This window comes from Lolium perenne, chromosome 4, assembly GCF_019359855.2.
Source record: "Lolium perenne isolate Kyuss_39 chromosome 4, Kyuss_2.0, whole genome shotgun sequence".
Taxonomy (NCBI): domain Eukaryota; kingdom Viridiplantae; phylum Streptophyta; class Magnoliopsida; order Poales; family Poaceae; genus Lolium; species Lolium perenne.
Window position 1 is genome coordinate 43,185,662 of NC_067247.2, and position 72,089 is coordinate 43,257,750.

Sequence of the window (72,089 nt, forward strand, 5' to 3'; positions counted from 1 at the left end):
ACCTAGTCCTTATGACCATGAGATCATGTAAATCACTTATGCTGGAAAGGTACTTTGATTACATCAAACACCACTGCGTAAATGGGTGGTTATAAAGGTGGGATTAAGTATCCGGAAAGTATGAGTTGAGGCATATGGATCAACAGTGGGATTTGTCCATCCCGATGACGGATAGATATACTCTGGGCCCTCTCGGTGGAATGTCGTCTAAATAGCTTGCAAGCATATGAATGGTTCATAAGAGACCACATACCACGGTACGAGTAAAGAGTACTTGTCAGAAGACGAGGTTGAACAAGGTATAGAGATACCGATGATCAAACCTCGGACAAGTAAAATATCGCGTGACAAAGGGAATTGGTATCGTATGTGAATGGTTCATTCGATCACTAAGTCATCGTTGAATATGTGGGAGCCATTATGGATCTCCAGATCCCGCTATTGGTTATTGGTCGGAGAGAGATCTCGACCATGTCTACATAGTTCGCGAACCGTAGGGTGACACACTTAAGGTTTGATGTCGTTTAAGTAGATATGGAATTAGGAATGGAGTTCGAAGTTTTGTTCGGAGTCTCGGATGGGATCCAGGACATCACGAGGAGGTCCGGAATGGTCCGGAGAATAAGATTCATATATAGGAAGTCATATTCCAAGTTTGGAAATGATCCAGTGCATTTATGGCAGGTTCTAGAAGGTTCTAGAAAAGTCCGGAAGAAATCACCATGGAAAGTGGAGTCCCGAAGGGACTCCACCTTGCATGGCCAGCCAAACCCTAAAGGGTGGAGTCCCAGGTGGACTCCACCATAGGTGGCCGGCCACCCCACCTAAGGGAAAGGTGGGAGTCCCACCTTGGGTAGGACTCCCCCCTTGAGTAGGTTTCCCACCTATGGGAGGTTTTGTTGTTGGGGTCTTATTCGAAGACTTGGACTACAACTCTTGGGGATTTCCACCTATATAATGAGGAGGAGAGGGAGGGGGGCAGCCACTCTTGGCCGCACCACCTAGGGCTGCCCATGGCCGGCGCCCTAGCCACCCCCTCTCCCCAAACCCTAGCCTCTCCTCCTTCACCACTTCTCCCGCATACGCTTAGGCGAAGCCCTGCCGGAGTTCTCCATCGACACCGCCACCACGCCGTCGTGCTGTCGGGATTCCGAGGAGGATCTACTACTTCCGCTGCCCGCTGGAACGGGGAGAAGGACGGCGTCTTCATCAACACCGAACGTGTGACCGAGTACGGAGGTGCTGCCCGATCGTGGCACCGTGATCAAGATCTTCAACGCGCTTTTGCAAGCGGCAAGTGATCGTCTACCGCAGCAATAAGAGCCTACTCTTATAGGCTTTAGAAATCTTCAAGGGTGAGTCTTGATCATCCCCTCGTTGCTCCCGTCTTCTAGATTGCATCTTGGCTTGGATTGCGTTCTCGCGGTAGGAAATTTTTTGTTTTCTATGCAACGAATCCCTACACCAATCACAGTCAAAGGAAGCTTCGCGCTAGCCGATAAATGTGACAAGGATTTCCATCGATTATCAGAAACTTTCGGGATGCAAGCATAGTACATGGCGTCAAGGCTTACGACTGATTATGATGTGGTGCCAGATTTAGGGAGACCTAACAAGGAACCAACTTTCAACACGACAAAAGATTCCAAGGAGGTGCAGATCCACCCGACAGATCCGAAGAAAACGACGTCCATCGCGACAAACATGGACCTCGCATAGGAAAGCGCGCTCGTCGAGTTCCTCCGTGAGCACTGGAAAATCTTCGCATGGTGTCCAGCTGACATGCCAAGAGTACCCAGGGAACTTGCCGAGCACCACCTAAACTTGGATCCAATAGCGAGACCAATCAAGCAACCTCTCAGGCGTTTTTCGGAGCCAAACCGCAAAGCTATGCTGTCAGAAATTGATCGACTAAGAGAAGCTGGTTTCATTAAGGAGCTGCACACAGAGGCCACATGGGTAGCAAACCCAGTGCTGGTCCCGAAGAAAAACACTAAAGTCCTTCGCATGTGTGTCGACTTTACGTGTCTCAACAAACACTGTCCAAAGGATCATTTTCCCCTCCCGAGGATCGATCAAATCATCGACTCCACGGCAGGATGTGAACGTCTTTCCTTCCTGGATGCATAGTCTGGTTATAACCAGATCAGATTGAAAGAAGAGGATGATGTTAAAACAGCGTTCATAACACCTTACGGCGTATTCTGCTATAGAACAATGTCTTTTGGTCTGAAAAACGCAGGAGCAACATATCAGCGGATGATGCAGAAGTGCTTAGCAACACAGATTGGTAAAAACGTACAAGTATACATTGACGATGTCGTCATAACATCAAAAAAGGGGGCAACGTTAATCGAGGACTTGAAGGAAACCTTCGACAACCTCGACAAGTTTTGTCTCAGGCTGAATCTGACGAAGTGTTCTTTCGGCGTCCCTGCAGGAGAACTCCTCGGGTTCCTAGTCTCAGCAAGAGGGATTGAAGCTAATCCCGAAAAAATCCAAGCTATCATAACAATGAGGAAGCCAACAAAGTTGAAAGAAATACAACAGTTAACCGGACGAGTCGCATCTTTAAGCAGATTCGTCGCCAGGCTAGGAGAAAAGGCGTTACCATTCTACGCCTTAATCAAACAAGGAGAGAAGTTCCAATGGAACGAAGAGGCAGATAGATCCTTCGAGGATCTTAAACGCACAATTTCGACACCGCCAATCTTGGTGGCGCCGAAAGAGAAGGAACCCCTCCTGTTATACATTGCGGCTACACCCCAAGTGGTTAGCACAGCGCTAGTTGTCGAAAGAGAAGAAGAAGGAAAACTCCATGGAGTGCACAGACCGGTCTATTTCATCAGTGAAGTTTTATCACCTTCAAAACAGCGGTACCCGCAGTACCAGAAGCTAGCATACGGAGTGTTTACAACCGCAAGAAAACTACGACACTATTTTTCGGCGCATCCGATAATAGTTGTCAACGAGGCGCCTCTATCCAATATACTAAACAATCCAGAAGCTACAGGTCGTGTCTCCCTTTGGGGAATAGAACTTTCTCCTCGGGACATCACGTATGAAAAAAGAAAAGCAATAAAGTCGCAAATTCTGCCAGATTTCATCGCAGAGTGGATGGAGCTGCAAAATACAGGACCCCCGGATTTATCGAGAACCTGGACTATGAACTTCGACGGATCCAAGAGGTTAGAGGGAGCTGGAGCAAGCGTGATACTCATATCACCTGAAGGCGACAAGTTAAAGTATGTCTTGCGGATGACGTTCCCAAACACGTCTAACAATGAGGTAGAATACGAAGCTCTTATACACGGGATGAAGATGGCGAAGGCTTGTGGTGCAACTCGATTAAAAATCTTTGGCAACTCGCAATTGGTGGCACAACAAGTCATGAACCAATGTGATGCAGTCAATGATAGCATGGTGGCATACAAAGAAGTGTACAACGAGCTCAAAAAGTTATTTGATGGATGCGAGGTAAATCCCATCAGCAGGCCCAGTAATGATGAAGCCGACGTTCTTGCAAACATTGGGTCGCAGTGTCTTGCAATTCCACCAGGTGTGTTCTGGGAGGAGATAACAGAGAGATCCACAAAGCCGAAGAAATCAAAGAAGAAGGAGAAGGATGAGAAATCCTCGGGGGCTGCAAAAGAAACACTGGATGAGGAAGAGGAACATGATCTAGTACTGATGGTGCAAATTCCATGGATGCAGGCGTACATATCATATATCCTAAGGAAAACAATACCCGACGACCCAGTTGAAGCAAGGCGAGTTATTAGACGTTCCAAAGCGTTCACTGTGGTAAAAGGGGAGTTGTACAAGCGAAGTATTTCGGGTGTGTTACAAAGGTGCGTTACACCCGAAGAAGGAAGGATAATCCTGAAGGACGTGCATGAAGGAATATGTGGACATCATGCAAGCAGTCGAGCCATTGCAGCCAAGGTTTTCCGAGCTGGATTTTACTGGTTGACAGCAATCGAGGACGCGAAGGAGATAGTACGAACTTGTGACGCGTGCCAGAGATTTGCCGCAAAGCCTCACTCTCCGGCGGCGGAGTTGATGCCAATACCATTGTCTTGGCCCTTTGCCCAATGGGGCCTCGATATGGTGGGAAAGTTACACAAGGCCTCGCCAGGAGGATACGAGTATATGCTCATCGCTGTCGACAAATTCACCAAGTAGATAGAAGCAAAGCCGATAAATTCACCAGACGCAGCATCAGCAATAAAGTTTGTGAAAAGCATTGTTTTTCGATTTGGAGTACCTCATAACATCGTCACAGACAATGGCAGTAACTTCACATCCAAGGAATTCAAGACATAATGTGCAGAGGTGGGCATGAAATTGCACTTCGCGTCAGTTGCGCATCCGCAAACCAACGGCCAAGTCGAGAAAGCCAATGGTATCATCTGCAATGGTATCAAGAAGCGCTTGTTAGGACCATTGGAAAAAGCACGACATACTTGGCCAGAGGAGCTACCAAGTGTGCTGTGGAGTATCCGAACAACACCAAACACGGCGACACATGAAACTCCGTTTTTTCTGGTCCATGGAGCCGAGGCAGTATTGCCAATAGAGATAGAGCATGATTCTCCAAGAGTCACGAAGTATGATGAAGAAGCTTCTAGAAAAGCATTGGAAGACGATGTCGACGCATTGGACGAAGCCAGAGATGAAGTATTGTCACGGGTCACTAAGTACCAGCAGGACTTGAAAAATTACCACAGTCGGCGTTTGCGACCAAGATCCTTTCAGATCGGAGACTTAGTTCTGCGACTCAATCAAAATAATACTGAAAAACTCGAGTCGCCATGGCTTGGCCCTTACATCGTCACAAAAGTAATCGAAGGAGGAGCGTACAAGATAAAGGACAAGAAGACGGGGGCTCCCGAGAAAAACCCCTGGAACGTGGCGCAGGGCACCGAGTGGGGCTGGAAAAGGTTTTTAATGACGCGGGCTCGCGGTGCTGCAATATAATAAAGATAGTTGAGATATATATCTTTTTCTTCGACAGGCTTGGGGGCTTGTGCCCAAAAGTTACAATATATATTACCGACAATATTTCGCTTTGGTGCAAAACACCTCGCAAAATAAACGAAGATACAAAATAGTGATCAGCAAAAAAGACCCGGGGGCTTGTACCCGCAAATATAGTATATTCAACATAATTTAGTTGCCTTGGTTTAAACCTCGCATACACAATAAAGAAATTCACCACCGAAACACTCGGGAGCTTGATGAGGAAAAATAAACACATTTACTGGCTTTACAATATAGAATATGTTTACAACATACAAGATGCAGTTCCAGAAAAACTCGACAAGCTAAACTCTCAATTACGGCCTAGTATATCATCTATGGTCATCCGTTCATTATTTACAGTACGAGTACTATGTTCAACATAGGTGCCCTTCACGAAGAATTCAGCATCCATCCGAAGAAGTTCATCCATCATGTCTTCTGCTATGGGAGTTACAATATCGTCAATTTTGCCAACATTCCTTTTCCTTTTCGCCATCTTGGCCAGGCACTTGGAGACAATTCTACTCATGTCTAACTTCGGATAGCAGATTTGTATCATCATCATAGCAAATCTGGCACCGGCGGATAGTTGGGCCCGCGCAAACCCATGGATTCGAGGTGCATCCCGAAATTTGTCCATCAACTCAGGAAGGGTTTCCGGCATCTTATTGCGTGGAAACATGGTGCCGTAAACTAAGGACAATGTCCTTGTACAGAAGTCGAGGAAATCGCGAACCTGACCTGCACGATCTTGAAACCTGACGATTTGACGGGTACGTTCAGGTGTACCCCAAAAGTTGGAACCATGCTCCAGTGCAAGTTTGAGAAGCGCATTGGATCGAGCCTCAACACGTTCATCCTCGGCAGCAGTGTCCAAAAAAGAACCTGTATTAGCAAAAGAATCAGCAGGGAAAGAGAAGATAGCAGGAGAAAAATCAAGCATGACCAAGTTAATGAAGCATACCTGTCATATCCAAGCTGGTATCAAGCAATAGCTCAAGCATGAAATTCTCTCGTCGAGAAGCTTCAGCAGCCTCAGAAACCGCAGTTTCCTTTTTAGCTATAGCATCTTGAGCCTGTTGAAGCGCAATTTTTTCCCTCTCGGATGATTTTTGAGACTGCTCCATTGCCATAAGTGACTGTTTCTTGATAGACTGGAGCTGTTGGCGAAGTTCTTCCAAGTCCTGTGCCGAACCTCTAGTCGAGGAATCTTCAGAAAGTTCGCGAGCAATAGGTGTCTTCTTCAAACAGGACGAAGTAGGAAAAACATCGGAAGGACGAGGAGTTGCAGTATAGTTGTCAAAAATCAACTGAAAAATAAAATTTCGACATCAATCATCAAGCAAAGATAGATTTCCATTGATTCTCGAAGTATGTGCATAGCTATTACAAAAGAAGTCCCTAGTGAACTATTGAAGCAGTTGCCGCCAAAACTACCAGGGCGACAATGTCAAAAGAGAGTTAAAACTAAAAGAGAAGAAAAGGTGGTCTACTTGACCTCCGGCTTCGATGAACTGGGAGCAGGAGTTGGATTGTATCTGAGGTAAGCGAGGATCTTTTTCGAGTTAGGCTTGGCAGCTTTAATCAGCGACTGCCATCTCTTCATCTCCATTTCCTCTGTATTGCCAACTCTTGCCCAATCGACTTCTTGCTGGCCGGCAGCAATCAAGGCGATTGTACCTTCAACACCAACTTTCAACCCTTCTTGGCGAAGTTGGAGTCCAAGGTCTTCTTGAGAATTGAAGCACTTGGCGAGAGCAAGAAAAGTCATGGGTGCCTCCTTCTTCTTGAAGAAGTATGGGAAAAGCCGCGACAGGCCGATCTTAGCTTCAGCAAGGCCATCGCGGGCCTCATCTCCGTGGATCCAAGAAGAGAAAGCGCGTCAAGGAGTTGGTCACCTTCAGGGTTTTCCAGCTCATATTCTTGATCTGTTCTCCCTGAATAAAGTAAAAAAGAGTTGGTCAAAGAAAAGAGGGAACAAAGACGACACAAGGAAAAAGCAAGGGATCTGAGCACTTACTAACAAAACGTCGACTCTGCGACTCCAAACGAGTAAGGATTTCTTTTTCGCGAGCAGACTGCTGAGTTATGTTTTCGCTCAGAGAAGTTTCCGCGTCATGAAGTCTCTTTCGAAGATCTTCGACGGCGGCAGCATCTGTTTCAGCTTTCTTGCGAGCATTTTCGCTTTGCTCTAACTTGGTAGCAAGAGCGTCAGCACGCTTGTTTGACTCCGCAAGATTTTCAGGCATAATCAATGACAGTCAAATGTTATGACAAAATAATGGAAGGCGTTTAGCAGAAAAAGCAGGTACAAGATAATGGAGTACCTTCAAGCCTCGCGGCATGATCACGGTACCCGACGAATTGGGTACCGAGACGAATAAACTCCTTCATCAAAGGCTGAGGGGAAGATAAAAATAAAAATAAGAGTCAATATAGGAAGGAAAAGCTTGACAGGACTTAGGCAAGAAACAAAGGGGAGGCGACAAATACTGAAATGTTCGGGAAAAAGAAGAACGAAGAACTTACATCATCCAATGAAGGTGTCGTAGAGCCAGCAGTGAACAAGATAGGCTCCTTGGCTGGTTCTACCCTCGCCCTCTTTGGTGAAGAGGCTCGGGGGCTTTCAACTGGTGTTGGATGCTCTGTGTTTTGTTGAGGAGGCGAAGTTTCATCTCCATCATGTTGAGCTGCGGATACAACTAAAGTACGGGAGATGCTCGTTCGAGCAGTTGCGTCAATAGGTGCATTTTCCTCCTCGTCGCCACTACAACAAATAAAGAGACAAGATAAGAAACAAAAAAGAAAATTATCGAGAAGAAAAAAAACATAGAGCAGCAAGAACTTACGAGCTGACAAGAGCATCCTCGTAAGGATTGAAAGCTCTCTTTCCAACATCAGGTGCAGTTTCTCAAGACGTGCAAAGACCGGCTTTGGAGGTGCCGGAATCGACAACCTCGTCCCTCTTTCGCTTGTTCTTCGGGGAAGCAGCTGGGAGAGAAGAGCGTGTTGATGAGGTAGCCTCAGTTTCAATCTCTTTTTCAGAGGATGCCGCGGATTTTCGAGAACCCGCGACTTCACTCTCAAGGCGAGAAGTACCTTGGTTGTCGTCGGTGACAACAGCCCGTTCTTCGACTTCCCCACCTTCGGGAAGGGGAGGAAGAGGTGATGCAGTATCATGATTCTGCACAAAACAGAAAATACCGACACGGATTTATATCAGTAATAGCAGTCGAAGAAATGGTAGTACCAATAGAGAAAAAGAAAGAGTGCATGAATAAACATATGACAAAAAAAATCACCTGAGGGAGCGCGTTGGTGATGTTGTATGGCGTCACACGGCAAGATGAAGGAACGGTGTCTTTTTTGTTCAGCGACGAGATTTTTCGGACAAGTTTCTCTAAGTCCTTGACCGATAAATCCGTCGACAAGCGATCTACATCTTCATTGCCAGCATACATCCAAAGGGAATTTTTGCGAGCTTGCAGAGGCTGCACCCTGATCCTAAGGAAGTACTCCGTGATTTGGATACCCGACAGTTCTTGTCCTCGGGTATTTTGGAGCTGGTGGATGCGAGTCATCAAGGCCTCTGTCGCCGTTTTTTCTTCGTCGGTAGCCTCTGCGTCCCAGGAATGACGGCGACAGATTTTCTCGGTACCATCAAAAGGAGGGATGTTGTCTTCAACAGAGCCATGATTCTCCTCATGAATGTACAACCACTTTTTGCGCCACCCTTGTACCGAGTCAGGGAATTTGACGTCAAAGTACTCAACGTCGGGGCGGACGCAGATAACAACGCCGCCAATGTTATAGGAAACATTGGCAGAGCCATTACGGCGACAGAAGAAAATGCGTGTCCATAGAGCCCAGTTAGGCTGGACTCCAAGGAAAGCTTCGCAAAGCGTGATGAAGATTGAGATGTGGAGGATGGAGTTGGGAGTAAGATGGTGAAGTTGCAGCCGTACATAAAAAGCAACCGCCGTAAGAAATTGTGAATGGGGGCAGAAAGACCACGGATGAGGTGGTCGATGAAACTGACCCGATACTCCATTGGAGGGGTTGGATAGCTTTCTTCGTTGGGGAAGCGAAGCACGTCTTGCTTCTTGCTGATCCCCAGTTTCTTCAGCAGGTTGATGTCTTGAGGGGAGATTTTGGATCTCTCCCACTCCATGTTCCCCAGATCTTCGGTCGCCATCTTAGACTCGGGCGTGCTGTGCCTGGTGAGTCTGCGCGGAGGCATCAACAATGGCGCCGGAGCAAAGTGCTAAGTGTAGTTGAGCTCAAGAACTATGGAGCGCAAGGGAGAATTTTGGCAGAGGAGAGCAGAGGAGCGGCGCGAGCGAAAGTGTCCAAGGAGGAAGACGATGACCTTAAATAGAGGTGCGGTAAATCGACGCGCCGTTGGATGGAGAAAATGTGGGATAGATGGTGACACGTGGACAAGGGGTAAAATCGCAAATTCACTGAGAAGGGAACGAACGGGCGCTACAGTGCGTGCGCCAGGAAAAGTGGAGGACGTGTGTCCCCCACTTGCACGACGTGTCAACGTGGTAAGAAATTTGGGCCCACGAGACAGAGGGAGAGAAGTTCTCGCGTTTTCCCGATACAGTGATCGTGGCTATCGTCAGCAATGATGTCACCTTGACAAGAGAAAATTTCGACTATGAAGCTTCATAAGAATGGCGACAATAGAAGATTATTGATTATTTCGAGAGCCTTTGATCAAATACAAGTTTTTGCCCAAATGCTCGGGGGCTACTTTGGAAAAAAAAGAAAGATTTGAGTATAACAAAATAGAAATGTCGAGAGCCTATGATCAATTGCAAGCATTTGTTCATAGCCTCGGGGGCTACTCCCATCGGGAGCGCTGGTCGCGCACCCGATAGATATGAAAAGTTCGAGAAAGAATGAAAATATAGTGACATGAGGCATTAAAAGTTGAGCCTACAACCAAGCACTAGTCCTTGGTTGTAGCCTCGGGGGCTACTCCCATCGGGAACGCTGTTCGCGTGCCCGATGAAATTATAAAAAAGAGAGAAAAAGAAAAAGAAGAAGTGAGCATATTTCGAGTTATACAAACAACTCTACATATACTCACATCGGGAAAGCAAAATAAGTCATACATTGACTCAATAAAATGTGCTATTCCAACAGCGAAAAAAGCACTCGACAATATATTCTCAGAGCGCCAAAGTAGCGAATAATCTCTGAATGCCGCAAAACTTTGCGAAGGTAAGACCCCAGATCCGTTCTGAGCGGCGTGGCACCGTCTCTGACGTCGGTTTGCAACTTTTTTCCGTATCAACAGATACGAAGAAAAATCCTAACGGACGCGTTAGGTACCCGATAAAATATGACTGGGACTCGACAGAATGGTAAGACCTTAAGCGGCACCTGTCGAAGTTTACACCAGTATCCCGAGATCATGTCCAGGGACGTGATCTTGAAGTAGGTTTTTGAGGATTGCCACTAGAGCAGTTAACTAGTACCTGACCCGTCAGATGAACTAGCCCCAACTACCATTATCCCTGTACAATATACAATTTCGTATCCGAAGATATGTGATAAAGTTCAGAGCTATTGAACGAATATAAAGTTGGAGATTTTCCCTGACTCTACGATTCAAGCAAAATCTCGGGGGCTACTGACATAGGCATCCCCAATGGGCCTGCCGAAGATGGTACCCGGGGTTTACTGAAGGCCCACGACCCGAAGGATAAGAAGAATCGGAAGCCCAAATTATTATTAAAGAAAGCTAGAGTTGTACTAGGAAACAATACTTGTAATCTTGCGGGATAAGTTGGAAACCCTCCCGAACTCTGTAACTTGCGTATTATGAATCCCTCGGCTCCGCCTCCTATATAAGGGGGAGTCGAGGGACAAAGAAAGCATCGAATCATTGTCTCACAAACCCTAGTTTTCATATTGTCGAGTGCTTTTCGGCTGAAACCTTCGAGATCTACTTGCCCTCTACATCCAACGAAACCCTAGTCTAGAACTCGTAAGCATTGACAAGTTAATACCTTGTCAGAGAGGATAGTAAATTGGACCGTCTACGTGCTGTTCCGAACCCAGACTCACAACCCTAGTCGCTCTTTTCCACGGAAGAGCAAGCCCACACATTCTTTTAACGAAGCCCCAAAGCCCGCACTTATAGCCCATGGGCCAAATGGACCAGAATCTCGGCCACGCATCCGCAAGGACGAAAACCCTAGCAATTCAAATTACATCGTTTACATGATCAAACAATATAAAAGACATGTCTTCCTTTTTCCTTTTTCTTCGAAGTGCCTAGTGACGAACCGTTTTTTTACCTGACGTCCTGGCGATAGGCGATCGCGGGGCGATTAGGGTTTCTCTCCTCCGCCGTCCCGATCTCATCAGGCCGGCCGGAGTTTTGCGGACATCTGCTGGAGCGTGGCTGGGTGACTCTTTCTACGCGAAGACCGGAGTGCCTCTGGTCTCCGTTGGCTGTCTCCCTTTCTGCTAGGGTCGGCCCTAGCCAGATCGGTTCTCGCCATGGCGACCCCGGCAAGTAGCTCTACGAACCATGCAAGTGGCTCGGGAGGGAAGAAATCGGAAACTCTGGATGATATGCTTTTCCGTCTGGGGATCGAGGAAGATGAGTACGACGACCTAGTTCTGGAGGAGGAAGAGGAGGTACCGAAACTTGGCATCAAGTGGATGGCTTTGGCGAAGGTGCATACTACAAACTTCTTTAGTCCTCAAACTTTTGAACATCACATGAGGATAGCTTGGAGCCCTGCAAAGGAGGTGATTTTCCAACAGCTTGAAGAGAATCTATTTACAGTTCAGTGTAATTGTTTGGGCGATTGGCTCAAGGTTTCCGAAGGAGGACCGTGGCTTTTTAGACAATTTGCTGTCTCCATTGAACCATATGACGGACTGGCTAATCCTGAGACAATCGATCTGAATTTTATCACAACTTGGATCCAAATCCACAAGATTCCAGTGGGGTATAGGAAGAAAAGTTTCATTACCAACCTTACTGAGAAAAAGGTTGGGAAGGTGATTGATCTACAACTTGAGTTACAAGGAGCTGGTAATTTCATCCGAGTTAAAGTTAAGCTCGATGTGAGGAAACCATTGGCCCGTTTTGTTTCTTTCTCCCGAGAAGGTGCCAGAGTTGTTTACCCGATCAAATTTGAAAAAATGCCTAGATTCTGTGGAGCTTGTGGTCTTATTGGTCACTCTCACCAGGAGTGTGGTACGGGAGAGCACGGTGAAGATAACCTCAAATGGGGAGATTTCCTCAAAGCTGATCTTGATACTTGGAACGGCAGATTTTATGGAGGATGAAGAGGGGGCTCCCGCTCTGGTCGTGGCGCAAACGAGTTCAGGGGAGGGCGTGGTCGCAACCCTGGACGTGGAAGAGATGATAATTGGGAGGGGCGTGGCCCTGCCCCGGCTTGGAGGCACAATGCTCTTGCGATAGTTGACGGTGTCGCACAAACGGGTGGGGTGATGCCTAACCCCCAAGGTCGTGAGGCCTCTATAGAATCGCTGACCCCGGAGGGGGAGCTGCAAGATACGGGGTCTAGCCCGGTTAAAAACAATTTGATGGATCTTGATAAACCCACCAACAGTGGGGATTCTGGGACGAAGAGGAGCCTGAAGATGACCCTAGAGGCTGTTAATACTGAAAAGGGGTTCTCTGACATGAATATGTTGGCAGTTCAGGCGATTGACAAGGATGGGAAGGCGCAAGAAGTGATAGAGGAGAATGATATGATTGATACGGACCAGCACAAAAGACAACGGAAGGACGGAGCTGTCTCCCCTTCACTCGGATCGGCGGGCTCTCACGAGGAGCCTGTCCGGTCACAATGAAACTACAAGTTCTGAACTGCCGTGGTATGAATAAAACTACGGCAGTTCGTGCCCTCCTGATTGCTCAGGAGAAATGTAGGCCGGATGTTCTTTTTCTTTCAGAATCCCATCTCACTCTAGTGAAAGCCCAGAATCTAAAACGAAGACTGAGATATGATGAAGTCAGGGTTTTTGCTAGCGACGGAAGGAGTGGTGGTCTGGTGATGTTTTTTCAGAAAGATCTAAACGTTACTTCTCACGAGGTAAATGCAAATTTTATTGATATTTCTATTAACGAAGACAGCGAAAGTGCTTGGCGTTTTACAGGCTTCTATGGTGAACCAAGTGGTGAGAGGAAACACCTTTCATGGGATTATATGCGGAATTTACACGCAAAATCTGGATTGCCATGGCTCATTGCGGGGGACTTTAACGAAATTATGTATGGCCATGAAAAGGAAGGGGGGAATACGAGGCCCCAAAGGTGCATGCAAGCCTTTCGGAGCACGGTGTCGGATTGCAACTTGCAGGATCTGGGATACGCGGGTGATCCTTTTACCTGGCGACGTGGGCGTATTCGGGAGAGGCTCGATAGGGCGTTGGCTACTCAGAGTTGGGTGGATCTTTTTCCGAACCATGGTGTTACCCATGAGGACTTTGGGAAGTCTGACCACCGGCCGATCACGATTGATACGGAGTTACGCTCTACTCCTTATGTTTTTCAACGAGCTAGACCCAAGTTTGAGGCTAGATGGCTATGTGAGGAATCCGTCGAGTCTATCATCCAGACAGCTTGGGACCAAGCGAAACAGTTCCATGACTGGCCCCTGGCTCAGAAATCCCAGACATAGACTGAAGAGGTTACAGAAAGAACTAAATGTTATCTTGGCTGGTCCGCTATCTGAAGAATCGTTGGTTCAGCAGAGAGTGATCCAAGATCAAATTGAGGACCTGTTAGAACAAGAGGAATTATACTGGGTACAGCGTGGGCGAGCAAACTGGCTCCGTCATGGCGACCAGAACTCTAGCTTCTTTCATGGCTTTGCATCTCAGCGCAAACGGAAGAATTTCATTAAAAGGCTCAGAAGTGATAATGGTGATTGGGAAGAGGAGCAAGACAACCTTCGTATGCTGTCTTCTGATTATTTCTCACATCTCTTCACTTCGGGTGTTCAGGAGGCAGATCCGTATGTCATTGACAGAGTTAAGCCGCGAGTTGATGCTGGCATGAATGAGGTCCTTACGGCCCCTTACACAAGAGAGGAGGTAAAGAAAGCCCTATTTAACATAGGTGACCTAAAAGCTCCCGGTCCAGATGGATTGCATGCTGTCTTTTATAAACGGTTTTGGCATATTATTGGGGAAGATCTCACTGATGAAGTCCTGACTGCGATTAATTCAAAAGTTATACCAGATGGATGGAATGATACAACCATTGTCTTGATACCAAAAGTTGAGAACCCAGAGACTATTACTCAATTTCGCCCTATTAGCCTTTGCAATGTGATATACAAGGTAATTTCGAAGATTATTGCAAATAGATTAAAAGGTTTACTGCCGGATATTATCTCTCCCACACAGAGCGCTTTTGTCCCCGGCAGACTTATAACGGACAACTTCCTGGTGGCTTATGAATCTTACCATGCTATTAAGAATAAGAGGTCTGGAAAGTTTGGGTCTTGTGCAGTTAAACTGGACATGCATAAGGCTTACGATCGAGTAGAGTGGTGTTTTCTGGAGAACATTATGATCAAGCTTGGATTTAATCCTGATTGGGTGAGTCTTATTATGTCTTGTGTTACCTCTGTTCGGTATAGGGTGAGGTTCAATAATGGTGAATCTGATCTGATTATCCCTACTAGGGGCCTTCGTCAAGGTGACCCCCTCTCACCCTACCTTTTTCTTTTATGTGCCGAGGGTCTTACTGCTATGATCAATGCGGAGGAAGAGGCTGGAAATATCATCGGCGTGAAAGTCTGTAGGGCTGCCCCGGCGATATCTCATCTTCTGTTTGCTGATGACTCTTTGATTCTCATGAGAGCTGATTCCAGAAATGCGGCTGGCCTTCGACATGCACTGGATAGATATTGCTTGGCGTCTGGCCAACTGGTTAGTGATGCAAAATCAAGTATTTTCTTCAGCCCGTGCACCAACGTGGAGGTGAAAGAGGAAATATGCACAACTCTGAATATCTTGACTGAGGCGATCACAGACAAATACCTAGGCCTACCACCAACTGTCGGGGTCGACCGAACAGATTGTTTTCAGCACCTCATTGATAAAATTTGTAAGAAGTTAATTGGTTGGATCGAGAAGATGTTATCTCTTGGAGGGAAAGAAGTTTTGCTTAAGGCAGTCTGCCAGGCAATCCCATCCTATGCCATGTCGGTCTTCAGACTCCCTAAACAGATCATCAATGGGATAATTACAGCTATGTCCCGATACTGGTGGGGAGATGATGAACAACAGAAGCATATTCATTGGTTTGCATGGTGGAAGATGTCGATTCCAAAATTCCAGGGCGGCATGGGTTTCAGAGATCTGCACTGTTTCAATTCGGCAATGTTGTCTAAACAATGTTGGCGTCTGATTTCGGAACCTCAATCTCTCTGCGCGAGGGTTTTGCGTTCTAAATACTTTCCCGATGGAGATATTCTTAATTGCCCTCTGAAGAAAGGGAGCTCCTATACTTGGCAAAGCCTATGGTCGGGAATTCAAACTTTCAAGAAGGGTCACATATGGCGTGTGGGCGATGGCTCTAATATCAGCATTTGGGATGACCCTTGGATCCCTAGTTCACCTTCAAGGAAAGTTAATACACGGAGGGGAAATATTGTGTTAACAAAAGTCTCGGAATTAATTGACCACAATACCAGACAATGGGATGAGGAGTTGATTAGAGACATCTTTTGGCAAATTGACGCTGAGAGGATTCTTCAGATTCCTTTGGCTGTAGGTATGATGGAGGATTTTGTGGCCTGGCATTATAACAGGAATGGCTTGTTCTCCGTCAAATCCGCTTACCACTTGGAATGGAAGTATCAACATGGCAGAAAACTGGCCAGAACAAATTTGATGGGCACGTCTGAAGCTCCTATCTGGAAGATTGTCTGGGGACTCAAAGTTCCTTCGAAAATTAAAATTCATATTTGGAGATCTCTTCATGGAGCTATCCCATGCAATGGTGTCCTGGCCAACAGACATGTCCCTCTCTCGGCTCAATGCCCCTTGTGCTCCACTGATTGTGAGAGTATCAGACATGCTTTCTTTCAATGCCCGCGAGTTCAGCAAATTTGGCATGCTCTGGGGCTCTGTGATGTTGTCAACGAGGCATGTTTCGTTGATCGACAGGGTTCTTGTGTCCTTGGCTCACTTCTCCTTGATAAAACCTCCCGCGCCCCTCTCTTTCAAGACATTTTTAGAAAGGATTTGATTGCAACTGCATGCTGGTACATCTGGTGGGAACGACGCAAGGCAACGCATGGGGAAGCTGTCCAAAACCCATCTCGCTCGGTGCAGAGTATTCTGGCTCTTGCATCCAACTATGCACGAGCAAAAAATCATGGGCGTGGTGGTATTGCCCGTGGAGGCTGGACGAAACCTCCAGAAAGTAAGGTGAAATTAAACGTTGATGCTAGTTTTGATCCTATTTCAGGTTTGGGAGGTACTGGTGCTATCATCCGCGACAGTCATGGTTCTTTTATCGCGGGTTGCAATCGATCTCTACCGCACATTGCTGATGCTCCTACAGCGGAGGCCATGGCCTTGCGTGATGGTCTCCTGCTTGCTGGACAGATTGGGTGTAACAAATTGATCGTCGAGTCTGACTGCATGGAGGTGGTGCAAACCATGCAAGAAGGAGGCTTCTCTAGTGGAGCAGCTGCGGCCATTTTTGAGGAGTGCGGATTTCTCTGTCGTAGCTTTGCTTCTGTTATTTTCTGTCACTGTGCTAGGGAGGCCAATGAGGCAGCGCATACGCTAGCTGCTAGAGCGGAGGGGGTTGATAGTCTGGTCTGGCATGAGGACCCCCCTGATTTTCTCCTTTCTGTAATCACCATGGATGTAACTATTGTGTGACTGCGGCAGCAGGTTTCTGACGCACTCTTTTCCTTCCAGGGTACCTAAGGGGGCTGGAAGGTTTTTAATGAGGCGGCCTGCTGTTTTGCTTAATAAAGTGGAGATTACAGTAAAAAAAAACAATATAAAAGACATATAACATGCTCAAAATTCAAATTACAAACTAAATTTAAGTTTATTTTAGGTACATTATGAATATATACGTATTTTTATTTAAAATAAAATTTCATGATATTGTGATATCAGGATGCGTGTGATACTGTACTGCTGACAAGAAAACTTAGTATTTTTTGTTTGTTTGAGGGCGACGAGAAAACCTAGTTTTTCTTTTTAGTAGACAAGAAAACCTTGCTCTCGATGGCTTGATCTTTGCACCAATAAATAAACAAAACTGAAAACCGGCCTACGTGCTCTTCCGAACCTAGGCTGACAAGCCCAGTCGTTATTTTTCCACGGAACTGCAAGGCGCAAGCCCACACATTCTTTTAACGAAGCCCATGGGCCGATAACTGACAAATGGACGCCTCGCATCCGCAGGGATGAAAACCCTAGCAATTCTAGCACTATAAAGTCCCTCATCGTCTCCCACCTCTCGCGCCGCCACTCCACTCCCCGCAAAACCCTAGCCCTCTCCCGCGCCGCCGCCGCCCCAGGTTCGCTCCTCCTCGTCGATTTAATTTCTCGCACTTTAGATTCGCCTCGCCGCGGGCTCTTCATCTTTGCTCTGAGCCGCCCGTGCTCCTCTCTAGTTTTGGATCGCGTTCTTGCTGTCGTCTCATTGAATCGATTCGTGTGCGGTTGCAGGTAAGAAGGAGAGGAGGGCGAGATGGTGAAGCACAACAACGTCATCGCCAGCGGCAACGTCAAGAAGGACTGGCAGAGGCATGTCAAGACGTGGTTCAACCAGCCGGCCCGCAAGCAGAGGCGCCGCATCGGTGAGCAACCCACCAGATCCTGCCTCTTTTTTTTGTATTGCAAGAATCTTAGCTGCATCGTTCGTCGGCAACATCTGTGATCTAGGAAGTGAAGTTGGCTGCGATTGTGGTAGATGTTCGTGATGGTAACAAATTTTGTTGTTCGGGTCTGTTCGTTGAATTGGACAGTGCTCTAGATTCCCAAAGAACTTGTGTTTGGTGACAGGTTTAGTTAATCTATTTACAACTGGCAAATCATTTATAAACCATACGTACTAGACCAAATGTCTAAGTTCGTCATGATTTGTTATGTCTCATAGAATTCGACGTGAATAACATTTGCTCTTCTGTATACATCTGATTGTATAAACATGCGTCTGATTTATTGCTTCGTTTGACTAGTTGCGTTGACTGGTTTACTTGTCGTTTACCACTTTGATTCAATTAGGAACCATCTTCTTACCATGTTTTGTGAACAGCTCGCCAAAAGAAGGCTGTGAAGATCTTCCCACGCCCAACATCTGGACCTCTTCGCCCCATTGTGCAATGCCAGACTCTCAAGTACAACATGAAGTCCAGGGCTGGCAGGGGATTTACTCTTGAGGAGCTCAAGGTGATAATTCGTTACTTCATTTCCCTTTCCATTTGAATTGCTGCGTGTGATCTGTTGAAAGACATGTACAACTTTCGAAAGCTATCTTGCTTTAATTAGATAATATCAAATGCACATATTAGTCCATTTCTGACAGAGCTGATTGTCTTTTACTTGTTTCAGACCTATGTATGTTTGTATGGCATTAAATATACATATAGTAACAAACTGTCTAATTGTGCTGTTAGCTTTGCATTGTTCTTATCTTTCTATGAGAGAAAGATGCCTGATGCTTTAGTATGTATTCGGTGCTAGATTTTAAAATATGTTTCTTGGGAATGAGGTTATCTTTTGGTGAACAACCATGGTTTTGCATTTGTTTTGCAATATCATTTATCTCTCTGCTGACTTGTTTATGCTGCAACTGTAGGCTGCTGGCATCCCAAAGAAGCTGGCTCCCACCATTGGCATCTCTGTGGACCACCGCCGCAAGAACAGGTCACTTGAGGGTCTGCAGACCAATGTCCAGAGGCTGAAAACCTACAAGGCCAAGCTTGTTATCTTCCCAAGGCGTGCTCGCAAGGTCAAGGTATGCCTTCTGTTTTTCTTACTCTGTTTCTTTGTATTTTTTCTTCTGGTGATATTGTTTTGTGTTGCTCCACCTTCTGATCACATTCCTTTGTCTCAGGCTGGTGATTCTACCCCAGAGGAGCTTGCCAACGCCACCCAGGTCCAGGGCGACTACATGCCCATTGCTCGTGGCGAGAAGCGCTCTGTGGAGGTTGTCAAGGTGACAGAGGAGATGAAGGCATTCAAGGCCTACGGCAAGCTCCGCGTCGAGAGGATGAACCAGCGCCAGCTTGGAGCCCGTCTGAAGAAGGCTGCCGAGGCAGAGAAGGAGGAGAAGAAGTGATGAGCTCTTCTGATCGTTGCCAAGTGCTAGTTTCTAAGTTTTTGTTTTGCCCTCGTTGGACACCTTGTTGTTTGATACCTGATATACTTATTCGCATGATCTGCTATCGAATCTTATGCTATGAGTGTCTTCGGATATTTTGCATGTGATTCTGTGTTTTATTTCTGCCTATTCAAGGATCTTGATGTGTTTACACCTCTATTGTAGACTAGCAAAAGTGCCCGCGCACGCTTCTCCTGCCTTGTGCCATCGAAAAAAGTGTTTACATCTTGTTCTATTCATGATGAACAAGATTTAAAAAGCCATGGATGAGGAGCTTAAAAGTTACTTTAAACATGCCGCATGAAAATATGCTATGCATTACGAAGGATTGTCAGAAGATATAAACAAATCTATATAGATAATAATTGATTGATGCCAAAACTGAAATATATTGGGTACTTCTATTCATGATGAACATGATTTAAAAGGCCATGGATGAGGAGCTTACAAGTTACTTTAAACTTGCCTGCATGTTGCCGTGAAAATATGCTTATGCATTACCAAGGATTGATTTATCACAAGATATAAACAAATCTATATAGATAATAATTGTGCGATGCCAAAACTGAAATATATTGGTACAAAAATCTTTTGAAATGATGGATCACAATTAATATCCTAGGTTTATGTCTGAATTGTCAGTCAGGTGAGACCAGGACCAAACACAAAACATAGCAAGAGTAATCTGTAAAATTATAAAGCAACTCAGTAGATGATTCAGGCCGTGACCAACAAAGTTCGGTTAGATGGCGGAATGCTCCATCGTGATGCCCAATGTAAATAAAAATGATTATGGCACGTGCAATGATTGATAAGACGTCTTATCTTAACTGTGCCATACAATCCAGATATGATAGTAAAACATGATGTACAATGGGTTATTTTTTAGTTCTATCTTTAGTAACTAGATATCCTAAATATGTGCTGAGACAGATTGTGCTAAGAGATCATCTCTTAGATTAGAGAAGACAACGTTTTTTTTTGACTTTTTCTTTCCTCCACATCATCATTTATCCTACGTGGCGGTGCTAAGATATCACCATTGTACATGCCCTTACAAGGCACGCATCCGTATGGTACGAAGGTTATAACATTAGGTCCAATCTAAATCACACGCATCCATAATACACAATACACACTGCTGCCGATGTGCACAGTCGAATGAGAGTGTGGAGTAGGTGCACCAATTTGAAGATCTGAGAGCCCCAAACCTTTTCCCAACCCAGCCCGCGAGTGGCCCAAGTCCTGCCTGGAGACGAACCCTGCCAGGTCGCATCGTTCCTTCCGTAGCGCCGCCGGGAGTCCCAGCTCCTCGCCTTCAACCTGTCCATCCCATTTCCGTCCCTGGTGGATTTCGATAAATTTGACCCTTTTTCGACAGTTCATCACTATTTGATCTATTTTTGAAAAATATTCAAAATCTGACCCTTTTTAGTAGCGCCTATCCCTGGGGCGCTACCCTCTTCGCGGTAGCGCCGGGAGCTCTGGCGCTGAAAGCGTGCCAGCGTGGCGAGGTAGGACCCACAATTCGCTAGGTCAACTCCCTTGACAAGGGTGCTACCCTTTTAAAGTTCAACTCCCCTCGCAAGGGCGCTACTCTTTGAAATACGCCCCATCCCCTCCATCCACCACTTACCCCTCACACCCCGACCAGGAAAAAACCAGGACGCGTCCCCCTCTCTCTTCCCTCTTGGGTCATCGGAGGAGGACTGCTTGTTGAGATGTCAACATCGGGTTCAACAAACGGGATCCTACCATGAACTGGGGAGGCATGCCGGTAAAAGTCCAAGTGCGTCCGCGATGATACCTTCTTTGTGGAAAATAACTTGAGAGCATTGTCTTGCGATTCGGCCACCACCTCCTTGTATGCACTCCACCTTTCATCTGAGTTGAGCTTCATTGTCTTCCAACGATTGTGCATACCAAAGGAAACATTATACCTTCCCTCCAATTCTATGTCATTGGTTGGGCTCATCCATTTCAACTCAATCCTCACTTTCTCCACAACCTCGGCATAGTTGGGACTTCTTTCAAACACCATCACAACCTTATCGGGGTCTAACTCGATATTGCCTTTCATGAACTCGTCCTTGTCCACATAGTGGACACTCACAGTTCTCGCCATCTATAACCAAATTACAACAACCCAAATGCATCAACTATACATATATTACATGATAACATATGCATTTCAACAATAAAATAACAAGATATAATGGTGGCCAAATGGATCTAGGGCTAACCCTAACTACATCTATGTCACTAAATAGATCTAGGGCTAACCCTAACTACATCTATGTCACTAAATAGATCTAGGGCTAACCATAAACTACAAATCTTACATAGACATCATACAAACCACCAATGGACTATACACAAGAACAATAGAACATAGAACATGACATCAATTTTTCTAGGGTTACCAAGATTTACCAAGATAGAACAAAAAAACATGACATCAATTGGACAAAATGAAGTGGATGAGAGAGAACACCTCTATGCATCAAGGGGGACCAAAATCCACCAAAGAAATCTTCAGATCTAGGGGATTGTGGGGAAAGACTTGACAGGGGAGAGAGAGGGGGACACACCCTAGTTTCTTCCTGGTCGGGGTGTGAGGGGTAAGTGGTAGGTGGAGGGGATGGGGCGGCCCAGGCGACTTAACATATTCCAAATTGTAGCGCCCCTGCGAGGGGAGCTGAACTTTAAAAGGGTAGCGCCCTTCCAAGGGAGTTGTACTTCAAAAGGGTAGCACCCCTGTGGATGGAGTTGAGCTCGTGAATTGTGGGCCCAGCCTTACCACGCTGGCACACTTTTAGCGCCGGTGCTATTGGTGCTACGGAGAAGAGGGTAGCGCCCTAGGGAAAGGCTCTACTAAAAAGGGTCAGATTTTGAATATTTTTCAAAAAGAGGTCAAATCATGGTGAACTTTCCAAAAAGGGTCAAATTTGTCGAAATCGACTGCTACCGGCACTACGGAAAAGAGGGTTGCGGCCCAGGGAAAGGCACTACTAAAAAGGGTCAGATTTTGAATATTTTTCAAACAGAGGTCAGATCGTGCTGAACTTTCGAAAAAGGTCAAATTTGTCGAAATCGACCCGTCCCTGCATTCCCCCTCACCCCGAGCCCCTCCTCTATTCCTTACCCGCAGACATCTGCTCTTTGCCGCGGCGTTGGGGACCCTGCTGCAACAGCTACCCACGGGCGCAAGTGGTGCCGTACGAAGGCGGAATGCTGGAGCTTGCGACGGCTAGCGGGGCGACCGGGGCAAATGCGCGGTTCTTGGCTTTGGGATCCTTAGCGCGGGTTCGCTAGAGCTCATGAGGGCGATGCCTGGCTGTAGCAAAATGCGTGGCCGGCGCAGCGCCGTGTGATGCAGTTCTGGCAGCGCGTCGTTGTTCCGACAGCGCGTCGTTGCTCCGACGGCTCGTTCGTCGAGTTGCGCGCGAAGCGGGGGACAACGCGGCTGCTTCGACGGTGGAGGGCCAAGTCGGCGTGGCGCAGCACGCGTGCGATGGCATCTGGCCATATTATATATTTTGGTGGGAGGGCAAAACGATCCAAAAAATTGTTGGCCATATTACTCTATTACAAACCCCACCTCGCCTCCATGGCCCCAGACTCCAAAGCCCAAATCCAAACCCAGTATACACATGTGTATGGGTATACCGTATATTTGCCAGTTGCCACCAACATCTCCACCTCCACGTTCGTAGACGCCGACCGCCGGCTAGCCGATCCCATGTTCGCATCTCCAAACCCTCGTAGACCATGTCCGGCCACCTGCCAGCGTCACCTCTTTGCCCGGTTAGGCCGGCTACATGTCCGGCGTAGACCAAAGACATCTGCTGAGTCCCCCCACTTCCCCGGACTATCTTGCGTTCGTGGACATACTATCTGGCCCATAGACTATTGTGCTTAAACATGTACCGTACACTGATCACAGTGAGTGTTTGTGTGTGTTTTAGAATTGTCCAGTCAATCCTGATGTAATTGCATAAGCACTGGATTTGGCAGTGTATGAGTGCATCATCTTGTGTGTGCAATTTATGTAGCAGCATGGGAGTAGAGAGTTGCAATGTGTAACAGCTGGTTGGAAGGTATAACTGGGCACGATGTTGTGTCGAGGCCCTCTTGTAAAAGAAGAGCTGCAGCTGTGTAGCAGTCTTCAGTTAAGCTGAAAAGAAAGGGCATCCACAGTTATAGAGGGTGGAAAACTCGGATGGACTTTTGGATTTTTTAAAATTTTCAAAACCTCGCTCTTTTATGTTTTCAAAAATTATGGCATTAAATATGTAGATAGATTTAGACACGGGGAGTGTAGTCAAAAAAGTCCCATTAAAAAATACTTTGTATTTTGGAAAATACAAAAAAGACAAATTTCTGACTATAATAAAAAATATAACGTATTTTTTGACGAGACTTTTTTGATTCCATACACATCTATCTACATATTTAATTTCATAATTCTTGAAAGCAGAGAAATATGAGAATCTAAAATTTTCAAAAATCCAAAAGTGAAGGGAGCACTGACTCCCATGTGCACAAAATCCTTATCCGTGGAAAACTCTACTTGTCTCCTTTCTATTTCCTCCACCTGAAACCTCACTATCGCATGAGTTGATTCAGAGCGTGGGTGTGTGTGTTTCTGCTACGTCCCGCCACTTCAGCGGACTGTCTTACGCTCGTGGCTAGACTGTCCATCCCGTAGGCTGCGTAAAACTTTTCTGCACCGCCCGTCAGTATGAACACAAGGCTGGCCAGCAGCCTTCTTTCTCAACAACCCAGATTGTTCGGCGAGTGGGTGGTCGGACAGTCCGTCGGACCACCGTGCCACCACCACCGTTTCTGCACACCGCCACACCGTCGTTACTGTACGCCACGGCCATCACCGCACCACCATTAATGCACGCCGTCGTACGGCCTGGCGTGTTAGCCATCACCGCTAGCTGTGCCTAGTGGCTGGCACACGGTTGCATTGTCGTGGCTCGCGCCGGCCATGAATGCCATCATCCGGCAAAGCCACCTCGGATGAGATAACAACGGTGTGCTACTCGTACCTATATGTACCTTATAGATTCTACCATTTATTTGGGCCATACGGGTTTTATACATGGCAACGCATATCTATTGTGTTTTAATAATGAGGGGTATCAGCCGTCTTTGTGTTTGAGTTTGCTCTGAGTTTGAGAGGAGGGGGTTGTACGCCATAAGACAAAATAATTAGAGAAAAACCTTAATTTGGTCTATGAAGTTATGGATGTGCATTTTGGTCACGAACTTGCAAATCGTGAATTCTGGATCACGAAGTTGCCCGCGCGAGTTTTTTGGTCACTCCATCACAGTGACCGTTAGTTTGTTGACGTGGTCAATTATTTTTTCAAATTATCCCCTAAAATTTGTGTTTTCTAATTGTTTAGTTCTCGGTTTGACTTTTTAGGGGGCAATTTGAAAAAAGTAGTTGGCCACATCAGCAAACTATGTTGACAGTGACGGAATGACCAAACTACGATTTACAAGTTCGTGATCAAAGTGCACACCGGACACAACTTCATAAACCAAATTGGACGGTGGAGTAATTGCACAAGGGCAGGTCCTTGGGATCTCTTAGTGCTGCACCGCTAGGTGACAGCTGCTATCTGGTAATCTGAATAATCTGTAAGGATGAGTTTTGACTTTAGAGCCTCTCCTTCATTCGGGTCAATTCGTTTTAGTCACTGGCTGATTCAGCTGCTGATGCTGACACTAGATAGAGCCTCTTTGCAATTTCCCTTACTTGTCTACCGGCTGCTCTTTTGCATATCCCTACTACTATAATGTGACAATTTTGAATTTGAATTTACCCCACTCCTCCCAGTTTTTGGCCAACAATTGAGAATATTCGTTAGTACTTTCAAGTTTATGATTTGGTATCTATTTTCGGTTGCTTTTAAAGAAGTACAAAATTGTGTCATGGAAAAAAAAAGAATTTGAAGATGTTGATGATTTGCTTGTTTATTTTAGACTGTTTTGTAATTTTTGAAGTCAGCGGGTATATCTCTACCATGTAGTATTATTTTTTTACCATAAATATATGTGATATTGATTGTTAGAAAAATATAAAACGACAATTTGAAATTCAAATTTACCGAATACCGTTGAGATATTTTTAACACGATTTTTTTGTTTGTTTCGTGCCCTCTATGCTTAAATCCTGGATCCATCTATGTCTTCCGCAATAAGCAAGCGAGGCCATCAGGTATTCAAAAAGATCAAGAAAGAAGCAAAACTTTGGGTCACCACGGGTAGGGGTTTTAAACATAAAGCTTTAAATTAATAAAGCCATGAAACCGGCAGATACAGAGTGCATGCATAGCAAACACAACTTACAGGACAGAGATAAACAAGCTAACAAAGGATAAAACTAGGAGCTTTGCTTGACACGCCGTGTCCATCGTCTTCTCGAACGCTGACACCAGGAGAAGCAGGGGCAGTAGGGAGCATCATCCACATGCACACTGCTTGCATTTCTGCCAAAAGAGCGAAAGGAGGCCAGCTCACGGTCTCTGACTCCGAAGAGGGATCCCTCCCCTCTCGCCCCGGATCGCAGGGCGCCGCACCGTCGGAAGGCAGAGAGGTTCCCCCAAGAACGCACCATCACTGAGACTACCCAAAGATCAAAGGAGAGATCAAGACCAGCTGCCGCACCAGAAACCACGCGACAGCCACTACCACCCACATCACTGTCCAGAGGACGCACGCTGATGAACGAAGGTGCACCAGGAGGATCGACAGACAAAGAGCAGCATCCACCACCAGACCAAAGCTTGCGGAGCAACCTCCAGACCTGGCTCGACGCCGCGAAAGGAGCACCGCCAAGAACCACCACCGACAACAGAAGAACCTTGCCAACCGCCAAGAACCACCACCGACAACAGAAGAACCTTGCCAACCACCCCAGCATCCCCGGACGGTGCCTTCAGGAAGGGGAACGACATCGTGACACCGCCACCACCCAAGCAGGGACTAGGGTTTTCACCTAGGGCAGGGGGTTGGGTGGGGAGGGAGAAGGGACCTCAACGAAGCCTCCAAGGAGGGAATCAGCGCCAGGGGCATCGACGACGTCGTGGCCACCGCCGGCCAGAGGTTTCCCCCCGGTCCCGACTAACCCCACCACCAACTACCCAATCGCGCAGATCTGCCCGAGAGTTGCGAGCTTCACCGATCGGGGGTGGAGATCTCCCAGATCTGGCGCCGCGGGCTGACGGAGGGCCGCTAGCACCGCACCACACGTTCGCCGCCACCCCGCCGCCACGCACAGCCGAGGATACGGGCCCTTACCACCCATGGCCGCCGCTCACCGCGAAGAAGATGGTGCCGTTGCCACCATCCGGAGCCGCCGCGAAGAAGATGGTGTCGTTGCCACCATCCGGAGCCGCCGCTCCGGCGTCCAAAGATCCGCACCGGGGTCACCACCAGCCGCAACCGCCCCCAGAGTCCGCGGCCGAGGTCGTGGAGGAGGAGGGATTCGCCGACCAGCGCCCCAGCCATGGCGGCCGCCACGCAGCAACCAGCCTCCAAGCTGCTGCGCCGCGGAGCGAGGACCACGGGCCGAGGAAGAAATCCCCGCCCCTTCACCGGCGACGCGCCTTCGGCCGGCGTCACCTCTGGGGGCGACAAGGAGGGGCGGAGGAGGTGGGGTGGCCGAGCGGCGGCGCTCTTAGGGTTTCGCCCCCTCGGTCGCCTGGAGGGGGCGACGCGAGGGGAACGGTTCAGGAATCTCAAGCCTTCGGCATTTTACCACGGGTAGGGTAGACAGGTTGTAATATATCTCTTCTTAATAGATTAGGGCGCAAATTTTTTATCTCCGTTAAAACATGATATGCAAGTAGGAACACGCTGGACTAAGATGCGAGACCCTGTTCGAGAGTCACAGTTGGTCTAGAAGAGTCAGTTGATGAAACACATAAACAAAAGAGCAAGAGGGATCAAACAAGACTTTGGCCGTCTCGTCCTTTCTGGTGGGTTTTCCTTTGAATCCCAGGACTATTGGACTGGTTCCTGCCCTTCTTAGCAAACCGTGTTATACTAAACACTGACACCGCATCAGTCAAGTCAATTATACTGACTCAATGACAGAATAATACGGACCTCAAATCGAGCCCTCAACTGAAATCGCAAATATTTCCCATATATGTATCACGTATGTGTGTCCGGAAACGGTGCTCTAGCTCAAGCACACTCGCAATAACACACTACTTTGTGAGCTCGGTACAATTCATCTATCGATCTGGGCATCTGGTGGTGGCCGCTAGTTAGCTACGCCTGTGTGTGCAGGGTGCAGGGAGAGATGGCGAGGCACCTGGTACACTCTCCCGGTTCTTTCTTCCTCTTCTACTTCCATCTACTTTTGGCTGCGCTGGTGGCCACCGCGCAGAACGCGCCAGTGAAGGTCCGCGTCGGCGTCATCCTGGGCTTCATGTCGCCAGTCGGGCACAGGCGGCGGAGCAGCATTCAGATGGGGGTGGAAGACTACTACGCTGCGCATCCCGGTTCAGCTACGAGGGTAGAGCTCCATTTTCGTGACTCCGTGGGGGACGTTCTTGATGCTGCTTCTGCCGGTAAGCTCCATCAATCGTTACACGCTTCACCATCTATTCAGACGTACGTTAGATTAATGTGTTCAGGCCCGGAGAGAGCATTCCCAGCTCACTTAGTAAAGTAGGACATATTCCGTTTAAATATAAATAAAGCAGTGGATTAATTGCGACAATAAAAAAGTAGGACATATTCCGTCTCGTTAAGGCTAACCAATAATTGCTCAACAAAGGTTTGCATGACATAAAATTTGTGTCACTAGATTTGTTTTCAAAAGTACTATGTTATGATAATGATTTTGTATCACGTAAAATCATGTGTTCAAAAAGTAACTGTTGGTCCAATGTTTATCTAAATTCCTCCATTTCGAAGAAAAAATGTTTTTCTGAATGAAATAAACATCTAATCTTCGTTTCATATCCAAGCAATACACAACAATATATTTTTACGAATCCTACATGATCGCTTCCTTTTTAAAATTGAATCATAGTTATTCAAACAACATATGCATTAAAAGAGATTATGTTCAAGGTTATCCTCGGTCTTGGTGTTTCAATTAACTATTTTACTATTTCTCAGATAACCGAGAAAATACCTATGTTCCTGATAACAATCATCTGATCGAAATATGAGAATCATGCCAGTACAAAAGGGATGGAGAATCTTAGGCCGTTATCAATGTTGACTAGGAAATAACTATCCTCTAAAAAAAGACTAGGAAATAACTATATGTAAGAGCTATATACTCTCCCATCCAAATAATTAATTCATTGCTGTCCATGATTGCCACTTTTTTTTTTTGTATAAGGCTAGTTAGTCCGGGTGATCATTTCCTATTATTTGTATATGTAAGTTTCTCATGTCATTTGGATACTCACCGTCTGACCACATCTTATATATGCTAAGTACAATAAATTTCACTTTTATTAAGACTAGTATGATATTTTTTTTTGCGAATTAGGACTCTGAATGTGGTTGGAGAATGTGTATAAGATTTGGTGAATGTATTGGACTGCATCAAGAGATGAATTATAGGATAAGAGACAGGTTTCACCTCTCCTCTTTTTAACTATGTGCCACGTCCCACACGATCAAAAATTCAAAATATGACGTAGTAGATTTTGATCAAGAAACCAGAGCTACTATATAATTGCAGTGAATAACCGTTCTGATGGCTACCTTGATTTGTCTCCCCGACAAGACAAACATGCAGTGACGTGAAACTTCCCAATCATTTAGTTAGATGATTATAACTCCATGTATGTCGCGTTCCCTAAAGTTGGACTAATTAAGCACTAATGTTGACTAAAAATATTTGGAGTTATACTTCAAAAAAATCTTCCTCAAGACTTACTTAACAAAATGAAGTAGGAAATCTTAGAGCATCTCTAACAAATCTCGTAAATCCTAGTCCGTTAAAACAATTATAAATGGTGTTGAAAAACATGCGATCGGGTGGTGGTGAGCATGCGTGCACCGTAAAATTCTCTCCGACTGAGCGAACACTAGATATATTGGTTAGGCGATCAAATTTACAACGAACATTTTTTTAAGGAGCTGACTGTTTATACGACTCTCTTTGTGTCCAAATTTGATGAAAACCTCATAAAGACGGTGGGAATATTTCAAGGACTAGGCCTTTTACCATTAGAGATGTTTCTCTTAGCTTATAGTTGCAGTGTCGTTTTAAAATATAAGACTTTTTAGAAACCTAATTTAGTTTTTTTAAGCTTCTTATTTCATAAACGGATGTAGTACTTGATTAAGTGTGTCCGAGGCAAAAAAAAAAAAACATTGTAATCTGCTACCTTAAACAAACATTGTAACTCCCTTTATTCTCGGAAAGTGCCTATGACACATGAGCACCAATGCACCAGGTTTTTGAAAAAAAGTTCAAAAACAAATTTGTAGGACTAAAAAAATCAAAAGTTAAATACGCACATACATATACTCATTTCTAAGGTTTGGTAGAAATTTCAGTGAAAAATATGTTGTATTTATGTAATAAATATTATAATTTTTAAAAACACATAAATATAATATTTGAATATTTTAGAAACCAGAAGTACTGATGGTGAGGTTCACCAAATCTGTTTTGCTTTATTCTACTTTACTGAAGTTCGGCCACGGGCCCGTCGGATTGGTCTGCCGGGCACGACTCGAGTGGCCGGCATACAAGACTGACTTTTCAGAACCTAGATGCATGTGAACCCATTTTTTCAAAAGTGTGCTTATGATATAAAAACATGTTTTAAAAATCGAAACACAAAATGAATGCAAAGTTGATCTCAAACATGTGCCCAGAACACGCGTTACTTTGTCTTGCCTGATGGTCGTGTTTCTGTTGTGTTGCAGCTGTGGACCTGATCAAGAACACGCAGGTGCAGGCCATCATCGGGCCAAAGACCTCCGCCGAGGCCGACTTCGTGTCCCGCATCGGCGACCGTGCGCGTGTCCCGGTGCTCTCCTACTCCGCCACCTCCCCGGCGTTGTCCGCGGCGAAGACACCATTCTTTGTGCGCGCCGCGGCCAACGACTCCTTCCAGACGGCGCCCATCGCGGCCATCCTCGTTGCCTTCAGTTGGCGCGCGGCGGCCGTCCTGTACGAGGACTCTCCCTACGGCACCGATATCCTTCCGGCGCTCGCGGACGCGCTCCAGCGTGTTGGCGCGAAGATCATGGACCGCACGGCCGTGCCGAGCGACGCAACCGACGCCCAACTTGACGCCGCGCTATACCACCTCATGGCCATGCCGACACGCGTGTTCGTCGTGCACATGGTTTACCCTGTCGCCGCGCGGCTCTTCCGCCGGGCGAAGATGGCCGGCATGATGTCCGAGGGATACGTCTGGGTCGCCACGGACGGCGTGGGCAGCTTCATGGACATGTCCAGCCCCGAGGACGTCGAAGCGATGCAGGGCGTTGTCAGCCTCCAGCCGTACGTGCAGATGACGGATGCGGTCAAGAACTTCTCAGCACGGCTGAGGGCGAGGTCGCGGCGGGAGAACTCAAGTGACGATGGCGTCGCCGGCTCGATCTTGATGAGGCTCTGGGCGTACGACACGGCATGGGCGATCGCTGCGGCGGCCGAGACTGCGCACGTGCCCGGACCGGCGTTCCAGACACCTAAACGAAGCACAAAGCTGTCGGACCTGGACCGTCTCGGCGTGTCAGCCACTGGAACAGCACTTCTCAAGGCGGTGCTGGCCACGACGTTCGACGGGATATCCGGGAAGTTCAAGCTGGTCGACGGACAGCGGCAGATGCCAGGGTACGAGGTGCTGAACATCATCGGGAAAGGAGCCAGGACGGTGGGGTTCTGGACGCCAGAGTCCGGGATCTCGCAGGATCTCGACACCGGCAGCGCCAGGGAGATGAAGCAAATCCTTTGGCCAGGCGAGCCACGGTCCACCCCAAAAGGCTGGGTGGTGTCACCAAACGCGCCTATGCTCCGTGTTGCCGTGCTGGTGAAGCGCGGCTTCAAACAGTTTGTGGGCGTCTCCGTGAACTCGACAACTGGAGAGACACAGGTCACCGGCTACTGCATCGAGCTGTTCGACGAGGTAATGAAGAACCTGCCCTACCCGGTGAGCTACCAGTACGTGCCACGCGATCCGAGCTTGGATTCTTATGACAAAATTGTGGATCAGGTGCGCGATCAGGTCAGTACTCACTACCACACAACTTGTAGATTTCATTTTGAATTACAGCTTAGAATTAGAGTGGCATGATGATGAACCACTTGCAGGAAGCCGACATGATCGTTGGAGACATCACAATCACAGCCAGCAGGATGACCAAGGTAGACTTCACCATGCCGTTCACGGAGTCGGGGTGGTCGATGGTGGTGGCGGTGCAGAAGGACACGAGCCCAACCATGTGGATCTTCGTGTATCCTTTGAGCGCGAGTCTCTGGCTTGCCAGCCTTGCCTTTTTCTGCTTCACCGGCTTTGTTGTGTGGGTGATCGAGCACAGGATCAACCCCGAGTTCAGGGGCACGCCATGGCAGCAGTTCGGCCTCATCTTCTACTTCGCCTTCTCCACACTCGTCTTCTCACACAGTAGGAAATCAAGTTTTGGAAGTAGGAAGATTACTGATATTTGTGCACACGGTCTGCTTCCTAATTAATCAAGCAAGAGCTTGTTAATTTTCAGAGGAGAAGCTGGAGAGCAACCTGTCGAGGTTCGTGGTAATTATATGGGTCTTCGTAGTCCTGATCCTGACATCTAGCTACACGGCGAGCCTGACGTCGATGTTGACCGTCGAGAAGCTCCTGCCGAGGGTGACCGACGTCAGGGAGCTACAGAGACGCGGAGACTTCATTGGGTACCAGGAAGGCAGCTTCATCAAATCCTCCCTCCTGGAAATGGGCTTTGCCGAGGATAGGATGAGGGAATACAGCTCCGAGGAAGGGTACGCCGACGCGCTGTCTAGCGGCTCGGCGAACGGTGGGGTCGAGGCGGTGTTCGACGAGATACCGTACCTGAAGCTCTTCTTGTCGCAGTATTGTGATGGCTACGCGATGCTCGGCCCCATCTACAAAACCGACGGCTTTGGATTCGTAAGCGCCACGCCACTACCTCAGTTGAAGAATATGCAACAGATCGGTCGTACTATGGTCCATGATTACGACGACGTTGTGATTAATTAGCATCTTGTGGTTATCTATCTGCAGGTGTTCCCGAGAGATTCCCCAATGACGGGGGATGTGTCCCGGGAGATACTCACGTTGAATGAAGCGGGGAAGGTGTCCAAGATCGAGAAGGCATGGTTCGGCGAGCCGGGCACCTGCCGGAGTCAGACAAACTCCGTCGTCGGCCTGTCGTCGAACCTAAGCTTCGAGAGCTTCGGCGGGCTATTCCTCGTGACCGGGGTGGCCTCCAGCCTCATGCTCCTCCTCTACCTCGCCACCTTCGCCTACCGCGAGCGCGATGAGCTCCGGGCAGCAGAGGCCACTACTGCCTCCGGGAGCGTCTCGCTGCGAAGGCTGCGGGCATGGCTGCAGCATTATGATAAAAAGGACCTCCGGTCCCCCGTCTTCAGGATGAACGATGAGTCCGTGAGGAATGGCGTCGTCGAGACCCCGAGGAACGACGGAACGACCCCCTTCAGCGAGCGTATCAGCTCCGAACTGGAGATGAACGCCACCTCTTCAGAAGAAACACCAACGCATGAACCAGGGACCTCGTTCGAGCATGGGGGCGACATGGCACCGGCTTCTGCAGAGATGGAAACACAAGCAGCTAGCCAACCCCACTAGATTTATTTTTTAAAACTTCAACGACACTAGATTCATTACCAGATTCCATCTTCGGTGCAGTTGGAGCCCGCTGCTAGTAAGAGCACGCCCAACGTGTGTCATATCTAGCAAAATACTATATTAATTAAAGTAGATATAATCATTGGTCCTGCCAATCTTAGTCTGTTTATTGCTATAGAGACAGGACACGAGAAAGCTGCATGAGTAGAGTTGCTGCATGAGCATAGAGGTGTAGCTACAGGCAGAGTTTTTGCCTTTTGAGCATAGTGATGAGCTATAGCATTGAAAGATCTGTTTATGTGGAAAATGCTTGGTCTCAGAAGCTGCATGTCTTCCTGAAATTGTACAGCTTGCCTCCTGATCTCCCAGAGAACATTTGGATCTGCTCCCCCACGGGCCTGCACTGCGTTTGCTAGTCCCAGATTATCTGTGAAGAAATAAGGATCCTGCAAAATAAGAGATGAAACAATGCTGGCTGCAATAAGAAGTCCCTCCGCCTCTGCCTGCAAAGGTGTTGAAACTGGCACTGTCTTGGCTGAAATGAAAACATCCGTAGTGTGCTGTCCTTGCTTCCAAGTAATATGAATTCCAACTCCAGCTTTGGATGGTTGTCCATTGGGTCTTTTCTTCCAAGCTGCATCAACAAAGATTCTTGGACCAGAATATAATAGATGTGAGGGAGTTTCATTTGTTTTTGGAGTAGCATTTGGATGTTTATGAATTTGCAGGCTGTTAATCAAAGCATTTGTTCTAATGATTACCTGACTAGGCTGACTTTCTAAATTGTTGAATAATTTTTCATTTCTCATTTTCCAAAGGCACCACAGGAATGTGAAAATATTTGTAGTGTTTATGTGAGGGTGGTTTAAGGCTAGGAGTTGCAAGACAATTGTGTGGAAATTTTGAGCATTTTGAGTTATCAAATCCATCCTAAGATACCAGGGTGACTGGAACCAAGCAGCTCTAGCAAACGTGCAAGTAAAGAACAAATGAATGTCATTTTCTTGGAGACCACATCTACATCTGCAGCAAATTTCCGTCCGAGCTCTCTTCAGTTTGCTATAGATCAAGATGCGTGAGCGGTGAGTCCCCCTGTTCTCCTATACCAAATTTCACGATTTACTTCTAGTATCCGGAAAAGGGTTCATTGAAAAAGGATTCAACTTATGCAAGTGCGCAACGCTGTAACCAGGATTCATATATTGTTTGTATTTATGGGGTAGCTGTCTGGAGTGAATGCGGATGCAATGCAACGCTGGGCTCGAGCAGTATAAGTGCACTTCTGGTGGATGCCATCCCTATCTAGATGATTCATTGTTGCCTGGACATACTAAATCATTTTAGTTGTTGAGTAATCATTTTAGCATATGAACTGTTGAAGATTTCGTTGTTAAATGGGATGCTTGGAAAACAAAATGGAGTAGTTCTCACTTTTCGTTGTTACTAGTGTGCAGGAAAGAGACACATCGGCAATGGTGGCGTGGCGCCGTGGCCGCGCGGTACAGAGAAGTTTCAGTTGTGTTTGGAAAACGCTAGGTAGAAGACAACGACGAGATAAAGCTTGGAACGGGCCCACCACGTTGTCTACTATCCAGGCACGCCGGAGGGAAGCGTGTCAGGCTCGCGATGCGGAGGAATGAACGCGAGTGATCCCCGGGTGATCTCCAGTGTTTTCCATTGCTTTATCATCTCACGGACAGTAAACGGTGTTAGACACGTGGCAACCAGTCAGGGGGTGCTCACGTACCCCCCTGATCACCGAGCTTCATCCGAATGTTAGAAATATGTTGATGACCCACAAGTATAGGGGGTGTATCGTAGTATTTTCGATAAGTAAGAATGTCGATCCCAACGAGGAGCAGAAGGTGTTGACAAGCAGTTTCGATGAAGGATTCACTGTAAATGCTCACAGACAAGTATTCAGGGGGTTTTGATGTAACAGTTGAATAAAGTACGAGTAAGTAAAATACGAGAGTAACAATTGCAGCGAGTGGCCCAATCCTTTTTAGCACAAAGGACAAGCCGGTTTGTTTACTTATAATGACCAAGCGTTCTCGAGGACACACGGGATTTTAGTCTAGTGCTTTCGCTACATACGGCTAAATAATCTTCATTGTTATGATAAGTGTTGTGTGGGTGAACCTATGCTAATGTACCGCCCTTCCTAGGACTAATACATACTTGTGATTATACCCCTTGCAAGCATCCGCAACTACAAGAAAGTAATTAAGAATAAATCTAACCACAGCCTTAAACTCTGAGATCCTGCTATCCCTCCTGCATCGATATACCAACGGGGGTTTAGGTTTCTGTCACTCCGGCAACCCCGCAATTGGCAAACGAATACAAGATGCATTCCCCTAGGCCCATAAATGGTGAAGTGTCATGTAGTCGACGTTCACATGACACCACTAGAAGAATAACACCACAACTTAAATATCATACCATTGAATATTACTCAACCATAGTTCACTACTAACATTTAGACTTCACCCATGTCCTCAAGAACTAAACGAACTACTCACGAGACATCATATGGAACATGATCAGAGGTGATATGATGATGAATAACAATCTGAACATAAACTTGGTTCAATGGTTTCACTCAATAGCATCAACAACAAGTAGAGATCGATACCGGGAGAGTTTCCCCTATCAAACAATCAAGATCAAACCCAAATTGCTACGGCGGTGACGGTGTCCAGCGGTGGAGACGGCGGTGATGATGGTGGAGATGATGATGATGGTGATGGAGATGATGTCCAGCTCGATGACGGTGACGATGGCGTCGATTTCCCCCTCCCGGAGGGAATTTCCCCGGCGGATTCCTGCCCGCCGGAGAGCTCTTTCTCTCTGGTGTTCTCCGCCCCGCGCAGGCGGTTGTAACTCTTCGCGAGGTACCCTCTGTTGGTTAGGTTTTCGGGACGAAGGGTTTCGCGAAGAAAAGGAGGCGAAAGGGCTGTGGGGCCCCCACACCACATGGTGGCGCGGCCGGGCCATGGGCGCGCCGCCCTATGGTGTGGGCCCACCCCTGGGTCCACCTGGCTCCTCCTTCTCTTCCTTCGTCATCTTGAAAAATAGGATTTTTGGTATAATTTCCTTCCACAGTTGATCTTCCGAAATATTGCGTTCTGACGGTGCTTTTTCCAGCAGAATCCTGGCTCCGGTGCTTGATCCTCCAATAATGATGAAACATGCAAAATAGATGAAATAACATAAGTATAGTGTCCCAATATGAAATATATCAATGAATAACAGCAAATTATGATATAAAATAGTGATGCAAATTGGACGTATCAACTCCCCCCAAGCTTAGACTTCGCTTGTCCCCAAGCGAAACTGAGCTCGATAAACAGGACCACATGTTTATGGAGTGAAGAGTCGATAAATAAAATACGGACAAGAAGCATCATATTCATTTGCACAAGACATTATAGTAGTCAACTTCCTCATATAACTCAACTTGAAACAAGTATAAGGTAATCACAAATAAAGGTGCATAAGAAATCATAATTGGTGATGGCAAACTTCGTTCTTGGTCAGAGAACAATTAACAGATTATACTTATCTCATTGAGCATCGCTCTCATGTTAAAGTTTATAAGGCACAACTTGCATACTCAATCATAATGGTCTCTTCATGATCATTGATAACTTGCAAAGCTATATTCATTCAGATAAAACTTGTACTAAACAAGGAAGAATAAAAGACATGACGAAGCAAATCACAATATAATGGTTTGATCACAACTACTCAAATGCTTGCTTGAGATGGAGGGAAATAGGTTTACTGACTCGACATAAAGTAAAAGAAAGGCCCTTCGCAGAGGGAAGCAGTGATTAAATCATGTGCTAGAGCTTTTTCAGTTTTGCAATCATATAAAGAGAATAAAAGTAACATTTTGAGGGGTGTTTGTTGTTGTCAACGACTGGTAGCGGGTATTCTAACCCCCTTGCCAGACAACCTTCAAAGAGCGGCTCCCATATTATTTTTATTTTGTGTGGCACTCCTTCCAACCTTTTCTTTCACAAACCATGGCTAACCGAATCCTCGGGTGCCTGCCAACAATCTCATACCATGAAGGAGTGCCTTTTTATTTTAGTTTTATTATGATGATGACACTCCCCCCAACCTTTGCTTACACAAGCCATGGCTAACCGAATCCTTCGGGTGCCGTCCATCAATCACATACCATGGAGGAGTGTCTATTTAGTTTAATTAATTTGGGACTGGGAATCCCATTGCCAGCCATTGGTGAAAGTTGCCCAACAAGATTGAAAGATAAACACCACATACTTCCTCATGAGCTATGAAACATTGACACAAATAAGAGATACTAAGTTTTGAATTGTTTAAAGGTAGCACATGAAGTATTTACTTGGAATGGCGGAAAATACCATGTAGTAGGTAGGTATGGTGGACACAAATGACATAGGTTTGGGTTAAGGTTTGGATGCACGAGAAGTATTCCCTCTCAGTACAGGTCTTTGGCTAGCAAGGTTAATTAGCAAGCATAAGAGTTGAGGGAAACAAACAAATATACATGTGATAGAAACAATCATGCATCTTCCTTGTAAGCACAAACAATTTTAACTTCAGAATAATAAGCTATGAGCTAACAAGAAAGAAAGACAATGAAACATCTACATGTATTTCTCTTTTCTACTTAAACCTCAAAGTGTTGTTGCTATTGACCAATGCTAAGTTTTCCAAAACCAAATAGATTTATTCAATGCTCCCAAAGTGATACCAATACTAACAACAAGGTAAATCATATGACAGAGATTGCAAACTAGAATAAGATGTGCAATATGTAAATGATAAGACTTCTCATTAATATTCCATAACGATAACTCACACCAAGGGATACATAGATAACCAACTAAAGGAGAGATACTTCCAAACTGCAACCCATCTTATATGATAACTTCCCTACTCATGATATGACACTACTTGACAATAAAAGTAAAAGGTAGTGATGATGTGATACCGCGGCACTCCCCAAGCTTGGAACAAACCAAGGGGATGCCAATACCGATGATGAATTACTCCTTTGGCGATGGTGGTGATGAATTCCTGACAAGCTTCTCAATAAGCTCCTGAAGCTCATCAATCCTGTATGTGAGATTGCGAATCATCTCCGAATTGTGCTCGACGCGGTTAAGGAGTCTGTCTGACGGCGAGTCCCAACTCTTGGAGTTATTTCCCCACTCTTGACCTCGGAGCTCCCTCCTTCCTGCAGTGTTAGAGCGATCTATATCCCACTGACTAGGCAATGCTGCCTTGGGAGTCCCTTCAATTTGATTATTGAAAATTAGATTGTGGAAGGGGTGATGAGTGCCTGATAAGGATGTCTTCGGAGCCAGGTAATGACGTGGAACCGCTCCTCCAGTGCGAATTCTTGCGCTCTTGTTTGCACTAAAAGGGTTGTCCACCACCTTGATGCTTGCGATGGTAGCACGCGGGTGTGCGCGCGAATCTTCCTCCATCTCTTCTTCACCCTCTTCCTTGACGTCCTTGTCCTCCTCTTTCCACTCAAGATCTTGATTATCTTCATCCGGAAACTCCTTGCCCTTGTTCTTGGAGACCATGGTGCTTCTAAACTGAAAACAGATCCTGGCAGAAACAGCTCGAAACAAAACACGTCGAGAAAACGATATATGGACCTCCAGGGGTCCGGGGGATTATATAGCAAAAATTTTCACGACAAACGGAAAGTACCAGATCGAACCAGAGTTGGAAAGGGGCGACGAGGCGGCCAGACCATAGGTCGGCGCGGGCCCAGGCCAGGCCGCGCCGCCCTATGGTGGCACCCCCTCGTGCGTCCTTTCCACTCCGTTTCGAACTCGTAATTTTTCATATTTTCCAAAAACAGCAAAAATATTGTTCGGAAAGTAAATTGCGTACTTTTCATTACCGATCGTTACCTATTCAAAGTCGAGTTAAAGCGGATTTGTCAATTTGTCCTTTAATGAAAGCCTCCGGTGTTTCCACTTGAATAATATCAACATCAACATTATAAGAATCACCTGAGATATAATGCTTGAGTCTTTGTCCATTCACCACTTGCGTAGCATTGCCTTGGAGAGAGCTAATTTTGATTGCTCCTGAACGATACACCTCCTCGACAACATATGGTCCTTCCCATTTCGAGAGTAATTTCCCTGCAAAGAGTCTGAGACGAGACCGATACAATAGGACTTTATCCCCAATATTAAATTCTCTTTTGATAATCCTTCTATCATGCCATTTTTTAACTTTCTCTTTAAAGAGTTTAGCATTTTCATAAGCTTCACTTCTCCATTCATCTAGAGAACTTAATTGCAACAACCTCTTATCACCGGCAAGTTTAGGATCTTTATTTAATTCTCTAACAGCCCAATAAGCTTTGTGCTCTAGTTCTAAAGGTAAATGACAAGCTTTCCCATAAACCATTTTATAAGGTGACATTCCCATGGGATTTTTATAAGCAGTTCTATAAGCCCATAGTGCATCCTTCAATTTACTAGCCCAATTCTTTCTAGTTTTATTAACGGTCTTTCCCAAAATAGATTTAATTTCTCTATTTGATAATTCCACTTGACCACTAGTTTGAGGATGATAAGCGGAAGCAATTCTATGATTAATACCATACTTAGCAAGAGTTTTTCTAAAACCTCCATGAATAAAATGAGAACCTCCATCAGTCATAATATATCTAGGCACTCCAAATCTAGGAAAAATAATGTCTAAAAGCATTCTTAAAGAGGTCTCACCATCAGCACTTTTTGTAGGTATAGCTTCCACCCATTTAGTAACATAATCAACAGCAACAAGTATGTGAGTATTACCTTCTGAAGAGGGTAAAGGTCCCATGAAGTCAAATCCCCAACAATCAAACGGTTCAATAACAAGAGTATAATTCATAGGCATTTCATTACGTCTGGAGATATTACCAACCCTTTGGCATTCATCACAAGATAAAATAAACTTTCTCGCATCCTTGAAGAGAGTTGGCCAATAAAAACCTGATTGTAGAACCTTTTGCGCGGTTCTTTCTCCGGCGTGATGTCCTCCATAAGCACTACCATGACATTTACTCAATATCTCTTGTTGTTCATATTCGGGAACACATCTTCGCATAATACCATCCACTCCTTCTTTGTATAAGTGTGGGTCATCCCAGAAATAATGCCTCAAGTCATAAAAGAATTTCCTCCTTTGCTGAGCTGAAAAGGTTGGAGGCAAGTACTTGGAAACAATAATGTTAGCATAATCAGCATACCAAGGACTGTCTCGCGAGTTCACCTTTATTACAGCCAATTGTTCATTTGGAAAACTATCATTAACAGGAACAGGATCATAAGCAATATTTTCCAATCTAGACAAATTATCAGCACCTTTCCTATCTACAATATGTAAATCAAATTCTTGCAAAAGAAGTACCCATCTAATAAGCCTCGGCTTAGCATCTTTCTTTGTCATAAGGTATCTAATTGCAGCATGATCAGTATGAATGGTAACTTTTGAATCAACAATATAAGATCTAAATTTATCGCAAGCAAAGACTACAGCTAATAATTCTTTTTCAGTTGTAGCATAATTTCTTTGAGCAGCATCAAGAGTTTTACTAGCATAATGAATAACATTCAGTTTTTTATCTACTCGCTGTCCAAGAACAGCGCCTACAGCAAAATCACTAGCATCACACATAATTTCAAATGGTAAGTTCCAATCAGGAGGTTCAACTATAGGAGCAGTTGTTAAGGCTTTCTTTAGAGTTTCAAAAGCTTCCTTACAATCATCATCAAAAACAAATGGTACATCTTTTTGAAGAAGATTAGTAAGAGGTTTTGAAATCTTGGAGAAATCTTTAATAAATCTCCTATAAAACCCAGCATGACCAAGAACACTACGAATACCTTTAACATCCCTAGGATAGGGCATCTTCTCAATTGCTTCAACTTTAGCTCTATCAACTTCAATACCTCTCTCAGAAATTTTATGTCCCAATACAATTCCTTCATTAACCATAAAGTGGCATTTCTCCCAATTAAGAACAAGGTTAGTTTCTTCACATCTCTGCAAAAATTTATCAAGGTTTCGCAAGCAACTATCAAAAGAATTCCCATAGACGGAAAAATCATCCATGAATACCTCTACAATACTCTCACAAAAACCATGAAAAATAGCAGACATGCATCTTTGAAAAGTAGCAGGAGCATTACATAAACCAAAAGGCATGCGTCTATAAGCATAAGTTCCATAGGGACAAGTGAAAGTGGTTTTCTCTTGATCTTTAGCTTTATGACAATTTGTGAAAACCAGAATAACCATCAAGAAAACAAAAATGAGTATTTTTAGACAATCTTTCTAGCATTTGATCAATAAATGGTAAAGGGTAATGATCTTTCTTAGTAACTTTATTAACTTTTCGAAAATCAATGCACATTCTATACCCTACAACTACTCTTTGAGGGATGAGCTCATCATTATCATTAGGCACAACAGTCATTCCTCCTTTCTTGGGAACGCAATGCACAGGACTAACCCATCTACTATCAGCAATAGGATATATAATACCAGCTTCAAGAAGTCTTAATACCTCATTCCTTACCACTTCCTTCATCTTCGGAATTAGACGACGCTGATGTTCAACAATAGGCTTTGCATCATCTTCCATATTAATAGCATGTTGACAAATAGAAGGAGAAATCCCTTTCAAATCATCAAGAATGTAGCCAATAGCGCCTCGGTGTTTCTTCAATATTTCCAATAACCTTTCTTCTTCAAACTCTGAAAGCTTAGAACTAATAATAACAGGATATATTTTCTTATCATCAATATGAGCATATTTAAGATTATCAGGCAAAGGCTTTAAATCAAAAACAGGATCTTCCTTTGGTGGAGGTGTTGTACCCAAATCTTCCACCGGTAAATCATGCTTGAGAATAGGTTGGCGAAGAAAAATTTCCTCAAGCTCATCTCTTTCTTTCCTAAAAACTTCACTCTCGCTATCCTCCAAATGTTGCTGCAAAGGATTATTAGGAACAAGAACAATAGATGCACACTGTTCCATTTTAAAATCATCACTAGGCAAATCAGCTTTATAAGGAGTTTTGGTAAATTTAGAGAAGTTAAACTCATAAGATTCACCAGCAAATTTAGTCAAAATTTTCTCTTTCTTGCAATCTATAATAGCTCCACAAGTATTTAGAAAAGGTCTACCAAAAATAATAGGACAATAATCACTAGCAGCAGAACCAAGTACCAAAAAGTCAGCAGGATATTTAATCTTACCGCATAAAACTTCCACATCTCGAACAATACCAATTGGAGAAATAGTTTCTCTATTAGCCAGCTGAATAACCACATCAATATCTTCAAGTTCACAAGAATCAATTTCGTGCATAATCTCCGTGTAAAGCTCATAAGGAATAGCACTAACACTTGCACCAATATCACATAATCCATAATAGCAATGATCACCAATTCTAACAGATAGCATAGGAACACTAGCTTGTTTGGGTTTATTAGGATGTGAAACAATATTAGAAGCATCTTTACAGAAAATAATATGACCATCCTCCACATTTTCAGTCACAAGATCTTTAACTATTGCAACAGCAGGTTCAACTTTTATTTGCTCTTCAGGTTCTACAGGTTTCTTTTCACTTTTATGAACCGCACTATTTATAACAGAGTACTCCTTCATTTTAGCAGTGGAAAGGAGTTTTTTCAATATAAGCTTCAGGAATAACATGATCGGCAGTTTCAACTACAACGCATTTATTAATAGATGAATCAATTTTATCTTTATACGGTTCATGATACTTATCAAAATTCTTCTTTGGCAATTCATAATGAGAGGCAAAAGCTTTATAAAGATTTACAACAACTTGAGAATCAAGACCATATGTAGCACTCATATTACGAAATTTATCAGTATCCATAAAAGCTTCAATGCATTTATAATCATAAATTATACCTGATTCTCTATCCTTGTCGTTTTCCCAACCTTCAGTATTTTCTTGGATCCGATCAAGAAGGTCCCTTTTAAACTCTTCTTTGTTGCGTGTAAATGATCCAGAACAAGAAGTATCCAGCAAGGTCTTGTCTTGAAAAGAAAGTCTTGCATAGAAATTATCAATAATAACATTACCAGGAAGCTCATGAATGGGGCATTTGAGCATTAAAGACTTCAATCTCCCCCAAGCTTGAGCAATACTCTCTCCATCATGAGGCCAAAAATTATATATGCGATTCCGATCCTTGTGAATTTCACTTGGAGGATAGAACTTAGAATAAAACCGGGGCACAATATCATTCCATTCAAGAGAATCCCCATTATCCAGTAATTTATACCAATGCGCCGCTTTACCAGACAGCGATAAAGAGAATAGTTTCTTCCTCACTTCATCCATAGCAATACCTGCACACTTGAATAAACCGCATAATTCATGTAAGAACAATAAATGATCTCCAGGGTGGACAGTTCCATCCCCTTCATAGCGGTTATCCATAACACGTTCAATAATTTTCATAGGTATTTTATATGGTATCTCTTCCTCACCTGGCGCCTCATCCACTACCGTTGCAGTAGTAGTAGATTTCCCAAATAGAAATTGAAGAGAAGATCTCTCCATAATGACTTATAGCAACGGCGAGAAATAAAATCAGCACAAACGATAAGGTTTTCCTTACCAATTCCACTTACCAATAGCGCTTCACTCCCCGGCAACGGCGCCAGAAAATAGTCTTGATGACCCACAAGTATAGGGGGTGTATCGTCGTATTTTCGATAAGTAAGAATATCGATCCCAACGAGGAGCGGAAGGTGTTGACAAGCAGTTTCGATGAAGGATTCACTGTAAATGCTCACAGACAAGTATTTAGGGGGTTTTGATGTAACAGTTGAATAAAGTACGAGTAAGTAAAATGCAAGAGTAACAATTGCAGCGAGTGGCCCAATCCTTTTTAGCACAAAGGACAAGCCGGTTTGTTTACTTATAATGACCAAGCGTTCTCGAGGACACACGGGATTTTAGTCTAGTGCTTTCGCTACATACGGCTAAATAATCTTCATTGTTATGATAAGTGTTGTGTGGGTGAACCTATGCTAATGTACCGCCCTTCCTAGGACTAATACATACTTGTGATTATACCCCTTGCAAGCATCCGCAACTACAAGAAAGTAATTAAGAATAAATCTAACCACAGCCTTAAACTCTGAGATCCTGCTATCCCTCCTGCATCGATATACCAACGGGGGTTTAGGTTTCTGTCACTCCGGCAACCCCGCAATTGGCAAACGAATACAAGATGCATTCCCCTAGGCCCATAAATGGTGAAGTGTCATGTAGTCGACGTTCACATGACACCACTAGAAGAATAACACCACAACTTAAATATCATACCATTGAATATTACTCAACCATAGTTCACTACTAACATTTAGACTTCACCCATGTCCTCAAGAACTAAACGAACTACTCACGAGACATCATATGGAACATGATCAGAGGTGATATGATGATGAATAACAATCTGAACATAAACTTGGTTCAATGGTTTCACTCAATAGCATCAACAACAAGTAGAGATCGATACCGGGAGAGTTTCCCCTATCAAACAATCAAGATCAAACCCAAATTGCTACGGCGATGACGGTGTCCAGCGGTGGAGACGGCGGTGATGATGGTGGAGATGATGATGATGGTGATGGTGATGATGTCCAGCTCGATGACGGTGACGATGGCGTCGATTTCCCCCTCCCGGAGGGAATTTCCCCGGCGGATTCCTGCCCGCCGGAGAGCTCTTTTCTCTCTGGTGTTCTCCGCCCCGCAGAGGCGGCTGTAACTCTTCGCGAGGTACCCTCTGTGGCTTAGGTTTTCGGGACGAAGGGTTTCGCGAAGAAAAGGAGGCGAAAGGGGCTGTGGGGCCCCCACACCACATGGTGGCGTGGCCAGGCCATGGGCCACGCCGCCCTATGGTGTGGGCCCACCCTGGGTCCACCTGGCTCCTCCTTCTGGCTTCCTTCGTCATCTTGAAAAATAGGATTTTTGGTATAATTTCCTTCCACAGTTGATCTTCCGAAATATTGCGTTCTGACGGTGCTTTTTCCAGCAGAATCCTGGCTCCAGTGCTTGATCCTCCAATAATGATGAAACATGCAAAATAGATGAAATAACATAAGTATAGTGTCCCAATATGAAATATATCAATGAATAACAGCAAATTATGATATAAAATAGTGATGCAAATTGGACGTATCATATGTCTAGAATACCTTGATGCTCTTTCTCCTGTGGGAATGGCTCTTCTTATAATTCTCCAAGCAAATGTTTTGATTCGAGGCAGTATGTCCTTGTTGTCCCAAACCTTGTTTAGTAGGCGTAGCGCTGCATCATCAGGTGGTACTGGCTTAGGAGCACATGCATCAAACAGATACTGCAGACAGGCTTTATAAGCAGCTTTAGTATTACATTTTCCATTTGGGGTCAGCCTCCAGCAAAGAATGTCTGGTTCATCATAAGGAATAATATTGACTTCTTTAATAGCATTTGCAGTGCGCCTGTGAAAAAGAGAATCGATGAGTTGAGTATTCCATCTTTTTGTTTGAGGAATCCAAAGATCTTTGACTTGTGCTGGGTAAGTAAAATGAGAGTCTTGGATAATCAGGTCATCATAAATGTTTTCCCAGGATGTGCACCAAGGTGAGCTCTAGATTGAAATGCTGCCTTGAGAGATTTGATAGAAATAATTTTCTGTAGAATAGGTAGAGTTTTAATGACTGAGGTCCAGTAGGCTAACTTAGGAATATTTGATTTAGCTCTCCAGATAGAAGTATCATGAAAGTATTTGGATTTGAGAATTTGATAAACATGACTTTGAGGATTTTCTGCTATTCTCCAAATGGAAGAGAGAATAAGAGCATGGTTAACAACATTAAGGTTTCTGATTCCCAGACCACCATCTTTAATAGGGGCACATATATTTTTCCAAGCAGCAAGACATAAGGGTTTATGATCAGGATCAGGGATACCAGTCCACCAAAAATTTCTCACAATAGCTGTAAGTTTAGTGTGAAATTTCTTTGAGAAAATGATATTGGACATGTAATACACTGGGATGGAGGAGAAGACAGATTTAATCAGTTCTAGTCTTGCAGCATGAGAGAGAGATTTAGCTTTGTATGTTGAAAGTTTTGATTTGAATTTAGCTAGAACAAAATTGTAAGCCTCAGATCTGTTCTTTGATGGAAGAATTAGAGGGTGCCCCAGGTGAATAAAACTTTCATTAATGTCAGAGACTGGGAAAATTGTTTTCAGAAGATCTCTAGTATTATTGTCCACTGATTTACTGAATTGTGAAGCAATTATGTGCACTGATTGAGCAACACAATTCAGTTCGTTTGGTGTCCTGCACGTAACCTATTTTGGTTGTACTGATGCAAGCTATTGCTATTTGGATGCACACATTAGGCTACCATACTCTTTTCGTTGTTCAAATGCAGTGATATGTACCATGTCATTACATGTTACATCCGATCATAGAGAATTTAGAAGATCAAGAACCTGGCAATCACCATAATCCGGAATATGATGATGAAATATTTCACCCTACTGTGTCGTTCTTGAGGTGCTCCATCTAACGACATAGCAAGAATAGTTATTGGCTAGTGAGGCATTGGCAGATGATGCACTACCTGATGAGGCTTTTGCTGATGCAAAGACTGATGATGCATAGCCTGAATAGCCATAGTCTGATCAGCCAAGAAGCTCTGTTGCTCCTCTTGTGCTTCTTCGAAAGTATCATACCCTTTGTAGATGTTGTGGAGAAACTATTGACTTGCTCTTGGTAGATCCTCTATAAATTGTAGATTCCCGAGTGCCTCCCTTTGAAGACCACTTACCACTAGCATGGCACAAGAAGAACAAGTAAGGCTATTGATCACTGATACGTCCCAAACGTATCTATAATTTCTTATGTTCCATGCTACTTTTATGATGATACTCATATGTTTTATACATATTATATGTCATTATTATGCATTTTCCGGCACTAACCTATTGACGAGATGCCGAAGAGCCAGTTGCTGTTTTCTTCTGTTTTTGGTTTCAGAAATCCTAGTAAGGAAATATTCTCGGAATTGGACGAAATCAACGCCCAGGGGCTTATTTTTCCACGAAGCTTCCAGAAGACCGAGGGAGATACGAAGTGGGGCCACGGGGCGCCGCCACACTAGGGCGGCGCGACCTAGAGGGGGCCCGCGCGGCCCTAGCGTGTGGGGCCCCCGTGACTCCTCCGACTCCGCCCTTCCGCCTACTTAAAGCCTTCGTCACGAAACCCCCAGTACCGAGAGCCACGATACAGAAAACCTTCCAGAGACGCCGCCGCCGCCAATCCCATCTCGGGGGATTCAGGAGATCGCCTCCGGCACCCTGCCGGAGAGGGGAATCATCTCCCGGAGGTCTCTTCATCGCCATGATCGCCTCCGGATCGATGTGTGAGTAGTTCACCCCTGGACTATGGGTCCATAGCAGTAGCTAGATGGTTGTCTTCTCCTCATTGTGCTATCATGTTAGATCTTGTGAGCTGCCTATCATGATCAAGATCATCTATTTGTAATGCTACATGTTGTGTTTGTTGGGATCCGATGAATATTGAATACTATGTCAAGTTGATTATCAATCTATCGTATATGTTGTTTATGTTCTTGCATGCTCTCCGTTGCTAGTAGAGGCTCTGGCCAAGTTGATACTTGTGACTCCAAGAGGGAGTATTTATGCTCGATAGTGGGTTCATGCCTCCATTAAATGTGGGACAGTGACAGAAAGTTCTAAGGTTGTGGATGTGCTGTTGCCACTAGGGATAAAACATCGATGCTTTGTCTAAGGATATTTGTGTTGATTACATTACACACCATACTTAATGCAATTGTCTGTTACATTACGCACCATTCTTAATAAGTTGCTTGTTGAGCGGTAACCATGTTTCTGGGGACGCCATCAACTCTTTTACCCTTTCTTGAATATCATGTGAGTTGCTATGCATGTTCGTCTTGTCTGAAGTAAGGGAGATTTTCATGATCAAATGGTTTGAGTATGCACAATGTTAGAGAAGAACATTGGGCCGCTAACTAAAGCCATGAATCATGGTGGAAGTTTTAGTTTGGACAATTAATCCTCAGTCTCTTATGAGAATTTTAACTGTTGTTGCATGCTTATGCATTAAAGAGGAGTCCATTATCTGTTGTCTATCAACCTGTGCATTCCCGGTTTGACCTGGTTTCTGCCGGTTCCTTAAACCAAACCGTCTACCACAGTTTTATTTGGTTTGATCTGGTTTAGACCGTTTTGACAGGAGGTGATTAGTTGGTCCGGTGCGGGCTGGTCTGACGGTGTAATCGGTTTTGCACCGTTCCAGCGCTCAGAGACAGAACAGGCGCTCTGTAACCACGGCACGGGAAGCCCCGCCTCCTCATCACACACTGCTGTCAGCCGTGGAGAAGAAACGGCCGCCGCCCGCCGCCCGCCACCGAGAAGGAACGGCCAACCGCTGCCGAGGAGAACGCGCCATCGCCGCCAGCCTCAACTGATCCCTCGGCAGTAGGCTCCCGTCTTAATTGGTTGCAGCCTGCCGTCTTCCGCCGCTGAGAAGAAACGGCCGCCGTCCGCCGCCCAGGAGAAGGCGCCATCGCCGCCAGCATGCACCAATCCCTCGGCCTCCCATCTTGGTCGCAGCCTGCCGTCGTCCGCTGCCGTTCCCTAAGCCCGACGTGGCCATGCGGGAACATTGTGTGCGATTCAGATTGGTTTGGACGGTTTCCTCATGTCCAACCCATCTCAACCCGGCTCACGATTTTCCGCTCGCGGTTTGAAACCAAAAACCAGCGAACCCAGATTAAACTGTTGATCTGGTGCGGTGCGGGCTGGACTCTTGGTTTAGCTGGTCTGAGACCAAAATGTGAACGGGTTTAGTTGTCTATGTTGTCCCGGTATGGATGTCTAAGTTGAGAATAATCAAAAGCGAGAAATCCAATGCAAACTTTCTCCTTAGACCTTTGTACAGGCGGCATAGAGGTACCCCTTTGTGACACTTGGTTGAAACATATGCTATGCAATGATAATCCGTGTTAATCCAAGCTAATTAGGACAAGGTGCAAGCACTATTAATATACTATGCATGAGGCTTGCAACTTATGGGATATCTTATACATAACACATATGATTTATTACTACCGTTGACAAAATTGTTTCTTGTTTTCAAAATGAAAAGCTCTAGCACAAATATAGTAATCCATGCTTCCCTCTGCGAAGGGCCATTCTTCTACTTTATTGTTGAGTCAGTTTACCTACTTCTTTCTATCTTAGAAGCAAACACTTGTGTAAACTGTGTGCATTGATTCTTACATGTTTACCTATTGCACTTGTTATATTACTTTGTGTTGACAATTATCCATGAGATAAACATGTTGAAGTTGAAAGCAACCGCTGAAACTTATATCTTCCTTTGTGTTATTTCAAAGCTTTCTACTAAGAATTTATTGCTTTATGAGTAACTCTTATGCAAGTCTTATTGATGCTTGTCTTGAAAATATTATTCATGAAAAATCTTTGCTATATGATTCATTTGTTTACTCATTATCTTCATCATTGCTTCGAATCGCTGCATTCATCTCATATGCTTTACAATAGTATTGATCAAAATTATGATAGCATGTCACTTCAGAAATTATCCTTGTTATCGTTTACCTACTCGAGGGCGAGTAGGAACTAAGCTTGGGGATGCTTGATACGTCCCAAACGTATCTATAATTTCTTATGTTCCATGCTACTTTTATGATGATACTCACATGTTTTATACACATTATATGTCATTATTATGCATTTTCCGGCACTAACCTATTAACGAGATGCCGAAGAGCCAGTTGCTGTTTTCTGCTGTTTTTGGTTTCAGAAATCCTAGTAAGGAAATATTCTCGGAATTGGACGAAATCAACGCCCAGGGGCTTATTTTTCCACGAAGCTTCCAGAAGACCGAGGGAGATACGAAGTGGGGCCACGGGACGCCGCCACACTAGGGCGGCGCGGCCTAGAGGGGGCCCGCGCGGCCCTAGCATGTGGGGCCCCCGTGACTCCTCCGACTCCGCCCTTCCGCCTACTTAAAGCCTTCGTCGCGAAACCCCCAGTACCGAGAGCCACGATACGGAAAACCTTCCAGAGACGCCGCCGCCGCCAATCCCATCTCGGGGGATTCAGGAGAGCGCCTCCGGTACCCTTCCGGAGAGGGGAATCATCTCCCGGAGGTCTCTTCATCGCCATGATCGCCTCCGGATTGATGTGTGAGTAGTTCACCCCTGGACTATGGGTCCATAGCAGTAGCTAGATGGTTGTCTTCTCCTCATTGTGCTATCATGTTAGATCTTGTGAGCTGCCTATCATGATCAAGATCGTCTATTTGTAATGCTACATGTTGTGTTTGTTGGGATCCGATGAATATTGAATACTATGTCAAGTTGATTATCAATCTATCATATATGTTATTTATGTTCTTGCATGCTCTCCGTTGCTAGTAGAGGCTCTGGCCAAGTTGATACTTGTGACTCCAAGAGGGAGTATTTATGCTCGATAGTGGGTTCATGCCTCCATTAAATGGGACGATGTGACGAGAAAGTTCTAAGGTTGTGGATGTGCTGTTGCCACTAGGGATAAAACATCGATGCTTTGTCTAAGGATATTTGTGTTGATTACATTACGCACCATACTTAATGCAATTGTCTGTTGTTTGCAACTTAATACCGGAAGGGGTTCGGATGATAACCTGAAAGTGGACTTTTTAGGCATAGATGCATGCTGGATAGCGGTCTATGTACTTTGTCGTAATGCCCTGATTAAATCTCATAGTACTCATCATGATATATGTATGTGCATTGTTATGCCTTCTTTATTTGTCAATTGCCCAACTGTAATTTGTTCACCCAACATCTGTTTATCTTATGGGAGAGACACCACTAGTGAACTGTGGACCCCGGTCCTATTCTTTACATCTGAAATACAATCTACTGCAATTGTTCTTACTGTTCTTCGCAAACAATCATCATCATCCACACTATACATCTAATCCTTTATTTACAGCAAGCCGGTGAGATTGACAACCTCACTGTTACGTTGGGGCAAAGTACTTTGATTGTGTTGTGCAGGTTCCACGTTGGCGCCGGAATCCCTGGTGTTGTGCCGCACTACACTTCGCCGCGATCAACCTTTAACGTGCTTCTTGGCTCCTCCTGGTTCGATAAACCTTGGTTTCTTTCTGAGGGAAAACTTGCTACTATACGCATCACACCTTCCTCTTGGGGTTCCCAACGGACGTGTGTTAATTGCACGCATCAAGCATATTTTCTGGCGCCGTTGCCGGGGAGATCAAGACACGCTGCAAGGGGAGTCTTCCACTTCCAATCTCTTTACTTTGTTTTTGTCTTGCTTTATTTTATTTACTACTTTGTTTGCTGCACTAAAACAAAACACAAAAAAATTAGTTGCTAGCTTTACTTTATTTACTATCTTGTTTGCGTTCTCTATATTAAAACACAAAAAAAATTAGTTACTTGCATTTACTTTATTTAGTTTGCTTTATTTACTACTGTTAGAATGAATACTCCTAAGAACACTAAGTTGTTTTTATTTCACTAGTTAGGCATAATGGAAAGCAACTATGAGCTTTTTAAGCTATTTCCTGAGTTAAGACATGGATTGTTTGCTACGAAAATTAAAAAACCTATGGAATCTTATTTGCATGCTGGTAGCAATGATATTAGTATGAACACTTTGAACACCATTGTTGCTAATGATATGGAAAATTCTAAGCTTGGGGAAGCTGGTTTTGATGAGCATGACATTTTTAGTCCCCCAAGCATTGAGGAGAAAATTTTCTTTGATGATACTTTGCCTCCTATTTATGATGATTATAATGATAGTGGTCTTTTGGTGCCGCCTACTATGGAGAGTAAATTTTATTATGATTATACAATGCCTCCTACACTTGATGAGAATAATAATGATAGCTACTTTGTTGAATTTTCTCCCACTACAACTAATAAAATTGATTATGCTTATGTGGAGAGTAATGATACTTTTATGCATGTGAATAAGAATGCTTTATGTGATACTTATATTGTTGAGTTTGTTCATGATGCCACTGAAAGTTATTATGAGAGAGGAAAACATGGCTATATGCATCTTAATAATATTAAGTTTCCCCTCTTTGTGTTGAGAATTTTGAAGTTACTCTTGTTTTATCTTCCTATGCTTGTCACTTTGTTCTTCATGAATTTATTTGTGTACAAGATTCCTTTTCATAGGAAGTGGGTTAGACTTAAATGTGTTTTGAATTTGCTTCTTGATGCTCTCTTTTGCTTCAACTCTTATTTCTTGCGCGAGCATCATTAAAATTGCTGAGCCGATCTTAATGGCTATAAAGAAAGAACTTCTTGGGAGATAACCCATGTCTTTATTTTACTTCTGCATTTTGTTTTATATTTGAGTCTTGGAAGTTGTTACTACTGTAGCAACCTCTCCTTATCTTTATTTTATTGCATTGTTGTGCCAAGTAAAGTCTTTGATAGTAAAGTCAATACTAGATTTGGATTACTGCGCAGAAACAGATTTCTTGCTGTCACGAATTTGGGTATGGTTCTCTGTAGGTAACTCAGAAAAATCTGCCAATTTACGTGCGTGATCCTCAGATATGTACGCAACTTTCATTAAATTTGGGCATTTTCATCTGAGCAAGTCTGGTGCCTCTAAAAAATTCGTCTTTACGGACTGTTCTGTTTTGACAGATTCTGCCTTTTATTTCGCATTGTCTGTTTTGCTATGTTTGATGGATTTCTTTGTTCCATTAACTTTCAGTAGCTTTGTGCAATGTCCAGAAGTGTTAAGAAAGATTATGTCACCTCTGAATATATGAATTATGCACTGACCCTCTAATGAGTTTGTTTTGAGTTTGGTGTGGAGGAAGTTTTCAAGGGTCAAGAGATGAGGATGATACAATATGATTAAGAAGAGTGAAAAGTCAAAGCTTGGGGATGCCCCCGTGGTTCATCCCTGCATATTTTAAGAAAACTCAAGCGTCTAAGCTTGGGGATGTCCAAGGCATCCCTTCTTCATCGACAACTTATCAGGTCACCTCTAGTGAAACTATATTTTTATTCCGTCACATCTTATGTGCTTTACTTGGAGCGTCTGTTTGTTTTTGTTTTTGTTTTTGTTTTTGTTTTTGTTTGAATAAAATCGGATCCTAGCATTCTTTGTTTGGGAGAGAGACACGCTCCGCTGTTTCGTATGAACACATGTGTTCTTAGCTTTATTCTTAATGTTCATTGCGAAAGTTGGACTATTTCATTCATTGCTATATGGTTGGAAACAGAAAATGCCGCATGTGGTAAATGGTATAATGTCTTGAATAATGTGATACTTGGCAATTGTTGTGCTCATATAGATCATGTTTAATCTCTTGCATCATGTACCTTGTACCCATTAATGAAGAATTACATAGAGCTTGTTAAAATTTGGTTTGCATGATTGGTCTCTAGAGTCTAGATATTTTCTGGTTGAGGTGTTTGAACAACAAGGAGACAATGTAAAGTCTTATAATAGTTACAATATGTTCATATGTGAGCTTTGCTGCACCTTTTACACTTGAGTTTGCTTCAAACAACCTTGCTAGCCTAGCCTTGTATTGAGAGGAATTCTTCTCGTGCATCCAAATCCTTGAGCCAAAAACTATGCCATTTGTGTCCACCATACCTACCTACCACATGGTATTTCTCTGCCATTCCAAAGTACATTACTTGAGTGCTAACTTTAAACTTCTATTCTTTGTCTTTACAATATATAGCTCATGGGAAAATAGCCTTAAAAACTATTGTGGTGAAGAATATGTACTTATGTGTCTTATTTCTTAATAAGTTGCTTGTTGAGCGGTAACCATGTTCCTGGGGACGCCATCAACTCTTTTACCCTTTGTTGAATATCATGTGAGTTGCTATGCATGTTCGTCTTGTCTGAAGTAAGGGAGATTTTCATGATCAAATTGTTTGAGTATGCACAATGTTAGAGAAGAACATTGGGCCGCTAACTAAAGCCATGAATCATGGTGGAAGTTTCAGTTTGGACAATTAATCCTCAGTCTCTTATGAGAATTTTAACTGTTGTTGCATGCTTATGCATTAAAGAGGAGTCCATTATCTGTTGTCTATGTTGTCCCGGTATGGATGTCTAAGTTGAGAATAATCAAAAGCGAGAAATCCAATGCGAACTTTCTCCTTAGACCTTTGTACAAAGTGACATAGAGGTACCCCTTTGTGACACTTGGTTGAAACATATGCTATGCAATGATAATCCGTGTTAATCCAAGCTAATTAGGACAAGGTGCGAGCACTATTAATATACTATGCATGAGGCTTGCAACTTATAGGATATCTTATACATAACACATATGATTTATTACTACCGTTGACAAAATTGTTTCTTGTTTTCAAAATGAAAAGCTCTAGCACAAATATAGTAATCCATGCTTCCCTCTGCGAAGGGCCATTCTGAAGGAGATATGCCCTAGAGGCAATAATAAAGTGGTTATTATTTATATCTTTGTGTTTATGATAAATGTTTATATATCATGCTATAATTGTATTAACCGAAACATTAGTACATGTGTGATATGTAGACAACAAAGAAGTCCCTAGTATGCCTCTTAAACTAGCTTGTTGATTAATGGATGATTAGTTTCATAATCATGAACATTGGATGTTATTAATAACAAGGTTATATCATTGTATGAATGATGTAATGGACACACCCAATTAAGCATAGCATAAGATCACGTCATTGAGTTATTTGCTATAAGCTTTCGATACATAGTTACCTAGTCCTTATGACCATGAGATCATGTAAATCACTTATACCGGAAAGGTACTTTGATTACATCAAACGCCACTGCGTAAATGGGTGGTAATAAAGGTGGGATTAAGTATCCGGAAAGTATGAGTTGAGGCATATGGATCAACAGTGGGATTTGTCCATCCCGATGACGGATAGATATACTCTGGGCCCTCTCGGTGGAATGTCGTCTAATGTCTTGCAAGCATATGAATAAGTTCATAAGAGACCACATACCATGGTACGAGTAAAGAGTACTTGTCAGGAGACGAGGTTGAACAAGGTATAGAGTGATACCGATGATCAAACCTCGGACAAGTAAAATATCGCGTGACAAAGGGAATTGGTATCGTATGTGAATGGTTCATTCGATCACTGAAGTCATCGTTGAATATGTGGTAGCCATTATGGATCTCCAGATCCCACTATTGGTTATTGGTCGGAGTGAGTACTCAACCATGTCCGCATAGTTCGCGAACCGTAGGGTGACACACTTAAGGTTTGATGTTGAAATGGTAGAACTTGAATATGGAATGGAGTTCGAATATTTGTTCGGAGTCCCGGATGAGATCCCGGACATCACGAGGAATTCCGGAATGGTCCGGAGAATAAGATTCATATATAGGAAGTCATATTCCAAGTTTGGAAATGATCCGGTGCATTTATGGCAGGTTCTAGAAGGTTCTAGAAAAGTCCGGAAAAAATCACCATGGAAAGTAGAGTCCCGGAGGGACTCCACCTTGCATGGCCAGCCAACCCTAAAGGGGAGGAGTCCAAGGTGGACTCCTCTAGGGTGGCCGGCCAACCCACCTCAAGGAAAGGTGGGAGTCCCACCTTGGGTAGGACTCCCTCCTTGAGTAGGTTTCCCACATATGGGAGGTTTTAGTGTTGGGGTCTTATTCGAAGACTTGGACTAGAACTCTTGGGGCTTCCACCTATATAATGAGGGGCATAGGAGAGGGGGCTGGCCACTTCAAGCCTCAGCCTTGGCGGCACCCCTTAGAGGGCCGGCGCCCAACCCCTCTCTCTCCCCAAACCCTAGCGGTCTCTCTCCTCCACCACATCCCGCACGCTTAAGCGAAGCTTCGCCGGATTTCTCCACCACCACCGACACCACGCCGTCGTGCTGTCGGATTCAAGAGGAGCTACTACTTCCGCTGCCCGCTGGAACGGGGAGGTGGACGTCGTCTTCATCAACAACCGAACGTGTGACCGAGTACGGAGGTGCTGCCCGTTCGTGGCGCCGGAAGCGATCGTGATCAAGATCTTCTACGCGCTTTTGCAAGCGGCAAGTGAACATCTACCGCAGCAACAAGAGCCTCATCTTGTAGGCTTTGGAATCTCTTCAAGGGTGAGACTCGATACCCCCTTGTTGCTACCGTCTTCTAGATTGCATCTTGGCTTGGATTGCGTGTTCGTGGTAGGAAAATTTTTGTTTTCTATGCAACGTTATCCTACAGTGGTATCAGAGCCGTGTCTATGCATAGATGTTTGCACGAGTAGAACACAATGGTTTTGTGGGCGTTGATGCTCTTGTTATCTTTAGTTTGAGTACTTTGCATCTTCGTGGCATAGTGGGATGAAGCGGCTCGGACTAACTTTACATGACCGCGTTCATGAGACTTGTTCCTCGTTCGACATGCAACTAGTATTGCATAAGAGGCTTTGCGGGTGTCTGTCTCTCCTACTATAGTGAAGATTCAATTTACTCTTCTATTGAAAACATTAGTATCAACATTGTGGTTCATGTTCGTAGGTAGATTAGATCTCTCTCGAAAACCCTAAACCACGTAAAATATGCAAACCAAATTAGAGACGTCTAACTTGTTTTTGCAGGGTTTGGTGATGTGATATGGCCATAATGTGATGATGAATATGTATGAGATGATCATTATTGTATTGTGGCAACCGGAAGGAGCCTTATGGTTGTCTTTAAATTTTATGTTGAGTAGTATTTCAAAGTAGTTGTAATAGTTGCTACATGGAGGACAATCATGGAGACGGCGCCATTGACCTTGACGCTACGCCGACAATGATGGAGATCATGCCCGAAGATGATGGAGATCATGTCCGTGCTTTGGAGATGAAGATCAAAGGCGCAAAGACAAAAAGGGCCATATCATATCACATATGAACTGCATGTGATGTTAATCCTTTATGCATCTTATTTTGCTTAGATCGCGACGGTAGCATTATAAGATGATCCCTCACATTAATATCAAGATAATAAAGTGTTCTCCCCTCGTATGCACCGTTGTACAGTTCGTCGTTTCGAAGCATCTCGTGATGATCGGATGTGATAGATTCAACGTTCACATACAACGGGTGTAAGCCATGTTGCACACGCGGAATACTTGGGTTTGCTTGACGAGCCTAGCATGTACAGACATGGCCTCGGGACAACGGAAACCGAAAGGTTGAACACGAGTCATATGGATGATATGATCAACATGTTGATGTTCACCATTGAAGTTACATCATCTCACGTGATGATCGGTTTTGGTGTAGTGGATTTGGATCGTGTACCACTTAACAACTATGAGGGATGTTGTATTAAGTGGGAGTTCATTAGTAATTAGATTAAAACATGAACTAATTATCATAAACATAGTCTGAGTAGTATTTTGAATTAATTTTGTAGTATTGGCATCCGTTTTTCTACTATGCGCTAGTCTTGTTATTGAGATAGAAATACTGTTAAAATCTGACAAGAAACTTTACGGTTTGGTACCGTATTGTTAAAGAATCAAGAATTGATTAAGTCCTATTGCAAACTTTTAGTAAACCTCACATTGTTGAGTCAAAGAGCTATGGTTTCAATTAGTACCTAAAGTTATCTTGTCTCCGTCAAACTTGAAGTTCAAATTTGTTTGAAAAGTAAGGAGCTGAAAATTTAGTTTTCAGAAATAATCAAGGTATGAGATATATGTGATATCTAAGACCTTATTGCAAGATGATAGAATATAATTTGGTGAAACTACATAAACTCATAAGTATTATGGGAATGTATGAAGGTTGAAGACGCCAGGCGTCACAATCCTCCAACTATTGGGGCACTAATAATATTCGCATATCCATGAAGTTATCATCCTTAGTATGCACCGTTGCTAAGACTCGTCATTTCGAAGCATCACGTGATGATCGGGTGTGATAGATTCTACATGTGCATACAACGGGTGCAAGCCAGATTTGCACATGCGAATACTAAGGTTAAACTTTATGAGCCTAGCATGTACAGACATGGTCTCAAAAAGTTGTCATGAATTGATGGATAAAATTATGAGTGAAATTGTTCATCGTATTACAAAGTTACTAATAAGTGAAATCTAGAACACTTGTCATATGATGATCAACTTCAAAGTAAGAACCTCAAGGTTATTGGTATTAGACCAACAAACCTAGAAGTTATTGATGTTGAAGTGTTTTTCTGAATAATGAGGAAAGCTAAAAGAGAAACTGCAAAAGATATTTTGGCAAAAAGAAAAGAAAAGACTAGAAAGTCTAGCTCAGGTGTATATAAATGATATACATGTTATGGTTGTATTCCTAGTTAAGTCACACAATGAAATTCTTGGGTATTAGTACCATATTGGTTGGTATGAAGTGTCATACAAAACAACGCAATACAAGAATACAATGGCCTAAGTGACTGACAAGGAATATGATAGGAATACACGTCTGGAACAAAATAAAGTGTTATTGTGTTCGTCGTTGGCATTCTATCTAGCCCTTAGAATATATAATAAAGAACTTAATAATTGTTATTTTGCTCTGGTCAAATGAAAACAATGAGTTGTTCAAATTATGACATTACTCCATGTACGATGGATAAGTTATTATAAATCTTAATGGTGAAACACACATACATAAAACTGACGCTAAAATGCCATAAGACAAATGATTTGAATTCCGCTTATTTGTGGAACCGCCATTTAGGTCATGTTAGAAAGGAACGCATGAAGGAACTCCATGCAAATGGATTTTTGGAGTCACTTGATTTTTGAATCATTTGACGCTTGCAAATCTTTTCTAAAGAGAATGATTAAAATACCGTTCATAGGCCAAAAGTTGAACGGGCAACTAACTTAGTGGAAAAATACATGATGATGTATGTGGTTCACTGGGCATAGTTGTGTGCGGGAGATTCTTCTACTTCATGAAAACTTTCAACAATGAATTGAGTATATATATGTGGATATATTCAATAAGGAAGAAGTTTGAAACATTTGAATGGATTCAAATAATTTTCAGCATGAAGTGGAAATCATCGTAATAGAAAAGTCAAATATCTATGATTGGATCATGGTAGAAATATTTGAATTACGAGTTTTAGCAAACATCTAAGAGAGTTATGAAATTGTTCTACAACTCACATTTCTTGGAGTATCATAATGATGATATAGTATCCGAGATATGTATCCAAACCTTGTTGGATTAATGATGAGATAAAATATTATGACGCCATTATATTTTTGTGGATTATGCTTTAGTGACTACTGCTTTTACACTGAATAGAGCATCATCATGATCCGTTGAAATGACACCATACAAGTTATGGTATGGGTATAAACCCTAATAGTCTTTCTTTAAATTTTGGTCTAAGAGTTTACAACCAAAATCGGATGAATGTCTTTGTTGGTTATCCCAGAGATTTAATTGGGAATTCTACCCACGAGACAAAGACAAAAGTGTTTGTCAATGTTTCTTATTTCCGAGAAATTGTTTATAGTGAAGTTTTTGAGTGGGAGGACAATATAATTTGATAAGGTTTATGAACCTGAGCATAATGATCAGAGTAGCGCAGCATCGGAATTTGTTTCGGAAGCGGCCACGACGATCATGGCTCCCATGACTACAAAGTGTTTTAGCCATGGAGATCGAAGTACATATTGAACCTTGTAGGTATGGTTTACTTTGTGATCAAATAAATGATTTGTGAACAAAGGATTGATTTTGAACAATGATAAACCAACTACAAACAAAGAAGTTATGATGGGCCCTGACTCCGTTAAAATGGCCATGCGTCATGAAATCCATAATAGATGAATACTTTTTGAAAGCAAATGGATCTATAGACTTGGATGAAATATCCTTGAAAAAGCTCGACTTGTCGAAAAATTGTTTACGACAAAGTTCAAAGAGTTGACTACGATAAGATTAGATCTTCCGTAGCAATGCTTATAGTCTATGTGGATTATTCTAGTAATCACTACATATTTCTTTTATGAGATATGCTAGTAGGATGGCAAAATACATTACTTATCAGAAGTATGTATTAAAGGTGTATACAAAATACAACCAAGAGTTTTGCCTGTCCGTAGAATACTAGATAGGTATACAAACTTCAATTGGATGAAGTGAGTATCGCGGAGTTGGAATCTTCACCAGATGAAATAGTCAAAGAGTTTTTGATTTCATAAAGAGACAATGAAGAGGCTTGCATTTGCAAGAAATTAAGTGGGAGCGCTGAGACATATTTATAATACTTTATGTAGGTGACATATAGTTGGTTATAAATGATGTAATTATATACTTGATTAAAAGGTTTCATTGAGAAATTAATTTCAATGAAAGAATATGGACTGAAACATATTTAGTGTCAAGATCTATGAAGATAGATTGAAACACATAATAAGTTTAAGTCAAAGTACATAGAATGGATATTGAAGTAGTTCAATATATAAATATTAAGAAAATGTTCTTGTCATGTTAAGTTTTAACAAGACTTGAATGTATCTGACACTCAATGAGTAAAAACACATGAGTGATTATAGATCACGAATAATATGTACACAATCAGATGTCATGTGCTATAAAGTGTTATGAGCATATACCAGAATGATTCATATGATGATCATTGATCTATTAAAGAAGAATATCCTTGAGTACTTTAGAAGAACTAAGGATATATATATATATATAGTTTTGTATGAGGAAATGACAAACAAATCGCTGTAAGGTGTTACACCGATATTGGTTTTGTCACATATAAAATATAATTTCAATCTCAAATTAGACTAAGTGTTGTTTAAAAGGTAGCACAATGAGCTAGAAGTTGGTTATGCTAGATTTAGAAGAGTTCTAAATATTGTGACGGATTCTACAAAAGAAGGCAGAGTATGTCATTGTTTTGACAATGACAAAGGATGTTAAGTCAAGAGGTTCTTTGAGAACTTGGTGTAGTTCCGACAGAGTCAGAACTTTGAAGCTATATTGTGTGTGACAATATTAGTGACATATTTCAGACCGCGGAATTAAGGTTCCACCAGAAGACCAAACATATTTAATACCGACTCATTTGGAAATGGGTGATGCGTTGAGACGCAAATGAATTACAAAATACATACGTTTCTGAGCGTGTCAGATCCGTTGACTAAAACCTCTCCCGTGAGCAATACATGATAAAGCACCAGAAGGCCAAGGTGTTATATCTTTACAAATGTAAACTAGATTATTGACTCTAGTGCAAGTGGGAGACTGAAGGAGATATGCCCTAGAGGCAATAATAAAGTGGTTATTATTTATATCTTTGTGTTTATGATAAATGTTTATATATCATGCTATAATTGTATTAACCGAAACATTAGTACATGTGTGATATGTAGACAACAAAGAAGTCCCTAGTATGCCTCTTAAACTAGCTTGTTGATTAATGGATGATTAGTTTCATAATCATGAACATTGGATGTTATTAATAACAAGGTTATATCATTGTATGAATGATGTAATGGACACACCCAATTAAGCATAGCATAAGATCACGTCATTGAGTTATTTGCTATAAGCTTTCGATACATAGTTACCTAGTCCTTATGACCATGAGATCATGTAAATCACTTATACCGGAAAGGTACTTTGATTACATCAAACGCCACTGCGTAAATGGATGGTAATAAAGGTGGGATTAAGTATCCGGAAAGTATGAGTTGAGGCATATGGATCAACAGTGGGATTTGTCCATCCCGATGACGGATAGATATACTCTGGGCCCTCTCGGTGGAATGTCGTCTAATGTCTTGCAAGCATATGAATAAGTTCATAAGAGACCACATACCATGGTACGAGTAAAGAGTACTTGTCAGGAGACGAGGTTGAACAAGGTATAGAGTGATACCGATGATCAAACCTCGGACAAGTAAAATATCGCGTGACAAAGGGAATTGGTATCGTATGTGAATGGTTCATTCGATCACTGAAGTCATCGTTGAATATGTGGGAGCCATTATGGATCTCCAGATCCCGCTATTGGTTATTGGTCGGAGTGAGTACTCAACCATGTCCGCATAGTTCGCGAACCGTAGGGTGACACACTTAAGGTTTGATGTTGAAATGGTAGAACTTGAATATGGAATGGAGTTCGAATATTTGTTCGGAGTCCCGGATGAGATCCCGGACATCACGAGGAGTTCCGGAATGGTCCGGAGAATAAGATTCATATATAGGAAGTCATATTCCAAGTTTGGAAATGATCCGGTGCATTTATGGCAGGTTCTAGAAGGTTCTAGAAAAGTCCGGAAAAAATCACCATGGAAAGTAGAGTCCCGGAGGGACTCCACCTTGCATGGCCAGCCAACCCTAAAGGGGAGGAGTCCAAGGTGGACTCCTCTAGGGTGGCCGGCCAACCCACCTCAAGGAAAGGTGGGAGTCCCACCTTGGGTAGGACTCCCTCCTTGAGTAGGTTTCCCACATATGGGAGGTTTTAGTGTTGGGGTCTTATTCGAAGACTTGGACTAGAACTCTTGGGGCTTCCACCTATATAATGAGGGGCATAGGAGAGGGGGCTGGCCACTTCAAGCCTCAGCCTTGGCCGCACCCCTTAGAGGGCCGGCGCCCAACCCCTCTCTCTCCCCAAACCCTAGCGGTCTCTCTCCTCCACCACATCCCGCACGCTTAAGCGAAGCTTCGCCGGATTTCTCCACCACCACCGACACCACGCCGTCGTGCTGTCGGATTCAAGAGGAGCTACTACTTCCGCTGCCCGCTGGAACGGGGAGGTGGACTTCGTCTTCATCAACAACCGAACGTGTGACCGAGTACGGAGGTGCTGCCCGTTCGTGGCGCCGGAAGCGATCGTGATCAAGATCTTCTACGCGCTTTTGCAAGCGGCAAGTGAACGTCTACCGCAGCAACAAGAGCCTCATCTTGTAGGCTTTGGAATCTCTTCAAGGGTGAGACTCGATAGCCCCTCGTTGCTACCGTCTTCTAGATTGCATCTTGGCTTGGATTGCGTGTTCGCGGTAGGAATTTTTTTGTTTTCTATGCAATGTTATCCTACACATTCTTCTACTTTATTGTTGAGTCAGTTTACCTACTTCTTTCTATCTTAGAAGCAAACACTTGTGTAAACTGTGTGCATTGATTCTTACATGTTTACCTATTGCACTTGTTATATTACTTTGTGTTGACAATTATCCATGAGATAAACATGTTGAAGTTGAAAGCAACCGCTGAAACTTATATCTTCCTTTGTGTTGTTTCAAAGCTTTCTACTAAGAATTTATTGCTTTATGAGTAACTCTTATGCAAGTCTTATTGATGCTTGTCTTGAAAGTATTATTCATGAAAAGTCTTTGCTATATGATTCATTTGTTTACTCATTATCTTCATCATTGCTTCGAATCGCTGCATTCATCTCATATGCTTTACAATAGTATTGATCAAAATTATGATAGCATGTCTGATACGTCTCCGACGTATCGATAATTTCTTATGTTCCATGCCACATTATTGATGATATCTACATGTTTTATGCACACTTTATGTCATATTTATGCGTTTTCCGGAACTAACCTATTGACAAGATGCCGAAGGGTCAGTTGCTGTTTTCTGCTGTTTTTGGTTTCAGAAATCCTAGTAAGGAAATATTCTCGGAATTGGACGAAATCAACGCCCAGCACCTTAGAATCCCCGGAATTATCCAGAACACCCGAGAGTCGTCGGAGGGGGGCCACAGGCCCACCAGACCATAGGCCGGCGCGGCCTAGGGGTGGCCCGCGCCCCCCTATGGTGTGGTGGCCCCAGAACCCCTCCGAGGCTGCCCTTCCGCTTATTTAAAGCCTCCGTCGCGAAAACCCTATCACGGTTGACGAAACCCGCAAAAACCTTCCAGAGCCGCCACCATCGCGAAGCCAAGATCTGGGGGACAGGAGTCTCTATTCCGGCACGCTGCCGGGACGGGGAAGTGCCCCCGGAAGGCTTCTCCATCGACACCACCGCCATCTTCATCAACGCTGCTGTCTCCCATGAGGAGGGAGTAGTTCTCCATCGAGGCTCGGGGCTGTACCGGTAGCTATGTGGTTCATCTCTCTCCTATGTACTTCAATACAATAATCTCATGAGCTGCCTTACATGATTGAGATTCATATGATGATGCTTGTAATCTAGATGTCGTTATGCTAGTCAAGTGAATTTTACTTATGTGATCTCCGGAGACTCCTTATCCCACGTGTGTAAAGGTGACAGTGTGTGCACCGTGTGGGTCTCTTAGGCTATATTTCACAGAATACTTATTCACTGTTATGGTTGGCATAGTGAAGTGCTTATTTATATCTCTTTATGATTGCAATGTGTTTTGTATCTCAATTTATCTATGTGCTACTCTAGTGATGTTATTAAAGTAGTTCTATTCCTCCTGCACGGTGTAATGGTGACAGTGTGTGCATCCGTGTTAGTACTTGGCGTAGGCTATGATTGTGATCTCTTGTAGATTATGAAGTTAACTATTGCTATGATGGTATTGATGTGATCTATGCCTTCTTTCGTAGCGTGAAGGTGACAGTGTGCATGCTACGTTAGTACTTGGTTTAGTTGTGTTGATCTATCATGCACTCTAAGGTTATTTAAATATGAACATTGAATTGTGGAGCTTGTTAACTCCGGCATTGAGGGTTCGTGTAATCCTACGCAATGTGTTCATCATCCAACAAGAGTGTAGAGTATGCATTTATCTATTCTGTTATGTGATCAATGTTGAGAGTGTCCACTAGTGAAAGTCTGATCCCTAGGCCTTGTTCCTAAATACTGCTATCGCTGCTTGTTTACTGTTTTACCGCGTTACTACTGCTGCGTTACTACTGCTTGTTTACTGTTCTGGGCAAAGCACTTTTCTGGTGCCGTTGCCACTGCTCATATATATTCATACCACCTGTATTTCACTATCTCTTCGCCGAACTAGTGCACCTATTAGGTGTGTTGGGGACACAAGAGACTTCTTGCTTTGTGGTTGCAGGGTTGCATGAGAGGGATATCTTTGACCTCTTCCTCCCTGAGTTCGATAAACCTTGGGTGATCCACTTAAGGGAAACTTGCTGCTGTTCTACAAACCTCTGCTCTTGGAGGCCCAACACTGTCTACAGGAAAAGGAGGGGGCGTAGACATCAAGCTATTTTCTGGCGCCGTTGCCGGGGAGGAAAGGTAAAAGGTACTCACACTCCGGATCTGGGCTACTAAGCTATTTTCGCCGTTGTAAGTACTCGAAGCTATTTCCTTTAGATCCTGCAATTGCATCTTTTTGTTTCTTGTTTTACACTAGTTAGGCATAATGGACAACAATGAGCTTCTTATTCTATTTCCTGATTTAAGACATGGATGGTTTGATGCGAAAACTAAAAAACCTATGGAACATATTAGTATGAACGCTTTGAACACCATTGTTGCTAATGATATGGAAAATTCTAAGCTTGGGGAAGCTGACTTTGATGAGCATGATATTTTTAGTCCCCCAAGCATTGAGGAGAAAATTTACTTTGACGATACTTTGCCTCCTATTTATGATGATTATAATGATATTGGTCTTTTAGTGCCGCCTACTATGGAGAGTAATTTTTATGATGATAATACTATGCCTCCTACACTTGATGAGAATAATAATGATAGCTACTTTGTTGAATTTGCTCCCACTACAACTAATAAAATTGATTATGCCTATGTGGAGAGTAATAATTTTATGCATGAGACTCATGATAATAATGCTTTATGTGATAGTTATATTGTTGAGTTTGCTCATGTTGCTACTGAAAGTTATTATGAGAGAGGAAAATATGGTTGTAGAAATTTTCATGTTACTAAAACACCTCTCTATGTGCTGAAATTTTTGAAGCTACACTTGTTTTATCTTTCTATGCTTGTTGCATTATGCTTCTTGAACTTGTTTATTTACAAGATTCCTTTTCATAGGAAGCATGTTAGGCTTAAATTTGTTTTGAATTTGCCTCTTGATGATCTATTTTGCTTCAACTACTATTTCTTGCGAGTGCATCATTAAAATTGCTGAGCCTATCTTAATGGCTATAAAGAAAGAACTTCGTGGGAGATAACCCATGTGTTTATTTTGCTACAGTACTTTTGTTTTATATTTGAGTCTTGGAAGTTGTTACTACTGTAGCAACCTCTCCTTATCTTATTTTATTGCATTGTTGTGCCAAGTAAAGTCTTTGATAGTAAGGTTCATACTAGATTTGGATTACTGCGCAGAAACAGATTTCTTTGCTGTCACGAATCTGGGCCTAATTCTCTGTAGGTAACTCAGAAAATTATGCCAATTTACGTGAGTGATCCTCAGATATGTACGCAACTTTCATTCAATTTGAGAATTTTCATCTGAGCAAGTCTGGTGCCATTTTAAAATTCGTCTTTACGGACTGTTCTGTTTTGACAGATTCTGCCTTTTTATTTCGCATTGCCTCTTTCGCTGTGTTGGATGGATTTCTTTGTTCCATTACCTTCCAGTAGCTTTGGGCAATGTCCAGAAGTGTTAAGAATGATTGTGTCACCTCTGAACATGTGAATTTTTGATTATGCACTAACCCTCTAATGAGTTTGTTTCGAGTTTGGTGTGGAGGAAGTTTTCAAGGGTCAAGAGAGGAGGATGATATACTATGATCAAGAAGAGTGCAGAGTCTAAGCTTGGGGATGCCCCGGTGGTTCACCCCAGCATATTTTAAGAAGACTCAAGCGTCTAAGCTTGGGGATGCCCAAGGCATCCCCTTCTTCATCGACAACATTATCAGGTTCCTCCCCTGAAACTATATTTTTATTCCGTCACATCTTATGTGCTTTGCTTGGAGCGTCGGTTTATTTTTGTTTTTGTTTTTGTTTGAATAAAATGGATCCTAGCATTCACTGTATGGGAGAGAGACACGCTCCGCTGTTGCATATGGACAAGTATGTCCTTAGGCTTTACTCATAGTATTCATGGCGAAGAGTCTTCTTCGTTAAATTGTTATATGGTTGGAATTGGAAAATGCTACATGTAGTAATTCTAAAATGTCTTGAATAATTTGATACTTGGCAATTGTTGTGCTCATGTTTAAGCTCTTGCATCATATACTTTGCACCTATTAATGAAGAAATACATAGAGCATGCTAAAATTTGGTTTGCATATTTGGTCTCTCTAAAGTCTAGATAATTTATAGTATTGAGTTTTGAACAACAGGGAAGACGGTGTAGAGTCTTATAATGTTTTCAATATGTCTTTTATGAGAGTTTTGCTGTACCGCTTCATCCTTGTGTTTGTTTCAAATAGCCTTGCTAGCCTAAACCTTGTATCGAGAGGGAATACTTCTCATGCATCCAAAATACTTGAGCCAACCACTATGCCATTTGTGTCCACCATACCTACCTACTACATGGTATTTCTCCGCCATTCCAAAGTAAATTGCTTGAGTGCTACCTTTAAATTTCCATTCTTCACCTTTACAATATATAGCTCATGGGACAAATAGCTTAAAAACTATTGTGGTATTGAATATGTACTTATGCACTTTATCTCTTATTAAGTTGCTTGTTGTGCGATAACCATGTTCACTGGGGACGCCATCAACTACTCTTTGTTGAATATCATGTGAGTTGCTATGCATGTTCGTCTTGTCTGAAGTAAGGGCGATCTACCACCTTATGGTTAGAGCATGCATATTGTTAGAGAAGAACATTGGGCCGCTAACTAAAGCCATGACCCATGGTGGAAGTTTCAGTTTTGGACATATATCCTCAATCTCAAATGAGAAAATTAATTGTTGCTACATGCTTATGCATAAAAGAGGAGTCCATTATCTGTTGTCTATGTTGTCCCGGTATGGATGTCTAAGTTGAGAATAATCAATAGCGAGAAATCCGATGCGAGCTTTCTCCTTAGACCTTTGTACAGGCGGCATAGAGGTACCCCTTTGTGACACTTGGTTAAAACATGTGCATTGCGATGATCCCGGTAGTCCAAGCTAATTAGGACAAGGTGCGGGCACTATTAGTATACTATGCATGAGGCTTGCAACTTGTAAGATATAATTTACATGATACATATGCTTTATTACTACCGTTGAAAAAATTGTTTCTTGTTTTCAAAATCAAAGCTCTAGCACAAATATAGCAATCGATGCTTTCCTCTTTGAAGGACCATTCTTTTACTTTCATTGTTGAGTCAGTTCACCTATTTCTCTCCACCTCAAGAAGCAAACACTTGTGTGAACTGTGCATTGATTCCTACATACTTGCATATTGCACTTGTTATATTACTCTATGTTGACAATTATCCATGAGATATACATGTTATAAGTTGAAAGCAACCGCTGAAACTTAATCTTCCTTTGTGTTGCTTCAATACCTTTACTTTGATTTATTGCTTTATGAGTTAACTCTTATGCAAGACTTATTGATGCTTGTCTTGAAGTACTATTCATGAAAAGTCTTTGCTTTATGATTCACTTGTTTACTCATGTCATTACCATTGTTTTGATCGCTGCATTCATTACATATGCTTACAAATAGTATGATCAAGGTTATGATGGCATGTCACTCCAGAAATTATCTTTGTTTATCGTTTACCTGCTCGGGACGAGCAGGAACTAAGCTTGGGGATGCTGATACGTCTCCGACGTATCGATAATTTCTTATGTTCCATGCCACATTATTGATGATATCTACATGTTTTATGCACACTTTATGTCATATTTATGCGTTTTCCGGAACTAACCTATTGACAAGATGCCGAAGGGCCAGTTGCTGTTTTCTGCTGTTTTTGGTTTCAGAAATCCTAGTAAGGAAATATTCTCGGAATTGGACGAAATCAACTCCCAACACCTTAGAATCCCCGGAAGCATCCAGAACACCCGAGAGTCGTCGGAGGGGGGCCACAGGCCCACCAGACCATAGGCCGGCGCGGCCTGGGGGTGGCCCGCGCCCCCCTATGGTGTGGTGGCCCCAGAACCCCTCCGAGGCTGCCCTTCAGCCTATTTAAAGCCTCCATCGCGAAAACCCTATCACGGTTGACGAAACCTGCAAAAACCTTCCAGAGCCGCCGCCATCGCGAAGCCAAGATCTGGGGGACAGGAGTCTCTGTTCCGGCACGCTGCCGGGACGGGGAAGTGCCCCCGAAAGGCTTCTCCATCGACACCACCGCCATCTTCATCAACGCTGCTGTCTCCCATGAGGAGGGAGTAGTTCTCCATCGAGGCTCGGGGCTGTACCGGTAGCTATGTGGTTCATCTCTCTCCTATGTACTTCAATACAATAATCTCATGAGCTGCCTTACATGATTGAGATTCATATGATGATGCTTGTAATCTAGATGTCGTTATGCTAGTCAAGTGAATTTTACTTATGTGATCTCCGGAGACTCCTTGTCCCACGTGTGTAAAGGTGACAGTGTGTGCACCGTGTGGGTCTCTTAGGCTATATTTCACAGAATACTTATTCACTGTTATGGTTGGCATATTGAAGTGCTTATTTATATCTCTTTATGATTGCAATGTGTTTTGTATCACAATTTATCTATGTGCTACTCTAGTGATGTTATTAAAGTAGTTCTATTCCTCCTGCACGGTGTAATGGTGACAATGTGTGCACCCGTGTTAGTACTTGGCGTAGGCTATGATTGTGATCTCTTGTAGATTATGAAGTTAACTATTGCTATGATGGTATTGATGTGATCTATGCCTCCTTTCGTAGCGTGAAGGTGACAGTGTGCATGCTACGTTAGTACTTGGTTTAGTTGTGTTGATCTATCATGCACTCTAAGGTTATTTAAATATGAACATTAAATTGTGGAGCTTGTTAACTCCGGCATTGAGGGTTCGTGTAATCCTACGCAATGTGTTCATCATCCAACAAGAGTGTAGAGTATGCATTTATCTATTCTGTTATGTGATCAATGTTGAGAGTGTCCACTAGTGAAAGTCCGATCCCTAGGCCTTGTTCCTAAATACTGCTATCGCTGCTTGTTTACTGTTTTACCGCGTTACTACTGCTGCGTTACTACTGCTTGTTTACTGTCCTGGGCAAAGCACTTTTCTGGTGCCGTTGCCACTGCTCATATATATTCATACCACCTGTATTTCACTATCTCTTCGCCGAACTAGTGCACCTATTAGGTGTGTTGGGGACACAAGCGACTTCTTGCTTTGTGGTTGCAGGGTTGCATGAGAGGGATATCTTTGACCTCTTCCTCCCTGAGTTCGATAAACCTTGGGTGATCCACTTAAGGGAAACTTGCTGTTGTTCTACAAACCTCTGCTCTTGGAGGCCCAACACTGTCTACAGGAAAAGGAGGGGGCGTAGACATCAATGTCACTTCAGAAATTATCCTTGTTATCGTTTACCTACTCGAGGGCGAGTAGGAACTAAGCTTGGGGATGCTTGATACGTCCCAAACGTATCTATAATTTCTTATGTTCCATGCTACTTTTATGATGATACTCACATGTTTTATACACATTATATGTCATTATTATGCATTTTCCGGCACTAACCTATTGACGAGATGCCGAAGAGCCGATTCTTTGTTTTACTGCTGTTTTTGGTTTCAGAAATCCTAGTAAGGAAATATTCTCGGAATTGGACGAAATCAACGCCCAGGGGCTTATTTTTCCATGAAGCTTCCAGAAGACCGAGGGAGATACGAAGTGGGGCCACGGGGCGCCGCCACACTAGGGCGGCGCGGCCTAGAGGGGGCCCGCGCGGCCCTAGCGTGTGGGGCCCCCGTGACTCCTCCGACTCCGCCCTTCCGCCTACTTAAAGCCTTCGTCGCGAAACCCCCAGTACCGAGAGACACGATACGGAAAACCTTCCAGAGACGCCGCCACCAATCCCATCTCGGGGGATTCAGGAGATCGCCTCCGGCACCCTGCCGGAGAGGGGAATCATCTCCCGGAGGTCTCTTCATCGCCATGATCGCCTCCGGATCGATGTGTGAGTAGTTCACCCCTGGACTATGGGTCCATAGCAGTAGCTAGATGGTTGTCTTCTCCTCATTGTGCTATCATGTTAGATCTTGTGAGCTGCCTATCATGATCAAGATCGTCTATTTGTAATGCTACATGTTGTGTTTGTTGGGATCCGATGAATATTGAATACTATGTCAAGTTGATTATCAATCTATCATATATGTTATTTATGTTCTTGCATGCTCTCCGTTGCTAGTAGAGGCTCTGGCCAAGTTGATATTTGTGACTCCAAGAGGGAGTATTTATGCTCGATAGTGGGTTCATGCCTCCATTAAATCTGGGACAGTGACAGAAAGTTCTAAGGTTGTGGATGTGCTGTTGCCACTAGGGATAAAACATCGATGCTTTGTCTAAGGATATTTGTGTTGATTACATTACGCACCATACTTAATGCAATTGTCTGTTGTTTGCAACTTAATACCGGAAGGGGTTTGGATGATAACCTGAAAGTGGACTTTTTAGGCATAGATGCATGCTGGATAGCGGTCTATGTACTTTGTCGTAATGCCCTGATTAATTCTCATAGTACTCATCATGATATATGTATGTGCATTGTTATGCCTTCTTTATTTGTCAATTGCCCAACTGTAATTTATTCACCCAACATCTGTTTATCTTATGGGAGAGATACCACTAGTGAACTGTGGACCCCGGTCCTATTCTTTACATCTGAAATACAATCTACTGCAATTGTTCTTACTGTTCTTCGCAAACAATCATCAT

General features: G+C 43.7%; 2 protein-coding genes across 2 annotated transcripts; both read left to right on the top strand.

Moving 5' to 3' along the window:
* Nucleotides 1-17,450: 17,450 nt before the first annotated feature.
* Nucleotides 17,451-19,495, top strand: LOC127292317 (large ribosomal subunit protein eL13z). Its single transcript, XM_051321689.2, has 5 exons — nucleotides 17,451-17,585; nucleotides 17,737-17,867; nucleotides 18,326-18,459; nucleotides 18,869-19,027; nucleotides 19,127-19,495. The coding sequence occupies exons 2-5, from the start codon at nucleotides 17,759-17,761 to the stop codon at nucleotides 19,349-19,351; spliced, it is 627 nt and encodes a 208-aa protein (XP_051177649.1). The 5' UTR covers nucleotides 17,451-17,585; nucleotides 17,737-17,758; the 3' UTR covers nucleotides 19,352-19,495.
* Nucleotides 19,496-27,624: 8,129 nt separating this feature from the next.
* On the top strand, nucleotides 27,625-33,378 carry LOC127292318 (glutamate receptor 2.7). Its single transcript, XM_051321690.2, has 5 exons — nucleotides 27,625-27,993; nucleotides 30,326-31,632; nucleotides 31,719-32,031; nucleotides 32,126-32,532; nucleotides 32,647-33,378. The coding sequence occupies exons 1-5, from the start codon at nucleotides 27,723-27,725 to the stop codon at nucleotides 33,229-33,231; spliced, it is 2,883 nt and encodes a 960-aa protein (XP_051177650.1). The 5' UTR covers nucleotides 27,625-27,722; the 3' UTR covers nucleotides 33,232-33,378.
* The last annotated feature ends 38,711 nt before the right edge of the window (nucleotides 33,379-72,089 follow it).

Coding starts and splice junctions, on each gene's coding strand:
- LOC127292317 (XM_051321689.2), top strand. CDS start 17,759: ATGGTGAAGCACAACAACGTCATCGCCAGCGGCAACGTCAAGAAGGAC. Junction 17,868..18,325: donor CAAGCAGAGGCGCCGCATCG/GTGAGCAACCCA, acceptor TTTTGTGAACAG/CTCGCCAAAAGAAGGCTGTG. Junction 19,028..19,126: donor GGCGTGCTCGCAAGGTCAAG/GTATGCCTTCTG, acceptor CCTTTGTCTCAG/GCTGGTGATTCTACCCCAGA.
- LOC127292318 (XM_051321690.2), top strand. CDS start 27,723: ATGGCGAGGCACCTGGTACACTCTCCCGGTTCTTTCTTCCTCTTCTAC. Junction 31,633..31,718: donor TGGATCAGGTGCGCGATCAG/GTCAGTACTCAC, acceptor AACCACTTGCAG/GAAGCCGACATGATCGTTGG. Junction 32,032..32,125: donor CACACTCGTCTTCTCACACA/GTAGGAAATCAA, acceptor GTTAATTTTCAG/AGGAGAAGCTGGAGAGCAAC.